This window comes from Hordeum vulgare, chromosome 3H (genome assembly GCF_904849725.1).
Source record: "Hordeum vulgare subsp. vulgare chromosome 3H, MorexV3_pseudomolecules_assembly, whole genome shotgun sequence".
NCBI lineage: Eukaryota > Viridiplantae > Streptophyta > Magnoliopsida > Poales > Poaceae > Hordeum > Hordeum vulgare.
The window spans coordinates 519,378,807-519,450,895 of NC_058520.1; the positions used below are offsets into that span (position 1 = coordinate 519,378,807).

Genomic DNA, 72,089 nt, shown 5'->3' on the forward strand with positions numbered 1-72,089 from the left:
AAAATACTGGGCCGAAGAAGCGCCAAAGGGCACCAGCAGGTGGCCACAAGCCAGCTTGGCGCGGCCACCCCCCTGGCCGCGCCAAGGGGGCTTGTGGGCAGCCTGCTGGCCCACTGGCCCCCCTCTTCTGCTATATGAAGGCTTTCGTCCAGAAAAAAATCAGGGAGGAGCTTTTTCGTGGATTCGCCGCCGCCACGAGGCGGAACTTGAGCAGAACCAATCTGGAGCTCCGGCAGGACGATCCTGTCGGGGAAACTTCCCTCCCGGAGGGGAAAATCGTCGCCATTGTCATCACCAACACTCCTCTCATCAGAGGGGACTTGTCACCATCAACATCCTCATCAGCACCATCTCATCTCCAAACCCTAGTTCATCACTTGTAACCAATCTCCGTCTCGTGACTCCGATTGGTACTTCTAAGGTTGCTAGTAGTGTTGATTACTCTTTGTAGTTGATGCTAGTTGGATTACTTGGTGGAAGAGTTTATGTTCAGATCCTTGATGCTACTCATTACCTCTCTGGTCATGAATATGATTATGCTTTGTGAGTAGTTACTTTTGTTCCTGAGGACATGGGATAAGTCATGCTAATAGTAGTCATGTGAATTTGGTATTCGTTCGGTAATTTGATATGTTGTATGTTGTTTTTCCTCTAGTGGTGTTATGTGAACGTCGACTACATAACACTTCACCATTATTTGGGCCTAGAGGAAGGCATTGGGAAGTAGTAAGTAGATGATGGGTTGCTAGAGTGACAGAAGCTTAAACCCTAGTTTATGCATTACTTCGTAAGGGGCTGATTTGGATCCACTAGTTTAATGCTATGGTTAGACTTTGTCTTAATTCTTCTTTCGTAGTTGCGGATGCTTGCGAGAGGGGTTAATCATAAGTGGGATACTTGTCCAAGTAAGGGCAGTACCCAAGCGCCGGTCCACCCACATATCAAACTATCAAAGTAACGAACGCGAATCATATGAACATGATGAAAATAGCATGACAGAAATTCTCGTGTGTCCTCGGGAGCGTTTTTCCTCCTATAAGACTTTGTCTAGGCTTGTCCCTTGCTACAAAAGGGATTGGGCCACTTTGCTGCACCATTGCGACTTTTGTTACTTGTTGCTTGCTACGAATCATCTCACCACACAATCACTTGTTACCGATAATTTCAGTGCTTGCAGAATTTACCTTGCTGAAAACCACTTGTCAGATCCTTCTGCTCCTCGTTGGGTTCGACACTCTTACTTATCAAAAGGACTAGGATTGATCCCCTATACTAGTGGGTCATCAATCATCCATCACCGATCCAATGCCTACGAGTTTTTCCTACTGGTCCTTGCTCTGTTACTCAGTTGCTACTGTTGTTACTCTGTTGCTACTGCTGCTATCATACTACCTTGCTACTGATACTTTGCTGCAGATACTAAATCTTTTAGGTGTGGTTGATTTTACAACTCAACTGCTAATACTTGATAATATTCTTTGGCTTCCCCTTGAGTCGAATCAATAAATTTGGGTTGAATACTCTACCCTCGAAAACTGTTGCGATCCCCTATACTTGTGGGTTATCACACCCCTATTGGCTTGTGTCTCCCTCGTGGGTCCTCTAGACTCTATTTTATTTTTGTACTTTTATGAAATACCCAAACCAATAAAAATTATTTTTTTGGAATTTTTGGAGTCGGTTTACTTACGTACCACATACCTCCCCCTTTTCAGGTTTCTAGAGTGTTCCGGAAGACTTCCTTTATGTGCTCCTCCCGTGTTATGACTTGGATGACATTAGTTTCCTCATTAATGGGTGTACATGAAATATAATGCTTGATTCTTTGCCCAGTCACCACTCTTGGGTTTTTACCTTCGAAGTTATTTATTTTTATAGCACTGGAGCGATAAACCTGCTTAACAACATAAGGTCCTTCCATTTGGATATGAGTTTCCCTGCAAAAAAACTAAAATGAGAATTGTACAAAAGCACTAAGTCTCCTACATTGAATTCTCATTTTTGAATTCTTTTGGCATGTCATCTTTTAATATTTTCCTCAAACAACTTAGCATTTTCATAAGCTTGTGTCCTCCATTCATCCAGTGAGCTAATATCAAATAACCTCTTCTCACAGGCAAGTTTAAAATCATAATTAAGTTCTTTAATTGCCCAATAAGCTTTATGTTCTAACTCAAGAGGTAAATGACAAGCTTTTCCATAGACCATTTTATATGGGAACATCCCCATGGGATTCTTATAAGCAGTCCTATAAGCCCACAAAACATAAGACCAATTCTTTCTGGACCTATTGACAGTCTTTTGCAAGATAAATTTTATTTCACGATTGCTCAGTTCAACTTGACCACTAGACTGAGGATGATAAGATGATGCAATTCTATGGTTAACATCATATTTAGCCAGCAGTTTACGAAAAGCATCATTAATAAAATGTGAACCACCATGAGGTATTAAATATCCACGGGCACAAAACCTCGAAAATATAATGTCTTTAAGCATTTTAATAGAAGTGTTATGATCAGCACTACTAGTTGGGATATCTTCTACCCACTTAGTAACGTAATCAACAACAAACTAGAATATGAGTATATCCATTTGAGGAAGGAAAAGGTCCCATAAAGTCAAAACCCCACACATCAAGTGGTTCAATAGATGGTGAATAGTTCATAGAAATTTCCTGAAACATGTGGATCCAAATCATCCCCTGAGGAAGCAACGCATAAACTAGGGTTTAAGCTTCTGTCACTTTTGCAACCCATCATCTATTTGTTACTTCACAGTGACTTTCCTTAGGCCCATAACATGGTGAAGTGTCACGTAGTCGACGTTCACACGACACAACTAAGAGAAGTAACAACATCCATATCATCAAAATATCGAACGAATACCAACTTCACATGATTACTTATAACAAGACTTCTCCCAAGTCCCCAGGAACAATAATTACTACTCACACAACATAACCATGTTCAAGATGAGAGGTATAATAATAATAATTAAGGATCTGAACATAATGTCTTCCACCAATTAGTCCAACAAGCATCAATTACAAGATGTAATTGATACGCCTCCAATGTATCTATAATTTTTGATGGTTCCATGCTATTATCTTGTCAAACTTTGGATGTTTTGTATGCCTTTTATATCTGTTTTGGGGACTAACTTATTAACTCAGTGACTAACTTATTAACTCAGTGCCAAGTGACAGTTCCTGTTTTTTCCGTGTTTTTGACCCTTTTCAGGATTTTAAACGGAGTCCAAACGGAATAAAACTTCCGAAAAGATTTTTTCTGGAATAGAAGATACGCAGAAAGCTTGGGAACCAAGGCACGGAGTCCCGGGGGAGGCCACAAGCCCTCATGGCGCGGCCAGGGGAGCCCGCGCCTCCCAGGCTTGTGGGCTCCCTGGGCCTCCCCTGCCCTAGCTCCTTCGCCTATAAATTCCCTAAAATCCCAGAAAAAAACAGGAGATCAACGAAAATACTTTTTCGCCGCCGCAAGATTTTGTCTCCGCAAGACCCCATCTGGGGCAAGTTCTGGTGCCCTGTCGGAGGGGGGATTCGGATACGGAGGGCTTCTTCATCAACACCATGACCTCTCCGATGATGCGTGAGTGGTTCACCATAGACCTACGGGTCCATAGCTAGTAGCTAGATGGCTTCTTCTCTCTCTTGGATCTTCAATACAAAGTTCTCCATGATCTTCATGGAGATCTATCCGATGTAATCTTATTTTGCGGTGTGTTTGTCGAGATCCGATGATTTGTGGATTTATGATCAGATTATCTATGAATCTTATCTGAGTTTCTTCTGATCTCTTATATGCATGATTTCATATCCTTGTAATTCTCTTCGAGTTGTGGGTTTTGTTTGGCCAACTTGATCTATGATTCTTGCAATGAGAGAAGTGCTTGGTTTTGGGTTCATACCGTGCGGTGACCTCACCCAGTGACAGAAGGGGTAGCGACGCACGCATCGTGTTTTTGCCATCAAGGGTAAAAAGATGGGGTTTTCATCATTGGGTTGAGTTTATACCTCTACATCATGTCATCTTGCTTAAGGCGTTACTCTGTTCGTCATGAACTCAATACACTAGATGCATGCTAGATAGCGTTCGATGTGTGGAGTAATAGTAGTAGATGCAGAAAGTATCGGTCTACTTGTCTCGAACGTGATGCCTATATGTATGATCATTGCCTTAGATATCATCATGACTTTGCGCGGTTCTATCAATTGCTCGACAGTAATTTGTTCACCCACCGTAATATTTGCTATTTTGAGATAAGCCTCTAGTGAACACTATGGCCCCCGGGTCTACTTCACATCTTATTTTCAGCCTTACACTTTTACTTCATTGCATTTTCCGCCTTCAGATCTCACTTTGCAATCAATCTTGAAGGGATTGACAACCCCTTTATAGCGTTGGGTGCAAGCTCTTTTGTGTTTGCGCAGGTACTCTGGACTTGACGCGATTCTCCTACTGGATTGATACCTTGGTTCTCAAACTGAGGGAAATACTTACTGCTCCTGTGCTGCATCACCCTTTCCTCTTCAAGGGAAAAACCAGCGCAAGCCAAGTCTCCGTCAACGTGCCAATTTCTGGCGTTGTTGTCTGTTGCCGTAGCAGAAGAATTTCTAGCGCCGTTCCCTGGGAGGATCAAGTCAAGAACTCATCCAAGTAAGTGTCGCAAACTCATCTCTTGCATTTACTTTTTTTTGCCTCTCGTTTTCCTCTCCCCCACTTCTGAAAAACAAAAATTTACAAAAATATTTGCCTTTTTCGTTTGCCTTTCCTTTGCTTGTGTGCTATGTGCCTTCAATATGCTTGCATCTTCGCTTGCTGAAAATTTAGTGATATGGATCCTCACCCACTTGCTAATCTCTTTAAGAGATCCAATTATGTTGATGCAATTGCTAGTGAGTTTTGTGCACTAGATTATCTTTATGGAGTTTTGCTTGAGATGCGTGAATCTGAAAATCGTGATGAAGAAATTTATGAAGTGATTCACAAGGGCTTCTTGAATCAAAAGCATGATTGCAATGATTTCATTATAAATTCTATTAATGACAATCATGCTAAAAATATGCAAAACCCTAAGCTTAGGGATGCTAGTTTTGCGATGTCAACTACTTGTTGCAATAATCATGATTGGGGTGATGATTTTTCTTATGATCCTGAAAATTTGTTTAAGCCTCATGATGAATATGATATCTGCAATAATATTGAAAGTGGGTTTGGAGAAGTCATGACTTTAGTTGATGATAATCCCACTATTTTTGAAGAGCGTCAACTTTGCATGCATGTGGATCATGAAAAGAATATCCTGTGTGATAGCTATATTGTTGAATTTGATTATGATCGCACATGTAATTGCTATGAGAGAGGAAAATATTGTGGTAGAAACTTTCATGTTACCAAATTACCTCTCGTTATGTTGAGATTGCTATTGTCTCTTTCTTCTTCCTTGCATTTGGTAACTATTGGTTGTCTTGCCAATTTGTTCTCCTATAAAATGCCTATGCATAGGAAGTATGTTAGACTTAGATGTGATTTTCACATGCTTTATGATGCTCTCGTTGTGCTTCAATTCTTGTCTTTTGTGTGAGCATCATTGAATTATCAATGCCTAGCTAAGGGCGTTAAACAATAGCGCTTGTTGGGAGGCAACCCAATGAATTTATCTTTTTCTTTCTGTTTTGTTGCGTCCACACCATCATAATTCTGTTATGATTGAGTCTTTTGTGTTTCTTTTTGTGTTTGAGCCAAGCAAAACCATTATGACTAGTCTTGGTGATGGTTGTTTGATCCTGCTGGAAAAAGACAGAAACTTTTTGCTCACGAAATTATTTTTCATTTTTATTCAGAAAGAGATTTTGAGTTGATTCTTTTTGCTGCTGGTTGATATGCCTTTTTCCCAGGCTGTCGTAATTGTTCAGAATTTTTGAGGTAGCAGAAGTATACGAAGTATACAGATTGCTAGAGACTCATCTGTTTTTGACAGATTTTGTTTTTGTTGTGTTGGTTGCTTGTTTTGATGAAACTATGGATAGTATCGGAGGGTACTAGCCATGGAAAAGTGATAATACAATAATATAACACCAATATAAATATAAATCAAGATTGCTACAGTACCTAAAGAGATGGTAGTTTGTTTTCTTGTGCTAATGATATCACGAGTTTCTGTTTAAGTTTTGTGTTGTGAAGTTTTCAAGTTTTGGGTGATGTTCTCATGGACAAATGGATAAAGAGTGGAAAGAGCTCAAGCTTGGGGATGCCCAAGGCATCCCAAGCCAAATTCAAGGACACCAAAAAGCCTAAGCTTGGGGATGCCCCGGGAAGGCATCCCCTCTTTCGTCTTCAATCCATCGGTAACATTACTTGGAGCTATATCTTTATTCACCACATGATATGTGTTTTGCTTGGAGCGTCTTGTATCGTAGGAGTATTTTCTTTTTGTTGTGTCACAATCATCCTTTCTGCACACCTTTTGTGAGATACATGCACTCATCGTGAATTTGCTAGAATTCTCATCGTGCTTCACTTATATCCTTTGAGCTAGATAATTTTGCTCTATGTGCTTCACTTAGATCTTTTAGAGCACGGTGGTGCGTGACTTGGTAGTTGATTTGTGCTATGAAAGTAGTCCCAAAGGTGATAGATACCCAAAGAGGATAGAAAAAACTTGCATCTTCATGTGCATTGAGTAGAAAGAGAAGTCTGATTCCTCTCAATTAGTTTTGAGACGTGTATTGGGTAATATTAAGAGTTATGTTAGTAGGGTGTTGTGAATCTAGAAATACTTGTGTTGAAGTTAGTGATTCCCGTAACATGCACGTATGGTGAACCACTATGTTAGGAAGTCGGAGCATAATTGATCTACTGATTGTCATCCTTTGTGTTGCGGCCGAAATCGCCCGATGGTTAACACCTACCAACCCTTCCCCTAGGAGTATGCGTTTAGCACTTTGTTTCGATTACTAATAAAAACTTTCGCAACAAGTATGTGAGTTCTTCATGACTAATGTGAGTCCATGGTATAGATGCACTTTCACCTTCCACCATTGCTAGCCTCTCTAGTACCGCGCAATTTTCGCCGGTGCACAAACTCACCATATGCCTTCCTCAAAAGAGCCACCATACCTACCTACTATGGCATTTTCATAGCCATTTCGAGATATATTGCCATGCAACTCCCACCGTTCTGTCTCATGACTTGTGCCGTCACTATCATATTGCCATTGCATGATCGTAAGATAGCTAGCGAGATGTTTCAACGTCATACGCCAAGCTAGACCGTTGCACATCCCGATACACTGCCGGAGTCATTTCCTATAGAGTCATCATCGTTCTAAGCTTTGAGCTATGAGTAAATAAAAGTGTGATGATCATCATTATTAGAGCATTGTCCCATGTGAGGAAATAAAAAAAAGAGGCCAAAGTTGCCCACATAAAAAAAGAGGCCAAAGAGCCCAAATAAAAAAAGGGGGAGAAAAAGAGAGAAGGGACAATTCTACTATCTTTTTCCACACTTGTGCTTCATAATAGCACCATGTTCTTCATGATTGAGAGCCTCTTGTTTTGTCACCACCATATGCTAGTGAGAATCTTTATTATATAACTTGGCTTGTATATTCCAATGATGGGCTTCCTCAAAATTGCCCTAGTTCTTCGTGAGCAAGCAAGTTGGATGCACACCCACTAGTTCTCCTTTTGAGCTTTCACATACTTATAGCTCTAGTGCATCCTTTGTATGGAAATCCCTACTCATTCACATTTATATCTATTAATGGGCATCTCCATAGCCCTTTAATACGCCTAGTCAATGTGACCATCTCCTCCTTTTTGTCTAACAACCACCACCACACTCTATTCCACCTATAGTGCTATATCCATGGCTCATGCTCATGTATTGCTTGAGAGTATAAAAAGGTTTGAGAAAGTAAGAGTGTGAAAACAATTACTTTGCCAATACCGGGGTTGTGCATGATTTAAATTAGTTGTGAGGATGATGGAGCATAGCCAGACTATATGATTTTGTAGGGATAACTTTCTTTGGCCTTGTTATTTCGAAAGTTCATGATTACCTTGCTAGTTTGCTTGAAGTATTATTGTTTTCATGTCAATAGCAAACTTTTGTTTTGAATTTTACGGATCTGAACATTCATGTCACATGAAAGAAGTTACAAAGGACAACTATGCTAGGTAGCATTCCACATCAAAAATTTAGTCTTTATCACTTCCCTACTCGAGGACGAGCAGGAGTTAAGCTTGGGGATGCTTGATACGTCTCCAACGTATCTATTATTTTTTATGGTTCCATGCTATTATCTTGTCAAACTTTGGATGTGTTGTATGCCTTTTATATCTTTTTTGGGACTAACTTATTAACTCACTGTCAAGTGCCAGTTCCTGTTTTTTCCGTGTTTTTGACCCTTTTCAGAGGAGGATTTTAAATGGAGTCCAAACGGAATAAAACTTTCGAAAAGATTTTTTCCGGAACAGAAGATACGCAGAAAGCTTGGGAACCAAGGCAGGGAGTCTCGGGGGAGGCCACAAGCCCTCATGGCGCCGCCAGGGGGGCGTGCCTCCTAGGCTTGTGGGCTCCCGCTACTGCGACAACAGACCTTCCCTGGCAACGGTGCCAGGAATCCTTCTGCTACAGGCTACGCCTATAGGGACTTCCTTGGCAAATATGCAAAGGATTTCCCCCGTGGCCTTGGAGCCTTGCGTTGGTGTTCCCTTGAAGAGGAAAGGGTGATGTAGCACAGCGGTGGTAAGTATTTCCCTCAGTTTGAGAACCAAGGTAGCAATCCAGTAGGAGGATCGAGTCAAGTCACAAGTACCTGCACAAACACAAAGAGCTTGCACCCAACGCTATGAAGGGGTTGTCAATCCCTTATAGATTGTTTGCAAAGTAAGAACTGAAAGCAAAAAAGTAAACAAAGCAAAGTAAAAGTAAAAGTGGAGACGATAGTTGTGAATACACCTGGGGGCCGTAGTGTTCGCTAGTGGCTTCTCTCATGAAAGAAGTAGACGGTGGGTGAACAAATTAATGTCGAGAAATTGATAGAACCGCGCAAAGTCATGACGTTAGCTATGGCAATGATCATATCTATAAGCATCATGTCCAAAACAAGTAGACCGATACTTTCTGCATCTACTACTATTACTCCACACGTCGACCGCTATCCAGCATGCATCTAGTGTATTGAGTTCAAAAGAACAGAGTAACGCCTTAAGCAAGATGACATGATGTAGATGAACAATCTCAAATCTATGATGAAAGTCCATCTTGTTACCCTTGATGGCAACAACATGATGCGTGCCTTTCTGCCCCTTCTGTCACTGGGAAAGGTCACCGCACGGTATGAACCCAAAACCAAGCACTTCTCCCATTGGAAGAATCATAGATCTAGTTGGCCAAACAAAACCCAAGACTCTGAGAGACTTCCAAGGATATCAAATCATGCATATAAGAAATCAGCAAAGACTCAAATATAATTCATAGATAATCTCATCACAAATCCACAATTCATCGGATCTTGACAAACACACCGCGAAAGAGGGTTACATCGGATAGATCTCCATGAAGATCATGGAGAACTTTGTATTGAAGATCCAAGAGAGAGAAGAAGCCATCTAGCTACTAACTACGGACCCGTAGGTCTGAAGTAGACTACTCACGAGTCATTGGAGAGGCGATGATGTTGATGTAGAAGCCCTCCAACTCCAAAGTCCCCTCCGGCAGGGCACCGGGAAGGGTCTCCAGATGAGATCTTGCGGAAACAGAAGCTTGCGGCGGCGGAAAAGTATTATCGTGGATGCCCTGATTTTTTCTAGGATTTTAGGGAATTTATAGGCCAAAGAGCTAGGCCAGGGGAGCACCAGGGAGGCCACAAGCCTGGTCGCCCCCCCCCCCCCCCCGCCGCAGCGTCAGGGCTTGTGGGCTCCTTGTGGGCCTCCTGCCTTAGCCCTCAAGTCCCCCGATCTTCTTCTGTTCTTGAAAAATTTATTTCGGGGATTTTATTCCATTTGGACTCCGTTCCAAAATCAGATCTGAAAAGAGTCAAAAACATAAATAAAAAACCAGGACTGGCACTTGGCACTGAATTAATAGTTAGTCCCAAAAAAGATATAAAAGGTATATAAAACATCCAAAGTTGACAAGATAACAACATGAAACCATCAAAAATTATAGATACGTTTGAGACGTATCAAGCATCCCCAAGCTTAACTCCTGCTCGTCCTCGAGTAGGGAAGTGATAAAGAATGATTTTTTGATGCTTTCGTGCTACCTAGCATAGATGTCCTTTGTAACTCCTCTTATGTGACGTGAATGTTCAGATCCATTAGATTCAAAACAATAGTTTTCTATTGACGTGGAGACAATAATACTTCAAGCAAACTAGCAAGCTAATCATGAACTTTCAAAATAACAAGGCCAAAAGAAACTTATCCCTACAAAATCTTATAGTCTGGCTATGCTCTATCATCCTTGCACAACGAATTTAAATCATGCACAACCTCGGTATTGGCCAAGTAATTGTTTCCACACCTTTACTTTCTCAAACTTTTTCAACTCTCACGCAATACATGAGCGTGAGCCATGGTTTTAGCACTATAAGTGGAATGGAGTGTGGTGCAGGTTGCAAGGCAAACGAGGAGAAGATGGTCACATTGACTAGGCATATCAATGAGCTATGGAGATGCTCATCAATAGATATCAACGTTAATGAGTAGGGATTGTCATACAATAGATGCACTAGAGCTAAGAGTATGTGAAAGCTCTTAAAGAAAACTAGTGGGTGTGCATCCAACTTGCTTGCTCACGAAGACCTAAGGCAATTTTGAGGAAGCCTATCATTGGAATATACAAGCCAAGTTATATAATGAAAATTTCACACTAGCTATATGGTGGTGACAAAACGAGAGACTCTCAATCATGAAGATCATGGTGCTTAATAAGCACAAGTGTGGAAGGATAGTAGCATTGTCCCTTCTCTCTTTTTCTCTCATTATTTTTTTGGTGGGCTCTCTGGCCTCTTTTTTTGGTGGGCATCTTTGGCCTCTTTTGTAAATGGGCTTCGCTGGCCTATTTTATTTCCTCACATGGGACAATGCTCCATCAATGATGATAATCACACTTACAACTCAAAACTTAGAGCAATGATGACTCTATATGGAATGCCTTCGGTAGTGTACCGTGACAATGGTCTAGCATGGCATAGACATCAATGGAAACATTATGCTAGCTATCTTATGATCATGCAATGGCAATGTAGAAGTGGTGGCACATGTCATGGTGGTAGTTGCATGGCAATATATCTCGGAATGGCTTTGAAAAAGCCATAGTAGGTAGGTATGGTGGCTGTTTTGAGGGACGCTAATGGTGGTTTTATGCACCGGCGAAAGTTCCACGACACTAAAGAATATAGTGATGGTGGAAGGTGAAAGTGCATCTAAACCATGGACTCAACATTAGTCATGAAGAACTCATATACTTGTTGCAAAAGTTTTAGTAGTAATCGAAACAAAGCATTCAACGCATACTCCTAGGGGAAGGGTTGGTAGGTATAAACCATCGCGCGATCCCGACCGCCACACAAAGGATGACAATCAATAGACTAATCATGCTCAGACTTCATCACATAGCGGTTCACCATACGTGCATGCTACGGAAATCACTAACTTCAACACAAGTATTTCTAGATCCACAACACCTTACTAATATAACTTCAACATTACCACAACCACAACTCAAAACTAATTGAGATGAATCAAACTTTTCTAACTATTCAATGCACATGAAGGTGGAAGTTTTCATATCCCTTTGGATAACTACCCCTTTTGAGACTACTTTCATAGCACAGATCAACTACCAAGCCACGCACCTCTGTGCTCTAAAAGATATAAGTGAAGCACATAGAGCAAAATCAACTAGCTCAAAAGATATAAGTGAAGGACATGTGAGCTGAATTATCTAACCAAAGGATATAAGTGAAGCTCGACAAAATCACGGTGAGTGCATGTCTCTCTCTAGGTGTGCAGCAAGGAAGATTGTGACACAACAAAAATAAAAGACTCCTACGATAGAAGATGCTCCAAGTAAAACACATAACATGTGGTGAATAAAAATATACCCCCGAGTAACGTTACCGATGGACTGAAGACGAAAGAGGGGATGCCTTCCCGGGGCATCCCCAAGCTTAGGCTTTTTCGGCATCCTTGAATCAACTTGGGGTGCCTTGGGCATCCCCAAGCTTGAGCTCTTGCCACTCTTTATCTTTTTGTCCATAAGAACTTCACCCCAAAACTTGAAAACTTCACAACACGAAACTTAAACAGAAACTCGTGATAACATTAGTATAAGAAAGCAAACCACCACTTCCTTAGGTACTGTAGCAAACTTAAATTCTACTTATGTTGATGTTGGGTTACTGTATTTTCGATCTTCCATGGCTAATACCCCCCGATACTATCCATAGTTTCATCAAAATAAGCAACCAACTCAACAAAAATAGAATATGTTAACAGCCGACCAGTCTGTAGTAATCTGTATACTTCGTATACTTCTGGTACTTCCAAAATTCTGAAAACTTACGACAGTCTGAAGAATTTGCGTAGCAATCAGCAGCAAAAAGAATCAACTCAAAAACTCTTACATAAAAAAATGAAAATTCTTTTCATGAGAAGAAAGTTTCTGTCTTTTCCAGCACGATCAAACGATCATCCCCAAGACTAATCATAACGGTTTTACTTGGCACAAACGCAAAAGAAACACAAAAAACACAATCATAACAAAACTATGAAAGTGTGGAAAACACAAAACAGAAAGAAAAAGGATAGATTCGTTGGGTTGCCTCCCAACAAGCGCTATTGTTTAACGCCCTTAGCTAGGCATAAGGTGATGGGATCACGTATAGTCATCTTTGGTGCTCAAACCATAAGTAGCCCTCATCATAGATTCATAAGGCAATCTTATTTTCTTTCTAGGAAAATGCTCCATGCCCTTCTTTAGAGGAAATTGAAATCTAATATTCCCTTCCTTCATATCGATGATAGCACCAATAGTCCTTAGGAAAGGTCTACCAAGAATAATGGGACATGAAGGATTGCAATCTATGTCAAGTACAATGAAATCCACGGGTACATAGTTCTTATTTGCAACAATAAGAACATCATCGATCCTTCCCATGGGTTTCTTCACAGTAGAATCTGCAACATGCAAATTAAGAGAACACTCTTCAATCTCATGAAAACCAAGAATATCACATAAATACTTTGGAATCGCGGAAACACTAGCACCCAAATGACACAAAGCATTGCATTCATAGTTTTTTATCTTGATTTTGATAGTAGGTTCCCACTCATCATGAAGTTTTCTAGGTATAGATACTTCTAATTCGAGTTTCTCTTCAAGAGATTTCATCATAGCATCTACGATATGTGCGGTAAAGGCTTTGCTTTGGCTATAAGCATGTGGAGAGTTTGCAATGGATTGCATCAAGGAAATGCATTCAAACAAGGAGCAACTATCATAATTTAATTCCTTGAAATCCAAAGTGGGAGTTTCATTACTACCCAATATTTTGATTTCTTCTACTCCACTCTCCACACCTTTATCATCAAGATAGGTGGACTCCGAATCATTGGGGCGTTTTTCAACCAAAGTGGATTCATATCCGGCCCCTTCATCAATAGGTTTGACACGCGAAAACAAAGATTCAAGAGGAGTCACACCAAGCACTGTAAGATCTTCGTGATTTGCATCACTAGAACGCACCCTTTGAAACCATTCATGCCTAGCGCAAATTTGGGTGGTTCTTTCTTTGCTCTCATTCATGGAGACACGCATAGCTTTTAAAGTTTCATCCAAGTTGACCTCGGGAGGAGCACATCTAACTTTCAAAGCATCAATATCACAAGACATCCTATCAACGCTCTTAGCCAAATCCTCTATTTTGAGTAGTTTTTCCTCTATGGATGCATTGAAAATATTTTGAGAGTTTATGAACTCTTTGATATTACTCTCTAAATCAGAGGCTAATTTGTTGTGATTTCCATAAGTGTTGTTATAGGAATTGCCATAATTGTTAGAGGAGTTACTAGGAAAAGGCCTAGGAACATAGTTTCCTCTAAAAGCATTGTTGTTGCCAAAATTGTTCCTACCAACAAAATTAACGTCCAAACTAGCGTTGCTACTCTCAATCAAGGAAGATAGTGGCATGTCATTAGGATCTAAAGGAACATTTCTACTAGCAACCAAATTCATCAACTCGTCCATCTTAGCACTAAGTGAGTTAATTTCTTCTATAGCGTGTACCTTTTTGCTAGCAGGTGACCATTCACTGTGCCACTGAGAGTAGTTGGTCATGATATTGTCTAGGAGTTTTGTAGCTTCTCCTAACGTGATTTCCATGAACGTTCCACTTGAGGCGGAGTCCAAGATATTGCGAGAAGCAAAATTCAAACCAGCGTAAAAGATTTGTATAATCATCCACAAACTCAAGCCATGAGCAGGACAATTTCTAATCATTAACTTCATCCTCTCCCAAGATTGTGCAACGTGTTCATGATCAAGTTACTTGAAATTCATGATATCGTTACGTAGAGAGATAATCTTAGCCGGCGGAAAATACTTGGATATGTAAGCATCTGTGCACTTATCCCAAGAATCGATACTATTTTTAGGCAAAGAAGAAAACCAAGTTTTCGCACGATCTCGCAAAGAGAACGGAAAAAGCTTCAACTTAACAACATCATTATCCATATCTTTCTTATTTTGCATATCGCAAAGTTCAATGAAGGTATTGAGATGGGATGGGGCGTCTTCACTAGGAAGGCCAGAAAATTGCTCTTTGATAACAAGATTCAGCAAGGCAGCGTTGATTTCATATGATTCCGCACTAGTGGCGGGAGCAATCGGATACTAATAAAATCATTATTATTAGTATTCGAGAAGTCACAAAGTTTGGTGTTTTCAGCCATGATGACTTCAACAAACAAGCAAGAACACAAGCAAGCAAGAAAACTGGCAAAGGAAAATGGCAAAAGGCAAAAGAAAACGGCAAAGGAGAAAGGAAAATGTGAAGTGGGGGAGAGGAAAACGAGAGGAAACTGGCAAAAAAGGTAAATGCAAGAGATGAGTTTGTGACACCTACTTGGATAGATCTTGACTTGATCTCTCCCCTGAAAGTGCAGTCATGCCCTTAATTGGTGTTGCTGACAACACACATATAGATAATTAATCACTAACCCTTTTTAAGCTATTGTGAATGATCATGTGTTGATAAGGACAAGCTCATGTGCTAACAAGGACAAGATCAAGATAAGCATTCTTGAGCACTACATGCTTGATCCTTGTGGATGTTCACATGGTGGACAAATGAAGATAAATATATAAGCTAGACTTTCCACATTGTGTACGGGAGAGCTACTTGAAGACTTCATCATGTCTTGCTTTCAACATTGAGCCAAGAAGGAACAACAACATCAAGCTCAAGTGAAAGGGCTAACTCAAGGTATCAGTTACTTTGATGTTAGCGGTGCGGAGTGATGATCAGCGAATAAAAGTACACACTCAAGTATGGATCATCGGTATCCCTTTTACAATTCTTGAGTCTTTAGGGATCCCGCACTATTAAGAGGGGATCACAGTTTTTTGTGATGAACTTGCTCAAACTAGATATTCACTATCCAACTCAATACCACATATTCTCTACTCTGCTCCTATCTCAAAACAGGTCTATTGCCTCGGACATCCGGCTCCCTCCGGACGTCCGAGGGCCGGACGACCGGCAGGCTTCGGAAATCCGGAGACCTCCACCAGAAGAATTTGAGTCATATAACTCAGATTTCCGGCTCCCTCCGGACATTCGAGGGCTGGACGTCCGTCCCACTTCGAAAATCCGGAGCCCTGCACCAGAAGAACATGAGCTCTATAACTCGGAATTCTGGCTCCCTCCGGACGTCCAAGGCCCGGACGTCCGTCCCCTTTCGGAAATCCGGAACCTCCGACCAGAAGAAGTTGAGTCGAATAACTCGGATTTCCGGTCTTCTCCGGACATCCGGTCGCTGTTCAATTCACACGCGTTCCAGTCATATCTATAGCCCTCGAACGACCGACCCCTGTCGGACGTCCGACCCCTTGCGGACGCCCGGACATCCGGAAACTGCCGGACGTCCGGACCCTGTGTGACTTAAAGTGTCCCCAACGGCTGTTTTACACTCCCCACTATATATACCCCTCTCCCACTTCGTGAGAGGGTGCCCAACATAGCCATATCCTCATAAGAACACATTTCCACCTCACACACATTTTCTCACATCAAATCTTAGATCCCAAGAGCATTTGTGAGCCCCTTTGAGAGTTGTTCCAATCAAAAGATAGATCGTCTCCCTCTCCTTCTCTCAACCCAAGCTATTTGAGATTTGAGCAAGTTTTGAGCATTTCCCGTGATCTTGTTACTCTTGGAGGTTGGAGACTCCTAGGCGGTAGGAGTTCTTCGGAGAGGAATCAATCCGTGTGATTACCCCCGAAAAAGTTTGTGAGGGTTTGGAAGCCACCTCAAAGGCTTACCACTAGTGGTTGAGAAACACCTTCGTGGTGTTATCTCAAAGGGAGAATAGGGTGAGCCTTCGTGGCGTTGGTGTGCCTTCGTGGTAACATCCACCTCTCTAACGGTGACTAGCTTCCCTCCAAGGAAGTGAACATCGGGATACATCTTCGTCTCAGTGACCTTGGTTATCCTTAACCCTAACTCCTTACTTGTGGTTTACTTGTGTTACTTGAGCATACATACATTGCATATTGTTTGTGCTCATTATATTGTGTTGGCTATTTCTTGTACAAGATTAATCATTCAAGCATACCTTCTATATCCACACGTTCATACTTGCAGCTTTTGATATATCGTGTGATATAGTGTGATCTAGTATCTTGTGTTGTTCACCTACTTGTCTTGTGATATAGCTCAAGTAAGTTTGTGTACCTTACTTGTGCTTGTTAGTAACTGTATTGTGTCCATCTTGGTAGATCGTGTTGTTGATACACGTTGCAGTGCCTAGTGCATTTAGGATTTGTGCTTGACAAGTACCCTCTTAGTTTATTTCCGCATTAGCTTCAAGCCAAATCCAAAGAAGTTTTTAAATAGCCTATTCACCCCCCCTCTAGGCGTCATCGAGGTCTTTTCATCCCCGACAATGGCGCCAGAAATAGGCATGTTGACGGGAGATTATTCTTGTCTTGATCTTCCTCGGCAAGCGATCCTCCCCGGCAACGGCGCCAGAAATCCTTCTGCTACTGCGACAACAGACCTTCCCTGGCAACGGCGCCAAGAATCCTTCTGCTACGGGCTACGCCTATAGGGACTTCCTTGGCAAATATGCAAAGGATTTCCCCGCGGCCTTGGAACCTTGCGTTGGTGTTCCCTTGAAGAGGAAAGGGTGATGTAGCACAGCGGCGGTAAGTATTTCCCACAGTTTGAGAACCAAGGTATCAATCCAGTAGGAGGATCGAGTCAAGTCACAAGTACCTGCACAAACACAAAGAGCTTGCACCCAACGCTATGAAGGGGTTGTCAATCCCTTATAGATTGTTTGCAAAGTAAGAACTGAAAGCAAAAAAGTAAACAAAGCAAAGTAAAAGTAAAAGTGGAGACGATAGTTGTGAATACACCTGGGGGCCGTAGTGTTCGCTAGTGGCTTCTCTCATGAAAGAAGTAGACGGTGGGTGAACAAATTACTGTCGAGCAATTGATAGAACCGCGCAAAGTCATGACGTTAGCTATGGCAATGATCATATCTATAAGCATCATGTCCAAAACAAGTAGACCGATACTTTCTGCATCTACTACTATTACTCCACACGTCGACCGCTATCCGGCATGCATCTAGTGTATTGAGTTCAAAAGAACAGAGTAACGCCTTAAGCAAGATGACATGATGTAGATGAACAATCTCAAATCTATGATGAAAGACCATCTTGTTACCCTTGATGGCAACAACATGATGCGTGCCTTGCTGCCCCTTCTATCACTGGGAAAGGTCACCACACGGTATGAACCCAAAACCAAGCACTTCCCCCATTGCAAGAATCATAGATCTAGTTGGCCAAACAAAACCCAAGACTCGGAGAGACTTACAAGGATATCAAATCATGCATATAAGAAATCAGCAAAGACTCAAATATAATTCATAGATAATCTGATCACAAATCCACAATTCATCGGATCTCGACAAACACACCGCCAAAGAGGATTACATCGGATAGATCTCCATGAAGATCATGGAGAACTTTGTATTGAAGATCCAAGAGAGAGAAGAAGCCATCTAGCTACTAACTACGGACCCGTAGGTCTGAAGTAGACTACTCACGAGTCATTGGAGAGGCGATGATGTTGATGTAGCAGCCCTCCAACTCCAAAGTCCCCTCCGGCAGGGCACCGGGAAGGGTCTCCATATGAGATCTCGCGGAAATGGAAGCTTGCGGCGGCGGAAAAGTGTTTTCGTGGAGGCCCAGATTTTTTCTAGGATTTTAGGGAATTTATAGGCCAAAGAGCTAGGGCAGGGGAGCGCCAGGGAGGCCACAAGCCTGGTCGCCGCGGCCCCCCTAATCGCGGCGTTAGGGCTTGTGGGCTCCCTGTGGGCCTCCTGTCTTGGCCCTCAAGTCCCCCGATCTTCTTCTGTTCTGGAAAAAATTATTTCGGGGATTTTATTCCGTTTGGACTCCATTCCAAAATCAGATCTGAAAAGAGTCAAAAACACAGAAAAACTGGAACTCGCACTTGGCACTGAATTAATAAGTTAGTCCCAAAAAAGGTATAAAGTATATAAAACATCCAAAGTTGACAAGATAACAACATGAAACCATCAAAAATTATAGATACGTTTGAGATGTATCAGCTCCCTAGGCCTCCCCTGCCCTAGCTCCTTCGCCTATAAATTCCCTAAAATCCTAGAAAAAATCAAGAGATCAACGAAAATACTTTTCCGCCGCCGCAAGCTTCTGTCTCCGCAAGATCCCATCTGGGGCACGTTCTGGTGCCCTGCCGGAGGGGGGATTCGGATACGGAGGGCTTCTTCATCAACACCATGACCTCTCCGATGAGGCGTGAGTAGTTCACCATAGACCTACGGGTCCATAGCTAGTAGCTAGATGGCTTCTTCTCTCTCTTGGATCTTCAATACAAAGTTCTCCATGATCTTCATGGAGATCTATCCGATGTAATCTTCTTTTGCGGTGTGTTTGTCGAGATCCGATGAATTGTGGATATGATCAGATTATCTATGAATCTTATTTGAGTTTCTTCTGATCTCTTATATGCATGATTTCATATCCTTGTAATTCTCTTCGAGTTGTGGGTTTTGTTTGGCCAACTTGATCTATGATTCTTGCAATGGGAGAAGTGCTTGGTTTTGGGTTCATACCGTGCGGTGACCTCACCCAGTGACAGAAGGGGTAGCGAGGCACGAATCGTGTTGTTGCCATCAAGGGTAAAAAGATGGGGTTTTCATCATTGGTTTGAGTTTATCCCTGTACATCATGTCATCTTGCTTAAGGCGTTGCTCTGTTCGTCATGAACTCAATACACTAGATGCATGCTGGATAGCGGTCGATGTGTGGAGTAATAGTAGTAGATGCAGAAAGTATCGGTCTACTTGTCTCGAACGTGATGCCCATATGTATGATCATTGCCTTAGATATCGTAATGCCTTTGCGCGGTTCTATCAATTGCTCGACAGTAATTTGTTCATCCACCGTAATATTTTCTTTTTTGAGAGAAGCCTCTAGTGAACACTATGGCCCCGGGTCTACTTCACATCTTATTTTCAGCCTTACACTTTTACTTCGTTGCACTTTCTGCCTTCGGATCTCACTTTGCAATCAATCTTGAAGGGATTGACAAACCCTTTATAGCGTTGGGTGCAAGCTCTTTTGTGTCTGCGCAGGTACTCTGGACTTGACGCGATTCTCCTACTGGATTGATACCTTGGTTCTCAAACTAAGGGAAATACTTACTGCTCCTGTGTTGCATCACCCTTTCCTCTTCAAGGGAAAAACCAGCGCAAGCCAAGTCTCCGTCAAAGTGCCAATTTCTCGCGCTGTTGTCTGTTGTCGTAGCAGTAATCAACACTACTAGCAACCCACACGTATCGATATGAGGTTTTGAGACAAAGATTGAATATACATGACGAACTAGGGTTGGAGATGAGATGGTGCTGGTGAATATGTTGATGAAGATTGGTCCTCCCACGAAGGAGGAAGCGTCAGTGATGACGACGGCTTTGATTTCCCCTCCGGAGGGGAATTCCCCCGGTAGAAACTCTCTGCTCGAGAGAAAAAGGGCCTCTACCCAGGTTTCCGCCTCGAGACGGCGGATTTTCATCCCGAAAGATAACTTATGATTTTTTCTAGGGTAAAACACACCATATATGAGAACATGGTCGCCAGAGGGCCAACTGAGGCCCCACAAGCTATCAGGTGCGACTAGGGGGCGCCCTGTTGGCTTGTGCCCAGCTGGTGGCCCCTCTTCGGTACATTTTTGGCCCAAAAATTCTCAATTATTCCAGGAAAATTCTTTGTAAAGTTTTATTTAATTTGGAGCAACTTGATTTTTCTGCCTTTTTCTCGGTTTCCTGGTCCAGAATTACAGTTTCCACATATTTCTCTCTGAGTGATGTACTTTGCATATTCAGAGAGAAAATATATAAGAATTGTATGATAATAATGTATAATGGACAGGACCAACACAAATATCAATTGTAATTCATGATGCAAAATGAGTGTATCAACTATGTACTATACTCTTTGGCGAGCTCGGCCTCCGTCCATTCAGCAAGAAAATCAACCAACACCTGAGATTTAATAGCTCGGTGTGGTTTGTACATAATGCCAAAAGGGAGGAGCTCAAGGCCCATTTTGGCTATGCGGCCAGTGGCGTCCCTGTTGTTGATTATATCATTTAGTGGTACTTCGGATGCCACTGTGACCGAACACTCTTGAAAGTAGTGTGGGAGCTTTCAGGATGCCATGAAAACTATATAGGCTATCTTCTGGTAATGTGGATGCCTAGGTTTGCACGGGGTGAGCACTTCTCACAAGTAGTAGATTGGCCTGTGCACCTCGAACTAATGACCCTCACCCTGTCGTTCGACAATGAGAATCGCGCTGACAACTTGATTTGTGGCCGAGATGTACAACAACATTGGTTCACCTATGTCGGGTGCTGCTAGTTGTTGGAAATATGCCCTAGAGGCAACAATAATTAGTTATTATTATATTTCTTTGTTCATGATAATCGTTTATTATCCATGCTATAATTGTATTGATTGGAAACACAATACTTGTGTGGATACATAGACAAAACACTGTCCCTAGTAAGCCTCTAGTTGACTAGCTCGTTGATCAAAGATGGTCAAGGTTTCCTGGCCATAGGAAAGTGTTGTTACTTGATAACGGGATCACATCATTAGGAGAATCATGTGATGGACTAGACCCAAACTAATAGACATAGCATGTTGATCGTGTCATTTTGTTGCTACTGTTTTCTGCGTGTCAAGTATTTGTTCCTATGACCATGAGATCATATAACTCACTGACACCGGAGGAATGCTTTGTGTGTATCAAACGTCGCAACGTAACTGGGTGACTATAAAGATGCTCTACATGTATCTCCGAAGGTGTTCGTTCAGTTAGTATGGATCGAGACTGGGATTTGTCACTCCGTGTGACGGAGAGGTATCTCGGGGCCCACTCGGTAATACAACATCACACACAAGCCTTGCAAGCAATGTGACTTAGTGTAAGTTGCGGGATCTTGTATTACGGAACGAGTAAAGAGACTTGTCGGTAAACGAGATTGAAATAGGTATGCGGATACTGACGATCAAATCTCAGGCAAGTAACATACCGAAGGACAAAGGGAATGGCATACGGGATTATATGAGTCCTTGGCACTGAGGTTCAAACGATAAGATCTTCATAGAATATGTAGGATCCAATATGGGCATCCAGGTCCCGCTATTGGATATTGACCGAAGAGTCTCTCGGGTCATGTCTACATAGTTCTCGAACCCGCAGGGTCTGCACACTTAAGGTTCGACGTTGTTTTATGCGTATTTGAGTTATATAGTTGGTTACCGAATGTTGTTCAGAGTCCCGGATGAGATCACAGACGTCACGAGGGTTTCCGGAATGGTCTGGAAACGAAGATTGATATATAGGATGACCTCATTTGGTTACCGGAAGGTTTTCGTGCATTACCGGAAAAGTTTCGGGCTCATCGGTAGTGTACTGGGAGTGCCGGAGGGGTGCCGGGGCCATCAGGAGGGGTGTCACGCCCCAAGGGGTCTCATGGGCTATGGGAAGAGATAAACCAGCCCCTAGTGTGCTGGAATAAGTTCCCACTAAGAGCATCTCCAACAGCAACCCAAAAAATCCACGCCCAATAAAATTTTAGCGCGTCACTGTAGCAGTTTTGAAGCGCGGGGACCGGAGCATCTCCAACAAACGCGTGCTAGTGCGGCGCCCAATCCAGTCAGATCCAGCAGTCCCATTGGCAGCCGCTCAGAGTTTGCTGCGCGCGCAAGCCGGCGCACCAAATATGCTGTGCGCGATAGCGTTTTTTAGCGCGCGCCCAAAAGTTTTTAGCGCGCGCAGCGTTTTGCAACTTCTACTCGAGCAGTCCGGCGCCCAAAAAACGAATCTTTTAGTGCGCGGAGCAGTTTTTGGGCGCCTGTTGGAGATGCTCTAAGGCCCATAAGGTTTGAGAAGGAAAAAACACAAGGTGGAAAGAGTTTCCAAGTAGGAAGGTGGAATCCTACTCCAAGTAGGATTGGAGTAGGACTCCTCCACCTCCAATTTCGGTCAAACCTTTAGGTTTTGAGGCTTCCTCCTCCCCTCCCTCCCTCCTATATATAGTGGGGTTTTAGGGCTGATTTGAGACAACTTTTGCCACGGCAGCCCGACGACATACCTCCACGGTTTTACCTCTAGATCGCGTTTCTGCGGAGCTCGGGCGGAGCCCTGCTGAGATTAGATCACCACCAACATCCGGAGCGTCGTCACGCTGCCGGAGAACTCATCTACCTCTCCGTCTCTCTTGCTGGATCAAGAAGGCCGAGATCATCGTCGAGCTGTACGTGTGCTGAACGCGGAGGTGCCATCCGTTCGGCACTAGATCAAAGCGGATCGTGGGACGGATCGCGGGACGGTTCGTGGGACGGTTCACGGGGCGGATCGAGGGACGTGAGGACGTTCCACTACATCAACCGCGTTTCTTAGCGCTTATGCTGTGCGATCTACAAGGGTACGTAGATCAGAAATCCCCTCTCGTAGATGGACATCACCATGATAGGTCTTCGTGCGCGTAGGAAATTTTTTGTTTCCCATGCGACGTTCCCCAACACTAGTACAGTATTGCCAACCAATAACGTTTTAATTTCTTCTAATGCGGTCGTTACTTCGTCAGTCCACTCGAAGTTTTTGGTTCGTTTGGGAAGTCTGTAGAGCGACAATGCCTTTTCACCAAGGCGGGGGATAAAGCGTCTCAAAGCCTCCATGGAGCCCGCCCGTTTTTGCATGTGCTTTAACTCCGTAGGGATCGCTAGTTGGGATAAGGCTCAGGTTTTAGACGGATTGGCTTCTACTCCTCTACGGGAGACGATAAATCCGAGCAGTTTACCAGCGAGAACTCCGAAGACGCATTTGTTCGGATGGAGCCGTATATCATAAGCCCATAGATATCAAAGGCTTATCGATGGTCGTCCACCAGCTGGCTGGCGTGTGCGGTCTTGATGACCACGTCGTCCACATATGCCTCGACCATTTTGCCGATTTGATTTTCTAGGCATGTCTGAATCATGCGCTAATATGTGGCGCCTACGCTTTTTAACCCAAAGGGGATTGTATTGAAGCAGAATGTCTCTTTGGGGGTGATGAAGGTGGTTGCGTCTTGGTCGGACTCCTTCATTTTGATTTGATGGTATCTGGAGTAGGCGTCGAAGAAGCACAGTGAGTCGTGTCCGGCAGTAGAGTCGATGATCTGGTCTATGCGGGGTAAGAGAAACGGATCCTTACGACAAACTTTATTTAGGTCTTTGAAATCGACGCACATCCGCCAGGATTTGTCTTTCTTTGACCCCATGACGAGAGTTGCCAACCACTCGGGGTGTTTGATTTCTCGGATGAGTCTGGCTTCAAGTAGTTTTGCGAGTTCTTCACCCATAGGTTGACGATTGGGTTCGGAAAATTAACGTAGCGCCTATTTGACTAGCTTGAAGCGTGTGATTATGTTCAGGCCATGCTCTGCTAGTCTTCGTGGGATTCCTTGCATATCTGAGGGGTGCCAAGCAAACATGTCCCAGTTTTCGCGCAAGAATGTGTGAAGTGGTTCGTCAACCGCGGGGTCGAGCTGAGCTCCAATGGACGCTATTTTGTTGGGGGTCCATTGGATGCACCTAAAATTTGACAATTTCATCTGCTCATTTGAAGGATGTGGATTTGAGTCTGAAGCGTTGGGGGTCGTGTCCTGTACCATCGTGGAATCCGGCGTGCCGGGTTCGTGGTCAAAAATATCAACCGAACACCGCCACATGGAATCCAGGTCGTGCGCTGAATCAGGGTTTGATCCTGAACTTTTTTCTGATGCGAAGTCCGAATTCCGAACTAGAGGAACGATCTTGATGGTCAGAGACCCGAACGTAAACCGTTCTCACCTCTGGCAGCTGAGAGGGCGAACTTTCGGGCGGGTCCTCGATGGTAGCGATCATGTGTGTGATAGGTGGGACATAAATTTCCCTATCATCGGGGTTAAGCCCGATCTGATCATAGGCCGAGGGTTGGCCATCGGTTATCCCCATGGCCTGGATCCGACTGAGTAACTCGGTTAATGACGAGATATATGCGGAGTCCATGCTCCTCGAGCACATGGGGTCAATCTGCAGTACTGCTGCTCCAGGGGCGTTTAAAGTCGCGGCTGGGCAGTATTCCGTTGAAGATGAACCGTGCATATCGACTGGATCGGGCTTTGAGGCCAGACCGAGGGTGGAGGCCACCCCAGTGGAGTGGTCCACTGCTTAACGTCGGGACTTGCGAGCTCTTCAAGTGGAGCCGAAAGCTTCGTTAGAATAAGGTCTCCCGGGGAGTTGGCGACAAACTCGAGGTTTCCAAACCTGATCTCCTGATCGGGACCAAAACTTCTGACTTGGCCAAGGGGGGCAGTCGGATCGGCGTGCACCACGATGTTGCCGAACGCAAAGATCTGTCGATGGACAAAAGCGTCCCTGTTGCAGACGTCACTGCTGATGATTAGGTGAGCCATCGATCTTTTGGTGATCCCACAACGGAACTCTCAACGAAAGCACCAATTTCGGTGTCAAAACCGACGGATCTCGGGTAGGGGGTCCCGAGCTATGGATCTTGGATCATTGGAGATCAGGAAACACAGGGACAATATTTACCCAGGTTCGGGCCCTCTCGAAGAGGTAAAACCCTACGTCCTCCTTGATTATATTGTTGTGTGTATGACGATTATATAGTCGATCTACCGCGAGATCATATGAACTAAGCCCTAGATGAGTAGGATAATGGTTCTCCCCTCTACAATCTAAACCCTCTGAGTTATATAGACATCAGGGGTACCTAGGGTTATACATGGAGGTTGCCATCAAGGAATAGACATGTCGATTCTACCATCTTGACTTGGAGGACACACCAAGGCTTCACAGATTTCCTTCGTGAACGCGTAGTTATGTTATAGCTCGGCCTTCCACAAAGCGGCCCACCTGTCCATCCCACAAGTGATAGACCGGCAGTCTGATGATCCCTTAGTCCCGGACTCCCTTACCACTCGCTGATGGTTGTTGTCAGCCAGATCTTCTCGCCTCATATGCTCCCCATAGATATTGTCGCCGCCAATGCTCGCATATTTGAGAGAGTGATAGTGAAGAAATATGAAAATGAACGGTGAAGGGATTTTTGGCCCGCCCTTGGGAAAAAACGCACAGTTCCTCGCTTGTCCCCACACGTGCAACCCCGTGGCCTAGATGTTCCTACTCACGTCTGACTTCCTGGAAATGTTCGATCGGTCGTTCCTCCAAACTCAAACTCTGAGCTGCTTTAATAAATCCAGCCGCACACGTGTACTTCCTCCGTCTCAAAATAAGTAGCTTATTACAATTTTATACTAAAACTATTACAAAGTTGAGATAGTTATTTTAAAATGGAGGAAGTAGGTAACAAAGTGGGACAAATTTGATCCCCACGGAATTCCTTTATCTTTGCAAATCCAAGCAATCTAATGGATTTTCTAGGGTCAAGCATGAGTGTGAATTAAGGATCAAGCAAAACTTCTGGACAGATAAGCATCAACTTGTCAGTTGTCACAGATACACGCATGCGTAATGAGTCATATACATATACATACGTGGCAAAATTTCGCCCTCGTCACTTCATTACGACTTATAATCTTGACTTAAACCCAAGAATTCGCACCCAGTTTTTTCATTTCAGCAAGGCGTTTTGCTTCCATTTGTTATCCCAGCTTTGCTCCTCTGTCATCCATGGATCCACCCATATAGGAAGATAGAAAAGGATAATCCCCTTATTGTTCTTTGTTGACTTTGCATGAACAAGGAAATCAGAAGATAAACATCTAGCCTAGGGAGAAGGAAGGAATCCAGCCGAGACCCACAGTGTCGCCATTGGCGACAGCATAGCGTGTAACCTAAGCTGTAAACCCCTCGGGATTGGGGAAAAGGGCCGTGGTAGGACCCAACGATGCGGGGCCCGTCCATTCTATTCCGTCCGTTCCCGTGTCCCGTCCAGACTCAGAGTGTCCCCACACAATAATTTCGCCGACGGATCGTACTCCTACCCTTCTCCCCCCAATACCGGGCCTGCTCTGCTACTGCAGCTATAAATCCCGACCCCGATAGGTCGATGGAGATGTGGAAATATCGGGTCCTGGGATCGGTTGCTGCCCTGCTCTTGCTGCTCGCCGTCGTCGTGCCGTTTACTCAGACCTGGACGCAGAGCGCGCGGGACAAGGCTGCCATGGCGGAAGACGCGGGGCCGTTGATGGGAGGCATCGAGGACTCGCCGATGGGACAAGAGAACGACCTCGACGTCATCGCGCTCGCCCGCTTCGCCGTCTCCGAGCACAACAAGAAGGCCGTAAGCCCTCGCTATCCCCCTCTCTCTCTCTCTCATGTCCATCCCTGCGAGTGAGGTCCAACTGGATCTGAGTTCGACGGCCGGGCTGTTGGATCCACAGAGCTTTGGTCACTGGCCCTTCTGTAGTATTACATCGACGATCGATCTAAGTTAAAGTCAACCGCCGTAAATCATACAGTATGAATCTTCGCGATTTTTGATTTAAGCCATGGCGCCTTTTTTCTCAACAAAAAAGAACACCTGAAGTATATTTGACAGGCAGCCCAACAGCAAGTGCTCCTGCTAGATTTGCCGGATTATTATTTGTTCTAAGTATTATCCAATACTAGTAAGTTCCCCATGACAATGGAGGTTTGTTAGTTGGATTGATTTTTTTTTGGCGCTACCCCTGTCACAGAATGCCCTGCTGGAGTTCGAGAATGTGGTGAAGCTGAAGAAACAAACTGTTGCTGGCACCATGTACTACATTACAATTCGGGTCACTGAAGGTGGGACCAAGAAGCTCTATGAAGCTAAGGTGTGGGAGAAACTATGGGAGAACTTTAAGCAGCTTGAGGAGTTCAAGCCGGTGCAGGACGCTGCAATTGCATAAGGTAAGACTGTCCTCTGTTTCACATTGAATACCGTCAAATAAAATCGCATCTATTTCATGCGGCAAAATACCAAGGATGGTTCTTGTTTCAAGAACATATCATCTCTGCTTTATTCGCCCTGGTTAAATCATGCAGGCTGTAAATACGTATGTCCATAAGTTTCTTTATTGATCAACTTCTAAAAAATGGTGGTGATGTTCATATGAAAATGCCAGCAATTTATCATGGGATCCCCTTTGTTTTGCATGAACCTGCTTACCAATTATTGAATTGTTCATCATGCAATACTAGAGATCAAGACACATGATGTTTACAACCTTTTTGGCCATTTGTTTGTAGAGAATTGATTGATTGATCTAAACAATTTCAGGCACATCCCAACTGTGCAAGGATCTGCAGATATGGTGTTGATCTGTATGACTGTATCTATCAGACATGTTTTAGCCTGTTCTCGTGTAATATCAAGAATAAGTCTGCTTCTTGCAAGTTGTTTTATCCACATCTCTTAATAAAATTCTCCTTATTATAGTATTTTGTCTGGACTTTTGATTGACTTGTTTTACCTTGGGAAGCAATTAGCATATGTTTACCTTAACCTGCTTATTAGAGTTTCAGATGTTTTACTTTAATAGCATATTCAATGCAGTTAATTTTGTTTTCCATGATGTTTTCTTAGTGCGTGCATTTTTTCCATTTATCCTAGGAAACAATTATTTAAATATAAAATGAACAAGTAATTAACAATGTAATAATATAATGGAGGTAACCAAGAATGTGCATTGTACCAGTCTGTATTTTCAAAGCTAGAAGATGGCAATTTTTTGTTTTGTTGTTTGCACGGATAGTGGAAACAATTCTTTATATAGGGATGCTAAGAAAAGGAATGCTTCAAAATTGGCTATGAGAATCACAAACTTCTTTATCCTTAGGGAGAGTCAATTGATATGAGAAAAAAAATCTCCAGGAAAACTTGTCAACCTGTCAAAAATAGTTTTTTGTAGACAATGTAATAATATAGATGAAAAATACCAGCCACGTAATTCTAATCCCAAAAATAAATAAATATAAATGGTCTTTTCCTCTTATGTGGGACTAGCACATATGCCAGTGCGTTGCTACGGGATAATATCTATACACTTTACTTTTAAAGTAAAAACAGTGTAAACTATCACTTCCTAAAACCTAAGGCGCACATGGAAAAAATATATAGATTACAAAATAAAAATAAATCAAAATGTTAGATTTTTGGTAAATGCATGTATGATAATTTTTAAGCTAGATTGTACTGAGTTGTACATTACTCCCTCCGTTCCTAAATACTCCCTCCGTCCGGAATTATTTGTCACAAAAATGATAGAAATGGATGTATCTAGAACTAAAATACATCTAGATACATCCATTCTTTGAACAAGTATTTTCGGACGGAGGGAGTATAAGTCTTTGTAGTCATTTTAATAGGAGAATACATACGGAGCATAATTAATGAACCTATACCCTAAAATATGTCTACATGTATCCGTTTATAGTTTAATAGTAAAATGTTTAAAAAGACTTATATTTAGGAATGAAGAGAGTACATCATAAGAAGAGAAAAGTCTTATTCTATTGGCAATTCATATGCATTGACGGAAAATCAATTCAAATTTTCATTCACTACGTAATATCGCAGTAGCAAAATGAAAATAAAGGGGAGACGAAACAACATTGTCCCCATGAATCCAAAGCGTGAACATGTGTCGGATGCGGCATTATTAGAAGCTAAACTTGATTGATGAATGCTGAGGTTGCACTTAGTTGTTCAGTTCCTCCTCTACATAACAAGGCGTGCCAAATACTCGAAATGAGCATCCGTCTTCTTATACACTGAAATCATGGGGAAAAAACTATTATGCACCACATGCAAATAGATTAAATAATTCTCGGTTGAAGCTCCGGTAAACGCACCTTGCGGCCGGGTGTCAGCATATAATTAAGGTCATCAAGAGACAAATTTTTTGTATTAGCCATGATTTGAACCAGATGAGGTGGTCTGCACCCAGAACAGCCGATGTTGTGTATACATGCAGCTAAGAGTAAGTTATTTCTTAGGCCTTGTTTGGTACTAGTGTATTTTAGGGAATTTGTGAGAATTATCCCAGTCAAACCCCTCAATCAATCCCCACACATCCCATAACATCATTTGGTTCTAGTGTATTTGACATGTTTCATCCCCACATTTTCTCTTAAATTCCCAAATTATAGTGCATTTTTCTCAATACTCAATACACTACCCTTACCTAGTGTATTGGGGATAAATGGGGATTTGAAGGGATTAGGTGAAGATTGAGGTTTTACCCAATCCCTTGGGGGATTATCCCACCAATCTTTTTAAAAACACTAGTACCAAACAAGGCCTTAAGATTATTCTACCAATGTTGTGTATACATTGTTGGCATAACTTGATGCCGAGTCTTGTGGCTGATTTGGGCAGAAAGACTGGCCCCAAATCCAAAATTCATTGATGGACTTACATCAATCGGTTGCGACACAATCTTGGATGAAGTTATTTTTTGATCGGAAGTTATGATTTTTGGCTGCCGCATAAATTACAAATAGCTAACCTAAGCTACTCATAGTTGGGTTTTCCATAGGTTTGCATCAGATAAATGTGTGAATGTTTCGCCAGTGGAGTACTTCTTTCATCCTATCCTCATGACAGTGCGGATACCCATTTGTGAATTATCGGTTTCTGGACGAAGACGCCGACAAAATTCATTGGTCAATACTTCACGATCCAGGAGGAGATGATTCAATCCGTGGAAACACATCATGAGGGTAACTTTGTTTTTGACGTTTGTGAGTCGGATATGAGTGGTGTGTAGTGTAGTGTAGTGGCACGGGGAGCAGGGTCTTGCAATTTTTTTGACCTATCGCAACGCATGGGTATATATATTAGTGATTAATTTAACTACAAAACAAATGCATCGATGTAGTAGCCATGAAAAATACAGAAAAAAGGGACATGTCGACACAATGCACTTTAATTTGAAGCCTGAGCTTTGAACCATCCGCCGAGACGCTTCGCTCACATCACATGTCGACAGGCACCCGCTTGTAGAGCTCCTCCTTTTCGAGGCGCGGCGTGGCGACGACTTGCAGCGGCGTGCGCATGAATGTGATTAGCCCGGGGGACTCCATCATGTCGAGGTCCTCCGTCCGGGCCCCGTCCGGCAGCGCCCAGGTGAAGTGGTGCAGGAGGTGGCCGATCATGGACGCCACGAGGTTGATCCCCAGCTGCGCGCCGGGGCACACCCGGCGGCCGGCGCCGAACGGCAGCACGCGGTAGTCGCAGCCCTTGATGTCGATGTTGTCGTGGAGGAAGCGCTCGGGCCTGAACTCGAGCGGGGCGTCCCACGCCTTGGGGTCGCGCGCGATCGCCCACACGTTCACCGTGACGCTGGCTCCCTTGGGGATGTCGTAGCCGGCGACCTTCACGGCGGCGCTGGCCTTGTGCGGGAGCATCAGCGGCGTCGGCGGGTGCAGCCGGAGCGACTCCTTCACGACGGCCTGCAGGTACGGCAGGCTCGGGAAGTCCGTCTCCGACAGCACCCGGTCGCGGCCGACCACCCGGTCCAGCTCCTCCTGCACCTTGTGCTGCACCCTGGGGTTCCTCACCAGCTCCGCTACCGCCCACTCCACGGTTATCACCGTCGTGTCCGTGCCGGCGGTGATCATGTCCTGCTCGATCGCGTGCACACATACGTGTGAGCGAGTGATTAATTAGGTGGGCGAATCAAATCAAATCAAATCACGTCGATATTTTTTTTGGGGAACTTTATCACGCCGATATGGTATGGATGGCATCATTAATTCAATTGATTGATTACCCAGAGGAGGCCAATGACGGTGTCGTCGCTGAGGTCGTACTTGTCCCGGAGCGTGAAGAGCGCGTCGACGAAATGCTGCTTGCTGGTGCCGCTCCGCTCAAAGGCCCTGGCGTGCTCCTCCATGATCTTGACGGTGAGCCGGTCGCGCCTGTCGCCGTGGGCTTGATAGGCCACCTCGTCGACCGGCGTGAGCCACCGGAGCCACCGGATGTGCTCGGCGATGGACAGCGACGCGCCGATCTTGATCCCGTTATTGACGATCTCCTTGAACTCGCGTCCTTGCTCGTCCAGCTCGCCCTGCGCTGTCAGGAACCGCTTCCCGAAGGCGAGCCGCGTGATGTTGTTGAATCCGACCATGGCCAGGAACTCCCGCACAGCCAGCGGCTTGCCTCCCTTGCCGGCCCTGTGCACGGACTCGACCATGGCGGTGACCTCGTCCTCGCGGACGGGGCGGAGCGCCTCGAGCCGGCGCGGCGTGAAGAGCTCGAGGTTGCAGAGCTTGCGCACCTTGATGTAGTGCGGGCCGTAGTCGGCCCAGATGAGGTCCATGCCGCCGCGGCTGAAGCGCTCCGAGGAGCGGTTCCGCGAGCGGTCGGCCAGATGCTGGTCGTGGGTCTTGAGCACCTCCTGCGCCAGCTCCGGCGTCGACACCACCACCGTTGGCGACGAGCCGAACCACACCGTCATGATGGGCCCGTACCGGCCCGCCCAGTCGGCGAAGCACCGGCACCGCACGGGCTGGATTTGGAAGAGGTTGCCCAGCACCGGCCACGGGCGCGGCCCCGGGGGCAGCTTGCCGAAGCGGAGCCGGTTGAGGAGGAGCGCAGTGACGGGGATGGCCAGGAAGGCCAGCGCCACCGGGAGCAAGGCGGCCGTGTCCATGGCTGACTGTTCTCGCTCGCAGTGGTGGTAGGTACACGAGTATTTATGTGTATGGACTTCACAGCCATTCTATTTCCTGGTTCATCTCATCTGTGCTTGAGCTCATGGTAGGCCCCGTGAATCGACGGCGGTGCTGGTTTTAGTCTCTGACGAGCGTGGTCCTTCCATAAGTCGTAATGTTACTCACGTGTACGCAGGAGATCCGTATGGAATCCTGGTAGCGAATCGTCCACGTTGTCGTGTCGACGATCATCTCCGGTTACGTTGTTTGCATCGAGAGCGGGTGCAAAATCGGTTGATGCGTCATCTTCTCAAGATGCAGACTATTTTGTTCTGTTCCTCCACAGTCGACCGCGCATGGTCCTGGTGCACTTTTGACTGGTGAGAGTAACTCAGGCCCCTGTTTGAAATCACAATAGATTATGATAATCTAGATTATAAAGATAGATTATATAATTTGATTTATAAAAATAATTCAGGTGAACATGTTTGAAGGTCAGATTATATAAACTGTAATCCAGGGTTTACATTGCATAATGACTTGTCTGCCCTCTATTTTTTTTTAAAAAAAGAAGGGTGGCGGTGGTAGGAATGTAATTATCTTTAACTTTACAAGGGTAATGAGTCATTAGCAATCCATAATTTGATTTTAGCTGGTGTAGAGTAGATTATGAGTTTTTAATAATCTGTTCATCTAGTTTTTATAATCTAGACCATAATGTGTCCTGTTTGGAGACAGAATAGATTATGAGAACTGGATAGTTCCAAACAGGGCCTTAGACTAGTGTCATGCAAACGACACTAGTCTATGTTATTATCTTGTGCAAAGTAATAAAAAATAGTATTATAAATGATTTTTGATTAGAGTGTAGACTCATTTTATTTTGGACTGCCTTATACTCCCTTCCGTCCCAAGATTCTTGTCTTAAGTTTGTTTAAAAATGAATGTATTTAAATACTAAAACGTGACTAGATACATTCATATCTAAACAATTTTAAAACAAAAAATTTAGGACGGAGGGAGTATTATAGTAACATATTATGTTATTTTAAACACGTTCCTTCTAATTAAATAAATGTCACATAAATAAATTTGTCTAGAAATGTGCTATGTTACTCACTAAGTTACTCCCACTATGCCTAAGCTTGAGCTACTCGATGAAACACTATTCCTTGTTGTCAACATCATTGATAGATCAATGCATAGAAAAAACATGTCTCAAGTTTTCTCTTGATGCTCAACTATTTAGTGAATTTTTGCTTCAATAGAATTATAAGTACCGCGCGAAGGAGTGTAAGACAATGACAATTCTTTAGAATATTGATTTTGAGAGGACATATATGGCTTTAGCTCTCTCCAATTACATATTACTTTCCTTGTTGTAAAACTGGCATACATTGCACACATAGTTTCCAGCAAAGAAAACAATGTCATATTTATAAACTAATTGAAAATATTACTGCTTGTGTGTTGAACTAATATTTTAGTGCTTAAAACAAAAGAAACCATTTTATCACTCTAATTGTGCACAAGTATAGAGAAAGAGAAAGAATAACTTCCACCATAATCTTCTCTTCCTACTTACTTTTACTGATCGAGGAAAATAAACTATAAACAAATCTTTTCAGAAAATAGATAAAGATCCTTTTTTAGTATGAAATTACAACTCCTAACTTGTTTTTGCTACTGTTTGTGCATGTTCATTCCGTTGAATGGTGTTGTACTTGTGCATACTCGAATTGTAGGCAAAACAAAGTGATGGATGGTCTACAAGATGAATTCACCTCTAGGGTAAAAGAGCCAACCAACATGCATGCGTTTGGTTGGAAATAATATTGCCTTCAAATTGTATGAGTGCATTCTTGGCATCTCGCGTTGCCAAATCCGACATTCATGCTTCTTTGTTAAGCATATCTTAGTAATTTTTTTGCGGGAGAAAGGTATCACTTGCAATTTGCAACATTGCCCCCAAAATACATGAGGTTCACATATATAGTCATCTATTTTTGTAGTTTGTGATCAACCAAAATGCTTCGAGTTTTTTTAAATCACCATCAATAATCTCTATTTATATAGGGATAAGTAATGAAAAAATGACATTCAACGACTTTAAACTTAACTCTCAGTATCCGCGTGAAAATGTGGTCTCGGACATCCCGTGCTAACTTTGAAAGTATGGTACCATGTCATCTGATGAATGTTACCTTGGTTGGTTTCTATTGTCATTTTCTTACACTGGCATCAAGAATTAGAAGAGTGTGGTAGTGTAAGAGGAATGTAGGTAAGGTGTATTCGATTGTGTAACATCCCAAAATTCTAAATTGTTAAATATTATATTAAATAAATAGTTATGATTGAATGATTGATTGATTAAATGTGAGAAAAATTTGAAACTTTTCAAAACTTTTAAATGAGAGGGACTAAGAGGACTTTCCCAAAACTTCCACCTTGTGTTTATCCCTTATATTCAAATCCATTTCAAATACAAAACCCTAGAGAAAAGATGAAATGACTTCTTCCATTTTGAAAAAGGGATTTGAAAATATTTGAATTCCATTTTGGAAACATTTCAATTTCAGAAACTTTATCCAACTCAAGGAGTTTCAAGAGAGGAGATGAGATGACTTCTTTAAATAAAAAGAAAGAGAGTTGGAAGTTTGAAATAAATGATTTTTGGAAGCCCTTTCAAAATTTTATGAAACCTAAGGTTCCATTTGAAGTTATTTGAAGTTGCAAATTTCAAAAACCTGTGGAAGTTATTCAAACTGAGAGGAGGAATACGATCCTCCAACTCAGGGGTATTTTTGAAAGGCATATGACCATTTGAACCAAGGGGTATTTTGAAAATATTTGAAAAAGGATGCAAATTCTTTTTGGGCCTTTTCTGAAAAACATTTTTAAATAATTATTTTGGCCATGGAAAAATGCTAAACAAATTCTCCTATTTTTTCTAATAATTTTGATATATAATACTCATATATTTGGAGTTATATTTATTTTACTTTTTAGTATTAATTTCCTATTCTTAAATAAAAGTATTTTTTTTTCTTTTTATTAGGAAAGTTTGGCGCGGCCGAACTAAGAAGATCTGATCCAATCTCTTTTAAAACGAATTCGAATCTCCTTGGTATTGGTTTATGACTAGACCCGTGCCTCTTCTGTGTGTGCCACCCGGCCCCACTGCACAAAACCGACCCCGCTAGGTCATCTCTTTCCTAACCTCGCTCGTCCTTCCTTCGCCGACATAGACCACCGGAGCAGATTAGATCTCCCCGCTCTCCTTCCATCGTATCGCCCTAAGCCCGAGGGCTATATAAGCCCAGCCCCCGCAATTCCTTCCGCCCCTAAGCACCCCTCCCCATGCACGAGAGCCACGCGCCACCAACGCGGGAGTTCCACGTGAGCACCTGCAGCTCCTCGAGATTGTGTAGCTCACCTCCGACCTCCTCTACCATCGCTGTCACCACTGAACGTCACTGGAGAGTTGCCGTCGTCGCATGGACCTCTCAGCTGCCGCCTACGACCACTGGAGCAATACCTGTATCAACCCCGCCGTTCCTGCCTCGCTGGAACCCACCATTGCCGATGACGTCCACCGCGGTAAGCCCCACACCATACAATCTAGATCCACGGCTAGGTTTAGATCATTGCGTACCGATTCGATTAGCCAGGTTTTATTTCACTGAACTGTCCGGTTTTCTTTTTGGTTATTTTAGCCCAATCGTTTTATTTTCCGGCGGTCCGCTCGTTTAGCTATAGCACACTCACCCCTAGTCCAGTCAGAATGCGCCATGTAGCCTCATTGTTCGTTAGTTTAGATTTTTCTTTTCTGGTTTCAGTTTTTAAACACATTACATCCTGATTTTGTTTTTGCTTTAACTTTTATGTTTTTATTTGTTTTTAAGTGAATCTTTTTCCATTAGGTCACAAAAAAATATGAAGTTTCTGTTAGTGCCATTAGTTTTCTAATTTGAATATTTTGAATTTGAATTCTTTGAATTTTGCTGGAATCACTAATTTGTGAATAACTTTAGTTTATAAATATATTTTTTAGTGATTATTTTTGCTACTCATTAATATTAGTGTGTTTTATGAGTATCATAAATTTGGGAATTTTTAGAATGTTCTAAGTTAAGGTTTTAAGCAAAACATTACTGTTTTAGTTCTTCTTAGGTTTATTGCTATTTGTTTTTTTAATTGTTTTTAATTTGTTTTCTTGTGTATTTATTGACTAATTTTGTTTTGTTTTCTGTTAGTTAGCGGAATTATTAAAAAAAATGTTTATTTCTTTTATATTATTTGATTGCATGGAATCAATTCTAGTTCAATAATAACTTGCAAATTGATTTCTTTGCTAAATTAATTTTCTATTTGAAAATACTCTGTACAAATTGTTTTATCTTTCTGTCAACTTCAGTTTAGATCAGAAAAAATTTGTATTAAAGTTAAAATTGTTTTTGTTTTAATTCAAGGTTAACATTATTTAGGTCATAAGAAGAGTTTAATAAAAGCTTTTCAATTAGTTCATTTTGCTAATAAAACTTTATGAAAAAATACTTTCTCTTATCTTAGTTGTTATATTTTTTTGTGTTCAGTTATTTTACTATTTTGGTGTTTTTTGTTGTTGTGTATTATTAGGACGAAAACTTATACTCCATCCGTCCCAGAATAAGTGTCTTAAACTTAATACAACTTTGTAATAGCTCTAGTACAAAGTTGAGACTGTTATATTGGGATAAAGAGAGTATTGTTCAGGGTGTTACTTTTCAGAGTCCTTTATTTGTTCTTCAAAAGTATTTATTTTGCTAGTAAAATATTTACTAAAATACTTTTGTTAGTTTTCATTTTGTTGTTGATTTGTTGCTATTGATAATAGGTTATTTATAGAAAAAACTATCCTTGGTTGCTTTGATGAAGTTTTGTTGTTTTAACTTTTATCTTAAGTATTTCCTTCATTTCAACACTAGTGAGTTATAGTATTTGTTTTGGCTTATTTATTTTTGGAATTGATTGCTAGTATGATTGCTTATTTGAGTGCAATGTTTGATTAAATAGATTTCATCGGAGAATGACGAATAGTTGAATCAAGTTATTTTTTCTGAGAGCGATATTATCTTCATCAACCTTACCAGGCAAGTTCACTTTCACCATGTTGTTCATACCTATGTTTTTATTGCATTTAGTGTCACCATTTCACCATCTTCTTCAATAGTGTTATTGAATTCGTGTACCTGAGTAGAATTCATGAGGTAGGAACCCTTCGCTTGTTACTAGAGCCCTAGGAAAGTTATTTATTTTAATGCTACATTAAAGTAGACGGGGTTTGGTATGAGTGTTCGTGAGTCGTGTTAGAAGGAGGACTCCACGTCAAAGACGACAACTTTATGATGGCATTCTCAAGGCCTGCATTTTTCAAGACCTCAAGATTTCAGGACTCGAGACAAGATTTCAATACCCACTACTGGGTGGAGAATGGTTGTGTGGCACCGTGGAGAACCTAGTGGATGCGTTGTGAGACGGAGTAGGTGAGTACTCATGCGGAAATCTGTACCTAGACTCAAAGAGAAGGATGAATACTTCATGTCCGTTGCAACCACAAGTCATTATGGGCTCTGGCTTGGTTGATCATCGTAGTGCACCTGACTAGTCAAGTGCTATGAGATGTATAACTATGGTAGAATGGATGGGTACTGGCGGTAGTTAGGGAAGCTCTTCGAAAGTCCACGTTTCGTTCGTCCTGTTCTGAAACACCAGGCAGTGTGAGGACTTACAAGGAGGGCACGATTCTTGTGGGTAAAGTGCACAACACTCTGCAGAGTTGAAACCTAATTGATTAGCCGTGTCCCCGTTTATGCACTATTTGAGCCTTTGGACTTGGATCTATCTCTAAACTCCCAACACCGGATTGATAACTAATTGTGGGCAACTTATGATACTTGTGGGCTATGAGACATTGGTGGGTGGAACCATGTCATATTAGATAACTCTGAAGCGAAAATTCCTGGCATTCCTTTTGTTGCAGGGAAAATAAAATAAAACCAACATTTATGCAAAAACTCAGACACATAGCCACAAAGCCTTATTGCATATAGAATAGTTTTATCATATGCCTTCATATTGTGATCTTGCAGGTACGTTCAATGTACTGACCTACATGGCTACAACGTCTTATGTTGCAGATGTTTCTACAATGACTAAGAGTACAATATAGGGTTACTGTCTACACTCAACTTGTCGTTGGCGTTGATGGGACTCCACACCCCTATTGATTTGTTTGCGCTATGATATAAATTATACTCTGGACCTATGATATTTATTTTACATGTGATGTTATGGTATTTCATCGAAGTACTGTGTGTGCCAGCATACTGATCCAAGGATGGCATAGAAAGCATAGAGGCGCCGTTCCATTTGGGTCGGGTCGCTACATAGATGGTATTAGAGCACATGTTGATTGTAGGACGTGACACTAGAAACTGGAAATCCTACGGAAAGGAATCTCTCTAAAACTTTATTTTCACAAAGATCCTTTACCTCTCATCTTTTCTGGATTTTATCAAGTATTTCCTCTTATCTCAAATAGTTATACAATACGCCTATCCCTTTTGACTAGACAGAGGATCAACTAAGACCACTCCGAGAAGGGAAAGATATTGAATGACTGATGACCACTTCAAAGTAAAAGAGAATTAGACTATGCATTTCAAGCTGCGAGTATTCAAGACTCTGAAGACTCGAAGAAATTGAAGACTCCAAATACTTCCAAAACATATATGACCTTAGGATGCCCAAGTATTAGAATAAATGATTCACTCTCTGCGTATGGGGTAATTGTTGGAAATATGCCCTAGAGGCAATAATAATTAGTTATTATTATATTTCTTTGTTCATGATAATCGTTTATTATCCATGCTATAATTGTATTGATTGGAAACACAATACTTGTGTGGATACATAGACAAAACAATGTCCCTAGTAAGCCTCTAGTTGACTAGCTCGTTGATCAAAGATGGTCAAGGTTTCCTGGCCATAGGCAAGTGTTGTTACTTGATAACGGGATCACATCATTAGGAGAATCATGTGATGGACTAGACCCAAACTAATAGACGTAGCATGTTGATCGTGTCATTTTGTTGCTACTGTTTTCTGCGTGTCAAGTATTTGTTCCTATGACCATGAGATCATATAACTCACTCACACCGGAGGAATGTTTTGTGTGTATCAAACATCGCAACGTAACTGGGTGACTATAAAGATGCTCTACAGGCATCTCCGAAGGTGTTCGTTGAGTTAGTATGGATCAAGACTGGGATTTGTCACTCCGTATGACGGAGAGGTATCTCGCGGCCCACTCGGTAATACAACATCACACACAAGCCTTGCAAGCAATGTGACTTAGTGTAAGTTGCGGGATCTTGTATTACGAAACGAGTAAAGAGACTTGCCGGTAAACGAGATTGAAATAGGTATGCGGATACTGACGATCGAATCTCAGGCAAGTAACATACCGAAGGACAAAGGGAATGACATACGGGATTATATGAATCCTTGGCACTGAGGTTCTAAGGATAAGATCTTCGTAGAATATATAGGATCCAATATGGGCATCCAGGTCCTACTATTGGATATTGATCGAGGAGTCTCTCGGGTCATGTCTACATAGTTCTCGAACCCGCAGGGTCTGCACACTTAAGGTTCGACGTTGTTTTATGCGTATTTGAGTTATATGGTTGGTTACCGAATGTTGTTCGGAGTCCCGGATGAGATCACGGATGTCATGAGGGTTTCCGGAATGGTCTGGAAACGAAGATTGATATATAGGATGACCTCATTTGGTTACCGGAAGGTTTTCGTGCATTACCGGAAAAGTTTCGAGCTCATCGGTAGTGTATTGGGAGTGCCGGGAGGGGTGCCGGGGACCATCAGGAGGGGTGTCATGCCCCAAGGGGTCTCATGGGCTATGGTAAGAGATAAACCAGCCCCTAGTGGGCTGGAATAAGTTCCCACTAAGGCCCATAAGGTTTGAGAAGGAAAAAACACAAGGTGGAAAGAGTTTCCAAGTGGGAAGGTGGAATCCAACTCCAAGTAGGATTGGAGTAGGACTTCTCCACCTCCAATTTAGGCCAAACCTTTAGGTTTTGAGGCTGCCTCCTCCCCTCCCTCCCTCCTATATATAGTGGGGTTTTAGGGCTGATTTGAGACAACTTTTGCCACGACAGCCCGACCACATACCTCCACGGTTTTACCTCTAGATCGCGTTTCTGCGGAGCTCGGGCGGAGCCCTGCTGAGATTAGATCACCACCAACCTCCGGAGCGTCATCACGCTATCGGAGAACTCATCTACCTCTCCGTCTCTCTTGCTGGATCAAGAAGGCCGAGATCATCGTCGAGCTGTACGTGTGCTGAACGCGGAGGTGCCGTCCGTTCGGCACTAGATCGGAGCGGATCGTGGGACGGATCGCGGGACGGTTCGCGGGGAGGATCGAGGGACGTGAGGACGTTCCACTACATCAACCGCGTTTCTTAACGCTTCTGCTGTGCGATCTACAAGGGTACGTAGATCGGAAATCCCCTCTCGTAGATGGACATCACCATGATAGGTCTTCGTGCGCGTAGGAATTTTTTTGTTTCCCATGCGACGTTCCCCAACAGTGGTATCAAAGCTAGGTTCATGCATAGATGTAATCTCTAGTAGAACACAAAAGTTTTTGTGGGAGGTGATGTGCGTTTTGCTGCCCTCCTTAGTCTTTTCTCGATTCCGTGGTATTGTTGGATCGAAGCGGCTCGGACCGACATTACTCGTACGCTTACGAGAGACTGGTTTCATCACTACGAGTAACTCCGTTGCTCAAAGATGACCGGCGAGTGTCGGTTTCTCCAACTTTAGTTGAATCGGATTTGACCGAGGAAGTCCTTGGATGAGGTTAAATAGCAATTCATATATCTCCGTTGTGGTGTTTGCGTAAGTAAGATGCGATCCTACTAGATACCCATGGTCACCACGTAAAACATGCAACAACAATTAGAGGACGTCTAACTTGTTTTTTCAGGGTATGCTTGTGATGTGATATGGCCAACGATGTGATGTGATATATTGGATGTATGAGATGATCATGTTGTAATAGTTAATATCGACTTGCACGTCGATGGTACGGCAACCGGCAGGAGCCATAGGGTTGTCTTTAAACTAACGTTTGTGCTTGCAGATGTGTTTACTATATTGCTAGGACGTAGCTTTAGTAGTAATAGCATGAGTAGCACGACAACCCCGATGGCGACACGTTGATGGAGATCATGATGTTGGAGATCATGGTGTGACGCCGGTGACAAGAAGATCGTGCCGGTGCTTTGGTGATGGAGATGAAGAAGCACATGATGATGGCCATATCATGTCACTTATGAATTGCATGTGATGTTAATCCTTTATGCACCTTATCTTGCCTAGAACGACGGTAGCATTATGAGGTGATCTCTCACTAAAATTTCAAGACGAAATTGTGTTGTCCCTGACTGTGCACCGTTGCGTCAGTTCTTCGTTTCGAGACACCACGTGATGATCGGGTGTGATAGACTCAACGTTCACATACAACGGGTGCAAAACAGTTGCACACGCGGAACACTTGGGTTAAGCTTGACGAGCCTAGCATGTGCATACATGGCCTCGGAACACATGAGACTGAAAGGTCGAGCATGAATCGTATAGTTGATATGATTAGCATAGAGATTCTTACTACTAAAACTATTCTCGACTCACGTGATGAGCGGACTTGAGATAGTGGATTTGGATCATGTACCACTCAAATGACTAGAGAGATGTACTTTTTGAGTGGGAGTTCTTAAGTAATATGATTAATTGAACTAATTGTCATGAACATAGTCTAATGGTCTTTGCGAATTACGATGTAGCTTGCGCTATAGCTCTACTGTTTTTAATATGTTCCTAGAGAAAATTTAGTTGAAAGTTGATAGTAGCAAACTTTGCGGACTGAGTCTGTAAAACTAAGGATTGTCCTCGTTGCTGCGCAGAAGGCTTATGTCCTTAATGCACCACTCAGTGTGCTGCACCTCGAGCGTCGTCTTTGGATGTTGTGAACATCCGACATACACATTTCTGATGACTACGCGATAGTTCGGTGCAAAATACTTAATGGCTTAGAAGCGTAGCGCCGAAGACGTTTTGAAACGTCACGGAACATGAGTGATGTTCTAAAGAGATGAAATTGTGATTTCATGCTTGTGCCCTTGTTAAGAGGTATGAGACCTCCGACAAGATTCTTTGTCGATGAAGTAAACGAGAAAATCTCAATCGTTGAGCGTGTGCTCAGATTGTCTGAGTACGACAATCACTTGAATCAAGTGGGAGTTAATCTTCCAGATGAGATAGTGATGGTTCTCCAAAGTCACTGCCACCAAGCTGTGAGAGCTTCGTGATGAACTATAACATATCAAGGATATATACAATGATCCTTGAGAGATTCGTGATGTATGACACTGCGAAAGTAGAAATCAAGAAGGAGCATCAATGGTTGATGGTTAGTAAAACCACTAAGTTTCATGAAAGGCAAGGGCTAGAAGGGATACTTCGTGAAACAACAAAACAGTTGCTGCACTAATGAAGAGACCCAAGTCTAAACCCAAAGCCGAGACTAAGTGCTTCTGTTATGAGGGGAACGGTCACTGAGGCGGAGCTACCCTAGATGCTTGGTAGATAAGTAGGCTGGCAAAGTCGAAAGTAGTATATTTGATATACATGATGTTGATGTGTGCTTTACTAGTACTCCTAGTAGCGCGAGGGTATTGGATACCAGTTCAGTTGCTAAGTGATTGGTAACACGAAATGAAAGCTACGGAATAAACGGAGACCAGCTAAAGGCGAGGTGACGATACGTGTTGGAAGTGTTTCCATGGTTGATATGATCAAACGTCGCACGCTCCCTCTATCATCGGGATTGGTGGCGAAACCAAAATAATTGTTATTTGGTGTTTGCGTTGAGCATGAACATGATTGGATCGTGTTTGTTGCAATACGATTATTCGTTTAAAATAATAATAGTTATTCTATTTGCTTGAATAATTACTCTCAATGGTTTATTGAATCTCGATCGTAGTGTTACACATGTTCATAATATTAGTGACGAAAGATAAAAAGTAATAATGATAGTACCACTTAGTTGTGGCACTGCCACTTGAGTCATGTTGGTGTAAAATGCATGAAGAAGCTCCATGCTGATGGATCGTTTGGACTCACTTGATTTTGAATCACTTGAGACATGCAAAACATGCCACATGAAACAAGTAGAGTAACTTGTTGGGAGTAATGCATTTTTGATGTGTGCAGTCCAATAAGTGCTAAGGCACACATTGGATATCATTATGTTGTTACTTCACTGACGATTTGAGTAGATACAAGAGTATTTACTTGATGAATCACAAGTCTGAAATGTTGAAAAGTTCAAAGCTATTTTAGAGTGAAGATCGTCGTGACAAGAGGATAAACAGTCTACGATATGATCATAGAGATGAATATCTGAGTTACGAGTTTTGGTACGCAGTTAAGACAATGTGGAAATTGTTTCGCGGTTCATGCCACCTGAAACACCATAGTGTGATGATGTGTCTGAATGTCTTAGCCACGTCCTATTTGATATGGTGCATACTATGATGTCTCTTATCGAATTACCACTATCGTTTATGGGTTATGCATTAGAGACAACCACATTCACTTTAATTAGGGCACCGCGTATTTCCGTTGAGATGACACAATATAGACTAAGGTTTAGAGAAATCTAAGCTGTCGTTTCTTGAAAGTTTGGAGCTGCGATGCTTATGTGAAAAAGTTTCAGTCTGATAAGCTCGAACCCAAAGCGGATAAATGCATCTTCATAAGATATCCAAAACAGTTGGATACATCTCCTATCTCAGATCCGGAAGCAAAGTGTTTGTTTCTAGAAACGGATTCTTTCTTGAGAAAAGGTTTCTCTCAAAAGAATTGAGTGGGAGGGTGATAGAACTTGATGAGGTTATTTAACCATCACTTCGACTAGTGTGTAGCAGGGCACAAGAAGTTGTTCCTGTGGCGCCTACACCAATTGAAGTGGAAGCTGATGATGGTGATCATTGAGCTTCGGATGAAGTTACTACAAACCTCGTAGGTCGACAAGGTCGCGACCTACTACAGAGTGGTATGGTAACCCTGTCTTGGAGGTCATGTTGTTGAACAATAGTGAACCTACGAGCTGTGGAGAAGCGATGGTGGGCCCGGATTCCGACAAATGGCTGGAGGCCATGAAATCCAAGAGAGGATCCATGTATGAAAACAAAGTGTAGACTTTGGAAGAACTACTTGATGGTCATAGGACTATTGAGTAAAGATGGATCTTTAAAAGGAAGACAAACGACGATGGTGATAAGTCACTATTAAGAAAAGCTCGACTTCTCGCAAAGATGTTTCCGACATGATCAAACAGTTGACTATGGTGAGACTTTCTCACTCGTAGCGATGCTAAAAGTCTGTTAGAATTATGTTAGTAGTTGTTGCATTATTTTTGAAATATTGCACATAGGATGTCAAAACATTGTTTCCTCGACGGTTTCCTTGAGCAAACATTGTATGTGATACAACCAGAAGGTTTTGTCGATCCTAAAGATACTAAAAAGTATGCAAGCTCCAGCGATCCTTCAATGGACTGGTGCAAGCATCTCGGAGTTGGAATATACACTTTGATGAGATGATCAAAGATTTTGGGTTTGTACAAGGTTTATGAGAAACTTGTATTTCCAAAGAAGTGAGTGGGAGCACTATAGAATTTCTGATAAGTATATGTGGTTGATATATTGTTGATCATAAGTAATGTAGAATTTATGTGAAGCATAAAAGGTTGTTTGAAAGGAGTTTTTGACTGTGTTGTAAGGTGTGAATTTGAGTAAGACTCAAAACCCGACCACTCATAAATATGCCCTAGAGGCAATAATAAATTAGTTATTATCATATTTCCTTGTTCATAATAATCGTTTATTATCCATGCTAGAATTGTATTGATTGGAAACTCAAATACATGTGTGGATACATAGACAACACACTGTCCCTAGTGAGCCTCTAGTTGACTAGCTCGTTGATCAAAGATGGTCAAGGTTTCCTGGCCATAGGCAAGTGTTGTCACTTGATAACAGGATCACATCATTGGGAGAATGATGTGACGGGCAAGACCCAAACTATAAACGTAGCATATGATCATGTCAGTTTATTGTTACTGTTTTCTGCATGTCAATGTATCTGTTCCTATGACCATGAGATTATGCAACTCCCAGACACCGGAGGAATACCTTGTGGGTTATCAAACGTCGCAACGTAACTGGGTGACTATAAAGGTGCTCTACAAGTATTGCCGAAGGTGTCTGTTGGGTTGGCATGGATCAAGACTGGGATTTGTCACTCCGTGTGACGGAGAGGTATCTCGGGGCCCACTCGGTAATACAACATCACAACAAGCCTTGCAAGCAATGTGACTAAGAAGTTAGTCACGGGATCTTGTATTACGAAACGAGTAAAGAGACTTGTCGGTAACGAGATTGAACTAGGTATAGAGATACCGACGATCGAATCTCGGGAAAGTAACATACCGATGGACAAAGGGAATAGCATACGAGATTATATGAATCCTTTACATAGAGGTTCAAACGATAGAGAAGTTCGTAGAATATGTAGGAGCAATATGGACATCCAGGTCCTGCTGTTGGTTATTGAATGGGGAGTGTCTCAGGTCATGTCTGCATAGTTCTCGATCCCGCAGGGTCTGCACACTTAAGGTTCGGTGACATTTCACTATAGTTGAGTTATAGGTGTTGGTGACCGAAGGTTGTTTGGAGTCCCGGATGAGATCACGGACGTCACGAGCGTTTCCGGAATGGCCCAGAAACGAAGATTGATATATAGGATTGTTTCATTTGGTCTCCGGAAAGATTTTGGGCATTACCGGCAGTGTACCGGGAGTGACAAATGTGTTCCGGGTTTTCACCGGGAGGGGCCCACCCCCCGGGAGTGAGCCAATAGTACTAGGGTGGCGCACCAGCCCTTAATGGGCTGGTGAGGCCAGCCCAAGTGGGTTATGGCGCTTGGAAAGAAAAAGAAAAAAAAGAAAAAAAAGAGGGAGGTGGGAAGGAAGAGGAGGACTCCTCCTTCCCCGAATCGAATTGGAGTTGGACTCCTCCTCTCCACTTCGGCCGGCGCCCTAGGGGCTCCCTTGAACCGCAAGGCTAGCCCCTCCCCTCCTCCTATATATACTAGATGTTTTAGGATTTTTGAGACACAACTTTCAATACAAGGAATATGCTAACACACGACACTATTTTTTCGTCGCTACATCGTCACGGTTTTTAATTTACGACGATCTCACGACGAAAAACCAAGCGTCGAAAACGGAGCGTCACAAATGAACAACATCGACGTTTTGATCAAAATCATCGTAACTTTTACGACGATTCCTGGATTGTCGTAACCTTTACGACGATCCTAAATTGTCATTGGCAATCAAACCCAGTCCTACATGGCAAAATTACGACGAAATCAAAACATCATGATTGAAATCTGCCTAACCCATTTCAATTGATCACATGGGCTGATTTTATTTTTTTTGGCTTTTTCTTATTGGGCTTCTTTTTGGGACTTATCCTATTTATAACCACTTTTAGTTTTTTTTCTTCTAATTTTGGTTTGTGGCCTTTTACTTTCTATTGATTTCCTTTTTTGGCCATTCTATTTTTGTACTGGTCCAACATATCATGGTGATCTCAAAATTAGTCCCACACGTCAGAAATTTCACATTTTGTCAAATAAATATCATAACTTGGTCCCCTTGTCAAGTTGTCATTTCATAGGTATACAAATCACATTCAGAATCAATATTTCAAACAAGCTAGGGAGCAAATGAAATTCTTCCAAAACAACATTAAATTTGTCTATTACAATCTTTACACTACACCACAACCCAGATATACCTACCACTGCCTATTATTACAATACATATGCTACTCTTTGTTGATACGCTTCATAGCTTGATACTTGGCTGTGTACTTTACCTGTGCAAAAAATAAGAATAAGATGTGAACTAACATTAGAGGTATTTAAATAACAACATTTATAAAAAAAAGTGTGAACTAACACTGCACGTATTTAAATAACAGAATTTATAAAAAAATGTGTCCATCGACAAGATGAAGCAGAATATAATTCATGAACCTCGTTAGATGATATACTAATTGGTAAGAGCAAATACAAACTTCTATTTCTTTAAAAAATACAAACTTCTATTGAGTCTTGTACACTCTTTCTTATTTGTCAACAGCGACTAACCCATTTCAAGAAAGAGTGACTCAAGCTTTAAGAGAAACAAAATAAAGCAAGCATCATGATTTCTTAAAGAAATTTGTTCATATACAAGAATAGTAGGTTGTTCAAGTGCAGATGAGGTCGACTTCAAAAGCTAAAATTGCATCGACTACTGTCTGCAATAGTTAGATTGTCCCTTTTCTAGTTCAATGGATTCAACGAATGCTTCTCATCTGCATACAACTGAGCACACCATTCACAACAGCAAATGTGGTGGCACACGAACTTGAATTTTTTTTTACTAACCCCAGGATTACTTTGCTTCTGCAGAAATGCAGCTTGCCTGTGACAAAATACGTCCTAAGTATAATGGAGCTACTCCTAAACTCGGTGCACATGGTATGCACAGCAGAAGCTAGCATCGAACAATGCATTCTGGTAATGACATTTCTCAAGGGACATGGAGGTAGAAAACCTAGGGCCATTTTTTTATACTGATAAAAAAAGACATGCATCAAAAGGATTATACTAATCATAGTAAATACTTCAGTAGACAAAGATCCAATCCAAAGAAATCTCCTGAGTTTGGTGTCAATCATAAGCAAATGATAGTCAACCTGGCACTATCAAGACAATGCACTAATGAACTACTCATGCATCTTAGTATCTTTACTAATACACTATTTTAATGTTTACAGAGGATAATGTTTGTTTACATTTGGTTACAGAGGGAGTATACTATTTACAACTTACTACAACACTAAATCTGATAGGATTTCTAAAGCACTCACAGATTTTTGTAGGCAGGGTTAGAATTTAGATCACACTGTGCATAAGCATTGCTTGGAAAGACCTCGTGAGCCAGATAATTCACCGTTCAGGACACACTAATTGGGAATCGGCATTTTATAGTGTCCAGGAAAGACGAATTCAACCCACCAACAGCATGTCTGAACTGACATCCAGGAGGTGGTACACAAACGCCTTAGATCCTAACCCTCACTCTAGGATTCCAGTGTGAGAGTCAGTGTGCGTGGGCAAGGTTATAGGCACTCTTCTGTAATGTAATGCGCGCGCGCATGCATGTATGGGCAAGCAAATTCTGATGAAATAATAATCGATATGGCATTCAGATTTGGATCTCGTCTCATGGAGGAGTATCTAACACGAGGATTACAAACGCACCTTCCAGCTGCGGATGCAGGTGCGGGACGCGAGGTCCCAGACCCTAATGAGCTTGCTGTGTCCAGTGGCGAAGAGGAGGCAGGAGTCCAGGGACAACACAATCCCCGTGAGTGCCTCGGAGTCGCCGTCGATGGGCTCCCCTATGGAGGAGGCATCGGCGGCTGACACCACGCGCAGCTTGCTGCCGCAGGCGCACGCGAGGAACGCCTCAGCGTCGTCCTCGCCGCGGGGGCGCTCCCGACGGCGAACGGCCCGCCCGTGTAGAGCTGCTACAACGGAGCAAACTAGATCAGGTGATTGGGAGGGTGAGGGGAAAGGGTCGGATCGGATCGAACCTGCTGAAGGCGGCGTGGACGGCGTCGGTGGAGGTGAGCTTGGAGAGGTCCCCGGCAAAGTCGGAGGGGTAGGTGGCGAGGTCCTCGGTGGGGGCGAACTGGCTGGGGTTGACGTAGATGAAGACGACAACGGCGACGGGGCCTGGCACGGCCGCCGCGGCGGAGACGAGCGAGAGGTGGCCCTCGTGGAGGAATCCCATGGTGGGCACGTGCACCATGATTTTGGGGCTCCGGGATGCCGGAGGCGGGGGCGGAGGGGTGTTTACGGGGCGGGAGGCGGCCGGAGCATTGGGGGCGGCGGCAAGAAGGAGGGCGCCGCGGCGGTGGCGGCGGGACGGCAGCGAGGGAGATGGGGACGAGGGAGGAGGGGTGTTCGATTTGGGAGGAGGGAGATGGGCTAGGGTTGGCTGCGCGGGGGGAAAGAGAGGAGCTGGGTGGGTGAGAGGGTGAGGGAGTGTGGGTCGTTGGATCTGTATGACTTGGACGGCTCAGATCGTTCTCAATAGAGTGATCCGTGGACTCTGTTCTGATTGGTCGAGACATGTATCATTTAAAATAATCTCCAAGTGCTAAAAACAATGGAGATTTATGAAGAAACTACCAATATTATTTTGCAAAATGCCATCACTAGAATTTTCACTCAAGTTATACCACATTTTATGGATAATAACCAACTCCTATGCATTTTCTTTGGACGAAAAATTTATTTTCCATTTTTCGAGGGCCCAAAATGAGTTGTTTTGTGAATGACCTACCATATATTTGTTGCAAAATTGGACCAAATCATTTTTCTAAAATACTAGGCCATATTAAATGTACAATTAACCAAATGGTTGGGTGTCAAAAGTTTTTATCCACCTCTCGTGAAAAAGACAAATTTTCATCGAATCAGCTGGAAGCGGGTCAAATTTGAAATGCACCTGCCTCATAGTTTGCTTTCTATTTTTCCCAAAAATAATTTATCGGTAAAAAAGTATCTATTTAGTCATAGAAACATCAAAAAAATTCCAAGATTCAACCATTAACTAGGAACGGTCATACCCGTCGTTTTGACCACATTTTGAAATGACCATGAAAAATTCAAAAAAAATTCAAAAAAATAGAAAACCTTTGCATTGAGTCATGATATGTGGAAACTTTACGAGGAAAAATAATAAACTAGTAATACGGAAATTATTTTAAAAAAGTGCTCTCAAAAATGGGCTATCATGTGTGAAGATTCATGGTTTTCAAGCCAAACGATCAATCTTATGGCCATATTCATTTCATAGTTTGTTCAAATGATCTAATATTATGTACAAGGGTGCGTATTAGAATGGCAAACAACATTGATTAAGAATTTTTCTTTTTCCTTGGATGTACAAATCATTTTCCATTTTCAAGTGTCCAAAATGAGTTGTTTTATGAAGGACCTACCGTATATTTGTTTCAAAATTGTAACAAATCATTTTTCTGAAATACTAGGCCATATTAAATGCACAATTGACCAAATGGTTGGGTGTTAATTTTTTTATCCACCTCTCGTGAAAAAGACAAATTTTCATCAAATCAGCTGGAAGCGGGTCAAATTTGAACTGCAGATGCATTATAGTTTGCTTTTTATTTTTCCCAAAAATAATTTATAGGTACAAAATTATCTATTTAATCATAGAAACATCAAAAGTTTTCCAAGATTCAACTACTAGCTAGTAACGGTCATACCCGCCGTTTTGACCGCATTTTGAAATGGCGATGAAAAATTCAAAACAAATCAAAAAAATGGAAAACCTTTGCATTGTGTCATTATATGTGACAAATTTACGAGGAAAAATAATAAACTTGTAATACGACAATTATTTTTAAAAAGTGTTCTCAGAAATGGGCTATCATGTGTGAAAATTCATGGTTTTCAAGCCAAATGATCAATCTTATGGCCACATTCATTGCATAGTTTGTTCAAATGATCTAATATTATGCACAAGGGTGCGTATTGGAATGGAAAACAACTTTGATTAAGGAATTGGCATATAGAAGATGTGAAAAAAATTCAACTCATCAGGATATTCCTAGCTAGTACTTCACAAAGCTGTCAGCTGAACACAAACTTTGGAAAATTGCTGATACAGATTTACTAGACAAATGATTATGAAAGTTTTCATGAGGCAATGATTTGGATTGGAAAGAGTGCCCAACAATTTTGAGGGCAATCAAAGAAATCGAAATAGCACTTCCTTCACAAAGTGCTATTCTAAACAGAATAGGAAAATGAATATTGCTGAATTATTTTTGAACTATGGAAGGAAGGATTTTCACATATTTGAGGAATATATGATACAAAGTATTTATGAGAATTTTTTGAGATTTTTTGGAATAACAGAATAGTAGGTTGCTTCACAAACTAGGCGGGTTTGGCGCGTGACATAGAATGGACCCACGAGTGACATGTCAACATAGTTAGAACATGTTACGACATTTTTATAATCGTCGTAAAAGTTATGACGATCTCATCTTATGCGGTTACGACGTTTTTGACTCACATCATCGTAATTTATATGCAGATTTGATCCCCTCAAACGGTTTATGACAATCTCGGATGAAATCGTCATAGATTTAGGACGAATTCATCAACGACATCTTAAAAAACGTCATGTATGAGCATATTTCTTGTAGTGTTTGCCACGTGCAACTCAAACCTATACCTCGTAGTTCTTCCTCTAGATCGGTTTTCTACGGAGCTCGGGCGGAGCCCTGCAGGATTGGATCATCACCATCACCGGCGCGCCGTCGCACTGCCAGATAATTCATCTACTTCCCCATCTCTCTTGCTGGATCAAGAAGGTGGAGATCGTCATCGAGCTGTTCGTGTGCTGAACGCGGAGGTGCCGTCCGTTCGGTGCTAGATCGGGACGGATCGTGGGACGACGGTGATTTGAATCACGAAGTTGTACCACTACATCAACCGCGTTTCTTAACGCATCCCGCTTAGCGATATACAAGGGTATGTGGATCCGATGTCCCTCTCGTAGATGAACATCACCATGATAGGTCTTCGTGTGCGTAGGAAATTTTTTGTTTCCCATGCAACGTTCCCCAACACTGGCATCATGAGCTAGGTTCATGCGTAGATGTAATTGCAAGTAGAACAAAAAAGTTTTTGTGGGCGCTGATGTTCGATTTGCTGCCCTCCTTACTCTTTTCTCGATTCAACGGTATTGTTGGATTGAAGCGGCCCGGACCAACATTACTCGTACGCTTACGAGAGACCAGTTTCCTCGACTAACATGCAACTCGTTGCATAAAGATGACTGGCGGGTGCCTGTTTCTTCAACTTTAGTTGAATTGGATTTGACCGAGGCGATCCTTGGAGAGAGGTTAAATAGCAATTTGCACATTTTCGTTGTGGTTTTGCGTAAGTAAGATGCGATCATACTAGATACCCATAGCAGCCACGTAAAACATGCAACAACAAATTAGAGGACATCTAACTTGTTTTTGCAGGGTAGGCTTGTGATATGATATGGCCAAAGACATGATGTGATATATTGGATGTATGAGATAATCATGTTGTAATAGTTAATATCGACTTGCACGTCGATGCTACGGCAACCGGCAGGAGCCATAGGGTTGTCTTTAAACTATCGTTTGTGTTTGCAGATGCGTTTACTATATCGCTAGGTTGTAGCTTTAGTAGTAATAGCATACATAGCATGACAACCTCGATGGCGGCATGATGATGGAGATCATGATGATGGAGATCATGGTGTGGCGCCGGTGATGATGAATATCATGCCGGTGCTTTGGTGATGGAGATCATGGTGTGGCGCTGGTGATGATGAATATCATGCCGGTGCTTTGGTGATGGAGATCAAGAAGCACAAGATCATGGCCATATCATGTCACTTATGAATTGCATGTGATGTTAATCCTCTTATGCACCTTATCTTGCTTAGAACGATGGTAGCATTATAAGGTGATCCCTCACTAAAATTTCAAGATAAAATTGTGGTCTCCCCGACTGTGCACCGTTGCGACAGTTCGTCGTTTCGAGACATCACGTGATGATCGGGTGTGATAGACTCAACGTCCACATACAACGGGTGCAAAACAGTTGCACACGCGGAACACTCGGGTTAAACTCGACGAGCCTAGCATGTAGAGACATGCCCTCGGAACACAAGAGACCAAAAGGTCAAGCATGAATCATATAGTTGATATGATCAACATGGAGATGTTCACCACTGAAACTATACTCAACTCACGTGATGATCGGATTTGAGTTAGTGGATTTGGATCATGCGCCACTCGAATGACTAGAGGGATGTCTATTTGAGTGGGAGTTCTCAAGTAATATGATTAATTGAACTAATTATCATGAACATAGTCAAAAGGTCTTTGCAAATAGTGTTGTAGCTTGCGCTGTAGCTCTACTGTTTTTATATGTTCCTAGAGAAAATTTAGTTGAAAGATGATAGTAGCAACCTTGCGGACTGAGTCCATGAACTGAGGATTGTCCTCATTACTGCGCAGAAGGCTTATGTCCTTAATGCACCGCTCGGTGAACTGCATCGTCTGTGGATGTTGCGAACATCTGGCATACACGTTTTTGATGACTACGTGATAGTTCAGTGCGTAATACTTAAACGACTTAGAATTGAGGCGCCGAAGACGTTTTAGAACGTCACGGAACATATGAGATGTTCTAAGAGATGAAATTGGGATTTCATGCTCGTGCCCTTGTTGAGAGTTATGAGACCTCCGACAAGATTCTTTGTCTACAAAAGTAAAAGGATAAAAGCTCAATCATTGAGCATGTGCCTTAGATTGTGTGGGTGCTACAATCGCTTGAATCGAGTGGGAGTGAATCTTCTAGATGAGATAGTGATGGTTCTCCAAAGTCACTGCCACCAAGCTGCTAGAGCTTTGTGATGAACTATAACATATCAAGGATACATATGATGATCCTTGAGCGATTCGCAATGTTTGACACTACAAAAGTAGAAATCAAGTAGGAGCATCAATTGTTGATGGTTAATAAAACTACTAGTTTCAAGAAGGGCAAGGGCTAGAAGGGATACTTCATGAAACGACAAACCAGTTGTTGCTCTAATGAAGAAACCCAAGGTTGAACCCAAACCCGAGATTAAGTGCTTCTGTTATGAGGGGAACGGTCACTGAGGTGGATCTACCCTAGATACTTGGTAGATGAGAAGGCTGGCGAAGTCGACAGAAGTATATTTGATATACATGATATTGATGTGTACTTTACTAGTACTCCTAGTAGCACGAGGGTATTAGATACCGGTTCAGTTGCTAAGTGCTAGTAACTCAAAATAAAAGATACGGAATAAACGGAGACTGGCTAAAGGCGAGGTGACGATATGTGTTGGAAGTGTTTCCAAGATTGATGTGATCAAACATCGCACGCTCCCTGTACCATCGGGATTAGTGTTAAACCTAAATAATTGTTATTTGGTGTTTGCGTTGAGCATGAACATGATTAGATCGTGTTTATTGCAATACGATTATTCATTTAAAGAGAATAATGGTTATTCTATTTGCTTTAATAATTACCTTCAGTGGTTTATTGGATCTCGATCGTAGTGATATACATGTTCATAATATTAATGCCAAAAGATACAAAGTAGTAATGATAGTACCACTTACTTGTGGCACTGCCACTTGAGTCATGTTGGTGTAAAATACATGAAGAAGCTCCATGCTGATGGACCTTTGTACTCACTCATTTTTGAAACGTTTGAGACATGCAAACCATACCTATTGGTATAAACGCATGAAGAAACTCCATGCAGATGGATCGTTTGGGCTCACTTGATTTTGAATAACTTGAGACATGCAAATCATACCACATGGGCAAGATGACTGAAGGCCTCGTTTTCGAGTGAGATGGAACAAGAAAGTAACTTGTTGGAAGTATTACATTTTTGATGTGTGCAAGTGCTGATGCATGATACGTCTCCAACGTATCTATAATTTTTGATGGTTTCATGCTATTATCTTGTCAAACTTTGGATGTTTTGCATGCCTTTTTATATATTTTTTGGGACTAACTTATTAACTCAGTGCCAAGTGCCAGTTCCTGTTTTTCCCATGTTTTTGACCCTTTCAGAGGAGAATTTGAAACGGAGTCCAAACGGAATAAATCCCCGAAAAGATTTTTTCCGTAACGGAAGAAGATCAGGAGACTTGAGAGCCAAGGCAAGGGGGCCCCAGGGGCCCCACAAGCCCCCACCCCACGGCAGGGGGGAGGCCGCGACCCACAGGCTTGTGGGCCCCCTGGACGTCCTTTGCCCTAGGTTTTGCACCTATATATCCCCAAAAATTCCACAAAAAATCAGGAGATCATCGAAAGTACCTTTTCGCCGCTGCAAGCTTTTGTCTCCGCGAGATCCCATCTGGGGCACGTTCTGGTGCGCTGCCGGAGGGGGGATTCGGATACGGAGGGCTTCTTCATCAACACCATGACCTCTCCGATGATGCGTGAGTAGTTCACCACAGACCTACGGGTCCATAGCTAGTAACTTGATGGCTTCTTCTCTCTCTTGGATCTTCAATACAAAGTTCTCCATGATCTTCATGGAGATCTATCCGATGTAATCTTCTTTTGTGGTGTGTTTGTCGAGATTCGATGAATTATGGATTTATGATCAGATTATCTATGAATCTTATTTGAGTTTCTTCTGATCTCTCTTATGCATGATTTCATATCCTTGTAATTCTCTTCGAGTTGTAGGTTTTGTTTAGCCAACTAGATCTATGATTCTTGCAATGGGAGAAATGCTTGGTTTTGGGTTCATACCGTGCGGTGACCTTACCCAGTGATAGAAGGGGTAGCGAGGCACGCATCGTGTTGTTGCCATCAAGGGTAAAAAGATGGGATTTTCATCATTGGTTTGAGATTATCCCTCTACATCATGTCATCTTGCTTAAGGCGTTACTCTGTTCGTCATGAACTCAATACACTAGATGCATGCTGGATAGCGGTCGATGTGTGGAGTAATAGTAGTAGACGCAGAAAGTATCGGTCTACTTGTCTCGGACGTGATGCCTATATGTATGATCATTCCCTTTGATATCGTCATGAGTTTGCACGGTTCTATCAATTGCTCGACAGTAATTTGTTCACCCACCGTGATATTTGCTATTTTGAGAGAAGCCTCTAGTGAACACTATGGCCCCCGGGTCTACTCCACACCATATTTTCAGCCTCACACTTTTTACTTTGTTGCACTTTCCGCCTTCAGATCTCACTTTGCGAACAATCTTGAAGGGATTGACAACCCCTTTGAAGCGTTGGGTGCAAGCTTGTTTCTGTTTGCACAAGTACTCTGGACTTGACGAGACCCTCCTACTGGATCGATACCTTGGTTCTCAAACTGAGGGAAATACTTACTGCTCCTGTGCTGCATCACCCTTTCCTCTTCAAGGGAAAAACCGACGCAAAACAAGAGAAGTAGCAAGAAGAATTACTGGCGTTGCTAGGGAAGGACTTTTGTTGCCGTAGCAGTCAGCAAGGTGAGTGGGAGCAAATGTCTGCTTGAGTTCGAGGAATGTAAAAAACCGGAACCACAGGGTACACGGTTACACAAGGTGTGGATCAGATTTTCAGGCATTCCAGAGATACTGCTTAATGATTTCCTCATCGTCTCGAGCCCAGGCTCACTGATTGGTAAGACTGAGAAAGTTGATATGCCATTCACTCGCAAACGGGGGATCGCCAGGTTGCTTGTGATGGTGCTAGATGTTGAGCATATTCCTGATTTCGCACCATGGTCTTATGACGGAGTACACTATGACCTCGACGTGGAGGTGGAGGAGGCTACTCAACCGCAGTCACAGGATGGTGATGTTCATATGGCTGATGGTGAGGATAGGGATAGGGACCAGGGAGATGCGAATCAGGATAAGCATCCCGAGAGGTCTAAGGAAAGCATGAACCCTCTGTCTTCTTCCACTAATGATATATCACTTAGTAGCGGGGCTACACCTTAATCCTCTACCTCAACCATGGCTACCCTCTCCTTTGGATCATTTGAGGTGATCCATACACCGACTCGCCTATGTGGGGATATTTTTTGTGGAGGAGGGCCTATTAGAGGAATCTGTATCTCAGGAAGAAACCATTCCCCGTCTCTGAGTCAGAGACAACAGGAGGAAGTGACATCACCTATCACCTCTACCAAGCTCGACAGCCAGGAGACCTGCCAGCCTGATAGTCATTTAGTGTCGTCTAGGAGGGCCACTCCGGCGATGCTAGTGGGCTGCACACAGGAGGTCTACAACTCTGGTGCATCGGCCATGTTGGTGCGCAGTGGTTCACAGGAGCTGCTTCTGTCTTCTACATCGGCCGACGATAGGGCTCAGGAGGATATATGCCGGTCCAAGGAGAAGCAACAACTAAGTGGCACTAAATCTGCTACGACAGTACAGGTTACGGCTCCACAACAGGATAATGTTTCTGCTGGGATTGAGGCGAGATGCCACAACCACACAGAGATAACCACAGATGACGTGATCTCATTTGGTGGAATTTCAGATCCTATATGTGGTGATCGACGCTTCAGTCACCGTATCCAGGAGCAGCCGGATGTTGATGACATGTTGCTAGGGCGTGCCATGAGGGCCGCAAAGCTTCGAGGCGTCGAGACAACTACACGTATGTCTGTCAACCATGATGCTTCAATACTTCACTTTTCAGATTCAGAGATTATGCATAATGCTAGAGACATAGGAATTTCTATGGGTACCTCTAGCAAACTTATGGCTAAATCCATTAATGATATTCTTGATTTAGAAGCAGATAGAATAATATAGTTCATTCAAAATCTAGCTGCGGTGAAACCAATGAATGAAACAGATATTAATGACTTAGGAGGCGCAGAATTACAAAATTTATGTGAGAACTTATTGCATGTAGAGGGAGGTAACGAGGAGGTGAATGATATGGGATCGGAAGGGTATATGGCAACTTTGATTGACGATTGTCATCCACGAGCAATAGATACACAGAGTAACACAAAAATAATTCAGGAAAAACAAAAGAGACCTTGGAAAAGGAAGGTTTTTCCTGAATCAGCAGTAAGGAGAAGTGCAAGAGTGAAGCAAAAGAAAAAATTCCATGATGAAATATGAAAGGAATTTTCTGAAATAGCAGAGGTCTTGTAGACTTGGCTAAAAGGAGGTTCCTTAGAGAAGCACCAATAGAATATAAGCTTGATTTTATGGCATTACAAGGAACTGACAGAGATAATTTCACACCTCAATTTTTAAATACCCTATCAGAAGGGGTTGATTTTGATTGGCATTACTTAATACCAATGCGTAGATCTGGTGGAATCTTACTTGGGGTTAAGTGCGAGACTTTAGAGGTGATGAGTGTGGTCTATGGTGAGTTTACCGTCAAATTTCGTGTGAGGTCGAAACTTGATGGTTTCAGGTGGGCTCTAGTGGTCGTATATGGGGCGGCGCAACCTGAGGTCAAACCTGACTTTCTAGCAGATCTAGTAAGAATCTCTGGAGAATAAAGACTTCCAATTATGGTGGGGGAGATTTTAATATCATTAGAAGGCAGAATGAAAAGAACAATGATAACTTCGACACACGTTGGTCACTTATGTTCAACATGGTTATTGAGAGTCTGGATCTCAGGGAGATTGACCTCACTGGTAGACAATTCACATGGGCAAACTCACTCCCGGTGCCAACATATGAGAAGTTGGACCGAGTACTGACGAGTGTCGAGTGGGAGCAGAAGTACCCCTTGGTCACAGTACATGCATTACAAAGAGCCATATCAGATCACACACCTCTCATTGTTGACTCAGGGGAGGCCAACCATGAGGGTAATAGAAATATCTTCTCTTTTGAAGTAAGTTAGTTTGAAAGAGAAGGTTTCATGGATCTCATAGCTGCTGCATGGGCTAGAGACTAGGTGGATCCACGAATATAGAAAGATGCCAAAAAAAAATCAGACATTTGCGCCAGTTCCTGAGAGGATGGGTGAAATATCAGAGCGGTATATATAAAATAGAAAAAGAAAGACTCACCCGTGTGATTGATGAATTAGATGTGAAAGCCGAGTCTGCTCAGCTCAATCTTACTGATAGGAATAACAAGATTGATGCTGAGAAGAAGTTGCAAAAACTATTGAGAGAAGAGGAGATGAAATGGGCACTAAGAGCTAAGGTGACAGAGGTGGTTCATGGGGATGACAATACTCAATTCTTTCACATGATTGCAAATGGCAAACACCGAAAGAAAAAAATTACCCAAACTTGAGCATGAGGAAGGAACAATTTTAGGTCACGAGAATTTAAAATTATATATCTTTGAATATTACAAGAAATTATTTGGTGCACCGGAAGAGAGGGTGGTCTCTTTGGATGAAAGCACAATTCATGATATACCTCAACTCAATGTAGAGGAGAATGAGGTGTTATCATCTACATTTACAAGGAAAGAGGTGCATGATTCAATTGCACAAATGAAACAGAATAAGGCACCGGGGCCGGATGGGTTCCCGACAGAATTTTATAAAAATTGCCGGCATATGATCAAGGGGGACCTCAAGCCTATGTTCCAAGATTTATTTAATGGTCAATTGCAACTATTCCACCTTAACTTTGGAACAATTACGTTGTTGCCAAAAAAGGCAGAGGCTATACGCATTGAGCAGTTTAGACCGATCTGTCTACTCAATGTTAGCTTCAATTTTTTTTACAAAGGTTGGCACAAATAGATTGAGGAAGATAGCTCATTCAGTTGTCCAACCGACGCAGTCTGCGTTTATGCCTCGGAGACACATCTTAGAGGGTGTGGTTGTCCTACATGAAATGCTGCACGAAGCTCATACAAAGAAACTAGATGGGGTTATCTTTAAAGTGGATTTCGAGAAAGCTTACGATAAAGTAAAATGGTCTTTTCTTCAATAGGCCTTATGTATGTAAGGATTCAACGAAAAATGGAGGGATTAGGTTGATACTTTCATTCAGAAAGGCAGTGTAGGAGTTAAAGTTAATGATGATATAGGTCATTATTTTCAAACACATAAAGGATTAAGGCAGGGTGATTCAATGTCTCGAGTGTTGTTCAACATAATAGCAGACATGTTGACAATACTCATTGCCAGAGCCAAAGAGAAGCGCCAAGTGTTGGAAATATGCCCTAGAGGCAATAATAAAATGTTTATTATCATATTTCCTTGTTCATGATAATCGTCTATCGTTCATGCTATAATTGTATTAATAGGAAACACTAATACATGTGTGAATGAATAGATCACAATGTGTCCCTAGCAAGCCTCTAGTTAGCTAGCTCGTTAGTCAATAGATGATCATGATTTCCTGATCATGGACATTGGATGTCATTGATAACGGGATCACATCATTGGGAGAATGATGTGGTGGACAAGACCCAATCCTAAGCCTAGCACTAGATCGTATTGTTCGTATGCTAATGCTTTTCTAAATGTCAAGTATCTTTTCCTTCGACCGTGAGATCGTGCAACTCCCGGATACCGTAGGAGTGCTTTGGGTGTATCAAACGTCACAACGTAACTGGGTGACTATAAAGGTGCACTACGGGTACCTCCGAAAGTGTCTGTTGGGTTGGCACGAATCGAGATCGGGATTTGTCACTCCGTGTGACGGAGAGGTATCTCTGGGCCCACTCGGTAGAACATCATCATGAGCTCAATGTGACTAAGGAGTTAGTCACACGATGACGTGCTACGGAACGAGTAAAGAGACTTACCGGTAACGAGATTGAACAAGGTATAGGTATACCGACGATCGAATCTCAGGCAAGTTCTATACCGACAGACAAAGGGAATTGTATACAGGATTGATTGAATCCTTGACATCGTGGTTCATCCGATGAGATCATCGTGGAGCTAGTGGGAGCCACCATGGGTATCCAGACCCCGCTGATGGTTATTGGCCAGAGAGGTGTCTCGGTCATGTCTGCCTGTCTCCCGAACCCGTAGGGTCTACACACTTAAGGTTCGATGACGCTAGGGTTATAGGGAATTGTTATACGAGATTACCGAAAGTTGTTCGGAGTCCCGGATGAGATCCAGGACGTCACGAGGAGCTCCGGAATGGTCCGGAGGTAAAGATTGATATATAGGACGGATGGTTTCGGACACCAGAAGTGTTTCGGGCATCACCGGTAACGTACCGGGACCACCGGGACCACCGGAGGTGGTCCCGGGGGACCACCGAAGGGGTGCTGCGACCCCAAGAGGTAAGATGCGCTAAGTGGGAGTGGGAACCAGCCCCTAGGTGGGCTGGTGCGCCTCCCCACTCAGCCCATGGCGCTGGGGAAAGAAAAAGAGGGGGGGGGGACCCTAACTCAGGTGGGCCTTAGGCCCACCAGAGGGGTGCGCCACCCCCTCCTCCCCATCTGGCCGCCACAAACCCCATCTGGGAGGGCTGCCGCACCCCCTAGGGTGGGAACCCTAGGGGTGGCACCCCCTCTCCCCTTCCCCTATATATAGTGGGCACTTTTGGCCTTTGGAAGACAGAGTTTTCCCTCTCCCTCGGCGCAGCCCTGCACTTCCTCCTCTTCCTCTCTGCCGGCGCTTGGCGAAGCCCTGCCGGGAGACCTCGTCTCTCCACCAACACCACGCCGTCGTGTTGCTGGTCTTCTTCCCCAACATCTCCCTCCTCCTTGCTGGATCAAGGTGCGGGAGACGTCACCGGGCTGCACGTGTGTTGAACGCGGAGGTGCCGTTGTTCGGCACTAGATCGGAATCGCTGCGAGTACGACTCCATCAACCGCGTTCTAGCAACGCTTCCGCTTAGCGATCTTCAAAGGTACGAAGATGCTCTTACCCCTCTCTCGTTGCTGGTTTCTCCATAGGAAGATCTGAACATGCGTAGGAATTTTTTTGAATTTATGCTACGTTACCCAACAGTGGCATCTGAGCCAGGTTTTCTATGCGTAGATTCTATGCACGAGTAGAACACAAAAGTTGTGGGCGATGATTTGTCAATTTGCTTGCCGTTACTAGTCTTATTCTTTTCCGGCGGTATTGTGGGATGAAGCGGCCCGGACCGACCTTACACGTACGCTTACGTGAGACTGGTTCCACCGACAGACATGCACATCGTGCATAAAGGTGGCTAGCGGGTGTCTGTCTCTCCTACTCTAGTCGGATTGGATTTGATGAAAAGGGTCCTTATGAAGGGTAAATAGCTTTGGCATATCATCGTTGTGGCTGTCACGTAGGTAAGAAGGCGTTCTTGCTAGAAACCCAAATCAGCCACGTAAAACTTGCAACAACAATTAGAGGACGTCTAACTTGTTTTTGCAGGGTTTGACATGTGATGTGATATGGCCAAAGTTGTGATGTTGCATGTATGATGTATGATATGATCATGTTATTGTAATAGGTTTCACGACTTGCATGTTGATGAGTATGACAACCGGCAGGAGCCATAGGAGTTGTCTTAATTTATTGTATGAGATGCAACGCCATGTGCTTGCTATTTTACTTCATTGCTAACGGTTAGCCATAGTAGTAGTGATAGTAGTAGTTGGCGTGACGACTTCACGGAGACACGATGATGGAGATCATGATGATGGAGATCATGGTGTCACGCCGGTGACGATGATGATCATGCGATGCCTGAAGATGGAGATCGAATGAGCAAAGATGATAATGGCCATATCATGTCACTATATGATTGCATTGTGATGTTTATCATGCTTTACATCTTATTGCTTAGAACGACGGTAGCATAATAAGATGACCCCTCTTAAAATTTCGAGAACGTATTCCCCTAAGTGTGCACCGTTGCGAAGGTTCGTTGTCTCGAAGCACCACGTGATGATCGGGTGTGATAGATTCTAACGTTCGCATACAACGGGTGTAAGCCAGATTTACACACGCGAAACACTTAGGTTGACTCGACGAGCTTAGCATGTACAGACATGACCTCGAATACAAGAGACCGAAAGGTCGAACATGAGTCGTATGGTTGAATACGATCAGCATGAAGTTGCTCACCATGGTGACTAGTCCGTCTCACGTGATGATCGGACACGGGTTAGTCAACATGGATCATGTATCACTTAGATGACTAGAGGGATGTCGATTTAAGTGGGAGTTCATACTTAATCTGATTAAATGAACTTAATTGTCATGAACTTAGTCTAAAAGTTGTATTTATAAATATTGTAGATGTCCAACGTCAACCTCAACTTCAACGCATTCCTAGAGAAAAACAAGCTGAAAGATGATGGTAGCAACTATGCGGACTGGGTTCGCAACCTGAAGCTCATCCTTGAAGCAAGTAAAAAGGCTTATGTCCTTAATGCGCCGCTAGGTGACCCTCCCGCTCCCGCAGCAGCCCAGGACATTCTAAACGTCTGGCAAGCGCGGAGTGATGACTACTCTCTGGTCAGGTGTGGCATGTTATACAGTTTAGAAACGGGGCTCCAAAGACGTTTTGAGCAACACGGGGCATATGAGATGTTCCAAGAGCTGAAGCTAGTTTTTCAAGCTCATGCCCGTGTCGAGAGATATGAAGTCTCCGACAAGTTCTTCAGCTGTAAGATGGAGGAGAACAGTTCTGTCAGTGAGCACATACTCAAAATGTCTGGGTTACACGGTCGTCTGACTTCACTTGGAGTCGAACTTCCGGATGATGCTATCATTGACAGAATCCTCCAGTCTCTCCCACCAAGCTACAAAGGCTTTGTGCTTAACTACAACATGCAAGGGATGGAGAAAACCATTCCCGAGTTGTACTCGATGCTCAAGTCTGCAGAAGTAGAAATCAAGAAGGAGCATCAAGTGTTGATGGTCAACAAGACCACTAGTTTCAAGAAAGGCAGGGGTAAGAAGAACTTCAAGAAAGACGGCAAAGCTGTTGCCGCGCCCGGTAAACCAGATGCCGGGAAGAAGAAAAAGAACGGACCCAAGCCTGAGACTGAGTGCTTCTACTGCAAGGGAAAAGGTCACTGGAAGCGGAACTGCCCCAAATACTTAGCGGACAAGAAGGCCGGCAACGTTAAAGGTATATGTGATATACATGTTATTGATGTGTACCTTACCAGCGCTCGTAGTAGCTCCTGGGTATTTGATACCGGTGCTGTTGCTCACATTTGCAACTCAAAGCAGGAACTGCGGAATAAGCGGAGACTGGCCAAGGACGAGGTGACAATGCGCGTCGGGAATGGTTCAAAGGTCGATGTGATCGCCGTCGGCACGCTACCTCTACATCTACCGTCGGGATTAGTTTTAAACCTTAATAATTGTTATTTAGTACCAGCTTTAAGCATGAACATTGTATCAGGGTCTTGCTTAATGCGAGACGGCTACTCATTTAAGTCAGAGAATAATGGTTGTTCTATTTATATGAGTGATATGTTTTATGGTCATGCTCCGCTGGTGAATGGTTTATTCTTGATGAATCTCGATCGTGATGTTACACATATTCATAGTGTAAGTACCAAAAGATGCAAAGTTGATAACGATAGTCCCACATACTTGTGGCACTGCCGCCTTGGTCATATCGGCGTTAAGCGCATGAAGAAGCTCCATACTGATGGACTGCTAGAGTCTCTTGACTTTGAATCATTTGACACATGCGAACCGTGCCTCATGGGCAAGATGACTAAGACTCCATTCTCAGGAATAATGGAGAGAGCCACCGACTTATTGGAAATAATACATACTGATGTGTGTGGTCCAATGAACGTTGAAGCTCGCGGTGGTTATCGTTATGTTCTCACTCTCACCGATGATTTGAGTAGGTATGGGTATATCTACTTGATGAAGCACAAATCTGAGACGTTTGAAAAGTTCAAGGAATTTCAGAGTGAGGTTGAGAATCAACGTGACAGAAAAATAAAATGTCTACGATCTGATCGTGGAGGAGAATATTTGAGTCACGAGTTTGGCACACACCTAAGAAAGTGTGGAATCGTTTCACAACTAACGCCGCCTGGCACACCGCAACGCAACGGAGTGTCTGAACGTCGTAATCGCACCTTATTAGATATGGTACGATCTATGATGTCTCTCACCGACTTGCCACTATCATTTTGGGGATACGCATTAGAAACTGCAGCATTCACTTTAAATAGGGCACCGTCTAAATCCGTTGAAACGACACCGTATGAACTGTGGTTTGGCAAGAAACCTAAGTTGTCGTTTCTTAAAGTTTGGGGCTGCGATGCTTATGTGAAGAAACTTCAACCAGAAAAGCTCGAACCCAAAGCGGAGAAATGCGTATTCATAGGATACCCTAAGGAAACTATTGGGTATACCTTCTATCTTAGATCCGAAGGTAAAACCTTTGTTGCCAAGAACGGATCCTTTCTAGAGAAAGAGTTTCTCTCGAAAGAAGTAAGTGGGAGGAAGGTAGAACTTGATGAGGTAATTACACCCCCTCTCGAACAGGAAAGTAGCGCAACGCAAGAAGTTGTTCCTGTGATGCCTACACCAACTGAAGAGGAAGTTAATGATGATGATCATGAAGCTTCGGATCAAGTTACTACTGAACCACGAAGGTCCACAAGGGTACGCTCCGCACCAGAGTGGTACGGCAACCCTGTGATGGAAATCATGTTGTTAGACAACGGTGAACCTTCGAACTATGAAGAAGCGATGGCGGGCCCGGATTCCAACAAATGGCTTGAGGCCATGAAATCCGAGATAGGATCCATGTATGAGAACAAAGTATGGACTTTGGTGGACTTGCCCGATGAACGGCGAGCCATAGAAAATAAATGGATCTTCAAGAATAAGACTGATGCAAACGGTAATGTAACCGTTTACAAAGCTCGACTTGTCGCAAAGGGTTTTCGACAAATTCAAGGAGTTGACTACGAAGAGACTTTCTCTCCCGTAGAGAAGCTAAAATCAGTCCGAATCATGTTAGCAATTGCCGCCTTTTATGATTATGAAATTTGGCAAATGGACGTCAAAACAGCGTTCCTTAACGGGAATCTTAAGGAAGAGTTGTATATGATGCAACCAGAAGGTTTTGTCGATCCTAAAGGTGCTAACAAAGTATGCAAGCTCCAGCGCTCCATCTATGGGCTGGTGCAAGCATCTCGGAGTTGGAACATTCGCTTTAATGAGGTGATTAAGGCGTTTGGGTTCATACAGGTTTACGGAGAAGCCTGTCTGTACAAGAAAGTGAGTGGGAGCTCTGTAGCTTTCCTCGTACTATATGTGGATGACATATTATTGATGGGGAATGATATAGAGATGTTGGAGAGCATAAAGGCCTATTTGAACAAGAGTTTTTCAATGAAGGACCTTGGAGAAGCTGCATACATATTAGGCATCAAGATCTATAGAGATAGATCGAGACGCCTCATAGGTCTTTCGCAGAGTACATACCTTGACAAGATATTGAAGAAATTCAATATGGAAAACTCAAAGAAAGGGTTCTTGCCAGTTTTACAAGGTATGAGATTGAGTAAGACTCAGTCGCCGACCACGGCAGCAGATAGAGAGAAGATGAGTTCTGTTCCCTACGCTTCAGCCGTGGGCTCTCTAATGTATGCCATGCTGTGTACCAGACCTGATATAAACCTTGCGATAAGCTTGGTAGGGAGGTACCAAAGTAATCCCGGTGCGGAACACTGGACAGCGGTCAAGAATATCCTTAAGTACCTGAAAAGGACTAAGGAAATGTTTCTCGTTTATGGAGGTGACGAAGAGCTCGTCGTAAAGGGTTACGTCGATGCTAGCTTCGACACAGATCCGGATGACTCTAAGTCACAAACCGGATACGTATATGTGTTGAATGGTGGGGCAGTGAGCTGGTGCAGCAGCAAGCAAGAAGTCATGGCAGCATCTACATGTGAAGCGGAGTACATAGCTGCTTCAGAAGCGGCTCATGAAGGAATTTGGATGAAGGAGCTCATCACCGACCTTGGAGTGGTTCCAAGCGCGTCGGGTCCTATGACACTCTTCTGTGATAACACTGGAGCCATTGCCATAGCCAAAGAGCCCAGGTTTCACCGGAAGACGAAGCACATCAAGCGCCGCTACAACTCCATCCAGGACCATGTCCAAACTGGAGTGATAGATATTTGTAAAGTACACACGGATCTGAATATTGCAGACCCGTTGACTAAACCTCTTCCACGAGCAAAACATGATCAGCACCATAATGCTATGGGTGTTCGATACATCACAATGTAACTAGATTATTGTCTCTAGTGCAAGTGGGAGACTGTTGGAAATATGCCCTAGAGGCAATAATAAAATGTTTATTATCATATTTCCTTGTTCATGATAATCGTCTATCGTTCATGCTATAATTGTATTAATAGGAAACACTAATACATGTGTGAATGAATAGATCACAATGTGTCCCTAGCAAGCCTCTAGTTAGCTAGCTCGTTAGTCAATAGATGATCATGATTTCCTGATCATGGACATTGGATGTCATTGATAACGGGATCACATCATTGGGAGAATGATGTGGTGGACAAGACCCAATCCTAAGCCTAGCACTAGATCGTATTGTTCGTATGCTAATGCTTTTCTAAATGTCAAGTATCTTTTCCTTCGACCGTGAGATCGTGCAACTCCCGGATACCGTAGGAGTGCTTTGGGTGTATCAAACGTCACAACGTAACTGGGTGACTATAAAGGTGCACTACGGGTACCTCCGAAAGTGTCTGTTGGGTTGGCACGAATCGAGATCGGGATTTGTCACTCCGTGTGACGGAGAGGTATCTCTGGGCCCACTCGATAGAACATCATCATGAGCTCAATGTGACTAAGGAGTTAGTCACACGATGACGTGCTACGGAACGAGTAAAGAGACTTACCGGTAATGAGATTGAACAAGGTATAGGTATACCGACGATCGAATCTCGGGCAAGTTCTATACCGACAGACAAAGGGAATTGTATACGGGATTGATTGAATCCTTGACATCGTGGTTCATCCGATGAGATCATCGTGGAGCTAGTGGGAGCCACCATGGGTATCCAGACCCTGCCGATGGTTATTGGCCAGAGAGGTGTCTCGGTCATGTCTGCCTGTCTCCCGAACCCGTAGGGTCTACACACTTAAGGTTCGATGACGCTAGGGTTATAGGGAATTGTTATACGAGATTACCGAAAGTTGTTCGGAGTCCCGGATGAGATCCAGGACGTCACGAGGAGCTCCGGAATGGTCCGGAGGTAAAGATTGATATATAGGACGGATGGTTTCGGACACCGGAAGTGTTTCGGGCATCACCGGTAACGTACCGGGACCACCGGGACCACCGGAGGTGGTCCCGGGGGACCACCGAAGGGGGGCTGCGACCCCAAGAGGTAAGATGGGCTAAGTGGGAGTGGGAACCAGCCCCTAGTTGGGCTGGTGCGCCTCCCCACTCAGCCCATGGCGCTGGGGAAAGAAAAAGAGGGGGGGGACCCTAACTCAGGTGGGCCTTAGGCCCACCAGAGGGGTGCGCCACCCCCTCCTCCCCATCTGGCCGCCACAAACCCCATCTGGGAGGGCTGCCTCACCCCCTAGGGTGGGAACCCTAGGGGTGGCACCCCCTCTCCCCTTCCCCTATATATAGTGGGCACTTTTGGCCTTTGGAAGACAGAGTTTTCCCTCTCCCTCGGCGCAGCCCTGCACTTCCTCCTCTTCCTCTCTGCCGGCGCTTGGCGAAGCCCTGCCGGGAGACCTCGTCTCTCCACCAACACCACGCCGTCGTGTTGCTGGTCTTCTTCCCCAACCTCTCCCTCCTCCTTGCTGGATCAAGGTGCGGGAGACGTCACCGGGCTGCACGTGTGTTGAACGCGGAGGTGCCGTTGTTCGGCACTAGATCGGAATCGCTGCGAGTACGACTCCATCAACCGCGTTCTAGCAACGCTTCCGCTTAGCGATCTTCAAAGGTACGAAGATGCTCTTACCCCTCTCTCGTTGCTGGTTTCTCCATAGGAAGATCTGAACATGCGTAGGAAATTTTTTGAATTTATGCTACGTTACCCAACACCAAGTAGGTGGCCTCATTCCACATCTGGTAGATGGGTGTGTGTCCATACTACAATATGCGGATGATACAATTATTTTCGTGGAACACGATATGGCTAAAGCGAGGAATATGAAACTATTATTGTGCTTACTCGAACAGCTATCGGTGCTGAAAATTAATTTTAACAAAAGCGAACTTCTATGCTTTAGGAAGGCAAAAGAAGAGCAAGACGCTTACACACAGTTATTCATATGTGAAATGGGATCACTTCCATTTAGCTATCTCGGGATTCCTATACATCATAGGCGACTGACAAATAAGGAATGGAAATGTATTGAAGATAGAGTTGAAAAAAAACTAAATTGTTGGAAGGGCAAGCTTATGTCATACGGAGGGATGCTTGTATTAATAAACTCCGTGTTAACAAGCCTACCCATGTTCCTCTTGTCTTTTTTTGAAATACCTGTTGCGGTACGGAAAAGCCTTGATTTCTATATATCCCGTTTCTTCTGGCAAAGTGATGAGGCTAAGAAGAAATACAGATTGGCATGTTGGGATATTATATGCAGACCGAAAGACCAGGGGGGTTTGGGCATTGAAAATCTAGAAGTGAAGAATAGATGCTTGCTTAGCAAATGGCTTTATAGGTTATCCACAGAGACCGAAGGAATGTGGATTCAAATACTGAATAATAAATACCTAAATTCAAAAACTTTAGCCCAGGTTACAACTAGACCAAATGACTCACCATTCTGGAAAGGGTTAATGAAGATAAAGGTGATTTTTTTTCAGAGGGTGAAATTTATAGTAGGTGATGGTACCTCAACAAGATTTTGGGAAGATACTTGGCTTGGGGACACACCTCGAGCATTCAATATCCCATGCTTTATAATATTACACAACGTACAGAGGACTATGTGTCCACGATACTACAATCGGTACCTCTTAATATGCAGTTCAAACGAGCTCTAGTGGGAGCACGCTGGGAGGCATGGTTGCATCTGGTAAGAAGACTTATGCAAGTGCATTTATCTGATCAGCGAGATAGTATTCGCTGGATTTTAGCTGTGAATGGAGCATTCTCAGTAAAGTCCATGTATACGGATTTGATAAACACGGGACCCTTATCCAGATCTTTACATATTTGGAACATCAAAGTGCCGCTAAGGATTAATTTTTTTATGTGGTTTGTACACAAAGGTGTGGTATTAACCAAAGATAACTTAATTAAACGTAGTTGGAGAGGTAGATCTAATTGTTGCTATTGTGAGCAAAGTGAAACAATAAGACACATTTTCCTGGACTGTTCTGTTGCAAAACTATTATGGCGTACTCTTCATATAGCCTTTAATGTTATCCCACCTACATGCATTACCTCGATATTTACAACGTGGCTCAGTGGAATTGACGTTAAAATATCGAAACTTATTAGAATTGGGATATGCGGTATATTTTGGGCTATATAGAATACGAGGAATGACATGATTTTTAATGGCAAGAACTTCAACAACTTTTTGCAGGTTATCTTCAGAACGGCATCTTGGATCCGTGCGTGGTCGTTACTCAGTCATGCGGACTCCAGGGAGCTTATGGATATTGGGTGCAACCGATGGGAGATGGTCACACGGGTTATCTTCAACCGGTTTGGATGGCGTACTAATAATAGGCTAGGTGTATAGGCATCGTAGTCTGCTATTAGTTACGCCAGATGTGGCAGTTTTTTTTTCTTCATATCATTTTTACTTTGCTTTTCATTTCGAGCTTCAGAGCTTTGTGGACCTAAGATGTTACTTTGAACTATTTTTTATAATGTGGCTGCATGCATCGATTGATGCAGAGGCCGGGGGCTCGCTTCCTCCTTCTCAAAAAACACACACCAACAAATAGGAACATATAGGCCTTGTTTGGTTAATCCTCCTCCCAAGGGGATTGGAGAGGATTGAAGGGGAATTTGACTTGATAGGAATTTAATGCCCTCGATCCCTACCAAATTCCTTTCACTTCCCTGTCAACCGAACAAGGCCATAAGGAGATAGTGGATCACCTTGCCGACCACAAACAAATCCAAGATAGCTCCAATAAATTTCACGGAGTATCTCAAGGAGGTTACAAAAGAAATAATCCAGTTAACCCACCGGTGAGCGAAGCCAAGCTTTTGCATCACTTGCCTAAGGTAATTCCAATCCACCCTATCAGAAGCTTTCGAGAGATCAAGCTTATAGGCACAACAACTTTTAGTAGGGTCCTTCTCATGCTTTATATAGTGAGTACACTCGAACGCTACTAGAGCATTATCTGTAATCATCCGCCTGGGAATAAAAACACTCTCGGTCGGTGATATTATGTCATCAAGCACCGGCTGAAGTCTATTAACAAGACACTTTAAAACCACCTTGTAAATTACATTACAATTGCTAGTATACCGAAATAAGTAAGCTTAATCGGGTTAGTATTTTTTGGGATCATAACAATAATAGTATCATTCACCTCTAGCAGGCATGACTCCGGTGCGAAAAAAATTCCTTGAGAGAAGCAACGATACCTTCCTTTAGGGTCCCCCAGTTACGCTGAAAAAATTACCTGATGCGAGATATCGCATTATTTGAGGAGTCCATGATGTTGTCACACCCTTGTGAAATTTATTGCACAATTAAACTACATATTTTTCAAACTGATACTACCTTCATCCAGAATTACTTGTCGCAGAAATGAATAAAAATGAATATATCTAATACTAAAATGCATCTAGAGACGTCTATTTATCCAATAAGTATTTTCGGAGGG

The 72,089-nt window shown here is 43.1% G+C and overlaps 3 protein-coding genes across 3 annotated transcripts in view; 1 reads left to right on the forward strand and 2 right to left on the reverse strand.

Annotated features, from left to right (window-relative positions):
* Positions 1-26,805: 26,805 nt before the first annotated feature.
* Positions 26,806-28,298, forward strand: LOC123444630 (cysteine proteinase inhibitor-like). The gene is made up of 3 exons (XM_045121418.1): positions 26,806-27,174; positions 27,572-27,767; positions 28,138-28,298. Exons 1-2 carry the CDS (start codon positions 26,941-26,943, stop codon positions 27,764-27,766), a joined length of 429 nt encoding a protein of 142 aa, XP_044977353.1. The 5' UTR covers positions 26,806-26,940; the 3' UTR covers position 27,767; positions 28,138-28,298.
* Positions 28,299-30,771: 2,473 nt separating this feature from the next.
* Positions 30,772-32,622, reverse strand: LOC123444629 (cytochrome P450 98A1-like). Its single transcript, XM_045121417.1, has 2 exons — positions 31,634-32,622; positions 30,772-31,484 (listed from the first exon to the last, which is right to left on the reverse strand). The coding sequence occupies exons 1-2, from the start codon at positions 32,513-32,515 to the stop codon at positions 30,837-30,839; spliced, it is 1,530 nt and encodes a 509-aa protein (XP_044977352.1). The 5' UTR covers positions 32,516-32,622; the 3' UTR covers positions 30,772-30,836.
* A 39,391-nt stretch (positions 32,623-72,013) lies between these two features.
* LOC123440386 (WAT1-related protein At5g07050-like) overlaps positions 72,014-72,089 on the reverse strand; it is a 2,317-nt gene continuing 2,241 nt past the window's right edge. The window contains exon 5 of the mRNA XM_045116958.1: positions 72,014-72,089. This exon is cut by the window's right edge and continues 703 nt beyond it. The gene's annotated coding sequence lies outside the window, so the exon portion shown is untranslated.

What these genes read in the sequence shown, in the direction of transcription:
- LOC123444630 (XM_045121418.1), top strand. Translation starts at nt 26,941, where the DNA reads ATGGAGATGTGGAAATATCGGGTCCTGGGATCGGTTGCTGCCCTGCTC. An exon ending in CCGAGCACAACAAGAAGGCC is followed by an intron (nt 27,175 to 27,571) that starts GTAAGCCCTCGC and finishes CCCCTGTCACAG; the next exon opens with AATGCCCTGCTGGAGTTCGA.
- LOC123444629 (XM_045121417.1), bottom strand. Translation starts at nt 32,515, where the DNA reads ATGGACACGGCCGCCTTGCTCCCGGTGGCGCTGGCCTTCCTGGCCATC. An exon ending in CCGTCATTGGCCTCCTCTGG is followed by an intron (nt 31,485 to 31,633) that starts GTAATCAATCAA and finishes GCGATCGAGCAG; the next exon opens with GACATGATCACCGCCGGCAC.